General features: G+C 41.2%; 2 protein-coding genes across 2 annotated transcripts in view; both read left to right on the top strand.

Moving 5' to 3' along the window:
• The first annotated feature begins 26,914 nt into the window (after nt 1–26,914).
• On the top strand, nt 26,915–57,390 carry LOC137035016 (cytosolic phospholipase A2 gamma-like). The gene is made up of 17 exons (XM_067408261.1): nt 26,915–26,940; nt 27,128–27,239; nt 28,683–28,825; nt 28,923–29,124; nt 35,229–35,340; nt 35,415–35,555; nt 35,759–35,824; nt 36,693–36,857; nt 38,043–38,165; nt 44,684–44,761; nt 44,826–44,980; nt 47,413–47,578; nt 47,660–47,804; nt 50,549–50,748; nt 52,957–53,225; nt 54,180–54,193; nt 57,267–57,390. The coding sequence occupies exons 1-17, from the start codon at nt 26,915–26,917 to the stop codon at nt 57,388–57,390; spliced, it is 2,241 nt and encodes a 746-aa protein (XP_067264362.1).
• An 11,583-nt stretch (nt 57,391–68,973) lies between these two features.
• The window catches only part of LOC137035015 (cytosolic phospholipase A2 gamma-like), an 18,754-nt gene continuing 15,638 nt past the window's right edge, over nt 68,974–72,089 (top strand). Inside the window, exons 1-4 of the mRNA XM_067408260.1 lie at nt 68,974–68,999; nt 69,187–69,298; nt 70,313–70,455; nt 70,541–70,742. Of these exons, the coding sequence (XP_067264361.1) occupies nt 68,974–68,999; nt 69,187–69,298; nt 70,313–70,455; nt 70,541–70,742 (483 nt within the window). The remainder of the gene's footprint in view (nt 69,000–69,186; nt 69,299–70,312; nt 70,456–70,540; nt 70,743–72,089) is intronic.

Here is a 72,089-nt window from a genome sequence, read left to right as displayed (position 1 = left end):
TTCAGTCACAGATTGTTCTCGTAGAATGACTCGCAAGGCAGCCTTCTCGCTCCCATGTTCCGCCGAAGTGAGGGGCACTCAGTGGGTTATAGTGAAACGGGATTGACTGTTTAGCCAGCTGTGTCTGAAGTTCAGGAGCCATTTGACTAAAGGTGGTCCTTTTGCTCATGATCGCCTCCAGCGGAGTTTGTGCCATTGTCACATAATATCTCGAAAGGCTTCCCTCTACGGGCTATAAAACGTCGTAAAGAAAGGAGGAAGGCATCAGTGTCCAAGTGTTCGAGTAGATCAAGATGTAAACATCTGGTTGTTAAACACTTGTATAAAATCCCCCATCTCTTTTCATGGCGCCGGCCTATCTTTACATGAAAGGGCCCAAAGCAGTGTACGCCGGTTGAGTAGAATGGTGGTTTGAAGAGGCGTAACCTACAGAGTGGGAGGTCAGCCATCTGTGGATTCTGTGGCTTGGCACGCCAAAACTGGCAATCATGACAGGAATGTTGGTGTTTGCAGGCGGGTCTCAACGGTTCAGGCGACCTGGGCAGAGGCGGCCAGGCAGAGGGCTTGGGCGGTGGCCGCAGGACAGAAGGCTTGGACGGCAGCAGAAGGGCAGACAGACGGCGCCGGCCTCGGGAGCGGACTCACTGGCTGGAGCGGGCTCGGGAGCGGACTCACTGGCTGGAGCGGACTCACTGGCTGGAGCGGGCTCGGGAGCGGACTCACTGGCTGGAGCGGACTCACTGGCTGGAGCGGGCTCGGGAGCGGACTCACTGGCTGGAACGGACTCACTGGCTGGAGCGAGCTCGGGAGCGGACTCACTGGCTGGAGCGAACACCGAATGTTCCGGTAGGATTTTTGTCAAAGGTTTAACAGACGCAGGCGAATCGTTGTCAATAATAAAGTAGGATCGCGTGGGTGTTTGAATCGAGATTGAGATCTTTTTACGATAAATTGTGCAGCTCTAACATACACATACAAAGTAAATCAAAGGGGTTTCGGACAAGCCAGGTTGATGATGTATATCATACCTAGAAGCAGGGCACAAGCTGATGTAACTGAAGTAAGTTGATTCAAAACTTTAACTCCCTCAATGTCAGCAGATGGTTCATGAAGTTCTCCCCCTCCTTCCAAATAATGAACATTGCCATGGTGAGCTGCTCCTCAATCATCTGTCGGGTTATCCTAAAATAGTGAACATAAAAAAAAACAAAAAACAAATTTGGTCACCTTTTGCTAGCATAACTACAAAATACACAAATTTAGACTTATTTTTCTGAAAATAAACCAAAATAGAATATTCTTACGTTCAACTCAGAAAGTACTCCTTGATGAGGTCTTTAGGACTTTCTCTCAGGAAAAAGATAAGGGCCTTGAGGACACACTTCTCAGGTGAATGTTTTCAGTCTGTGATAAAGCAATTGTGATTATTTTTCTTATTTAAAAAAAGCACAATAATCTGTAATAGGGAATCAATTTTTTGCAGATATGCAATAGCAAAGGACAAGAAAATATAAAAATAATTTGTATTAATGACTGGCCAAATTTGCAATTAATATATTTATGGACAATACCAGCAACACTTGTGGCGCTGAGGGATCCCAAAAAATAAATAAATAAATAAAAGGAGCTAAAAAAAAATCCATTCTTTATTTTTCCAATGCGTTTCAGCACACAGGCCTTCGTCAGTGCTAAAATATTACAGATTTGCAATTAAGAAATGCATCTGAATCAGTCATTGGTTTCATTTAAAATTATGAATTTATAATACATAATTATAAGCCTGAAAATAAAACATGCATCAATTAATAAATTAGCTTTATACCCCAATATATTTAATCATTCTTGATTATAGGGATATTTCACCGAAAAATGAAAGCTAGCTGTTAATTTACTTACCATCAGACCATCCAAGTTGACTTTTTTTTATTTCTTCAGTAGAACAGTAAATATTTTTAGCTGGAACTGTGATCTTCTGTGATTAATGTAATGTCAATGGCTACTGTCACTGTGAGAATAAAAAAATAAATAAATACAAAATTAATACAAAACAACAAGAAAAAAAAAGTCACATGCATTTGAGATGGCATAAGAGGGAGTTGATGAATGTTTTGGAATGGATAATTCTTAGTCTAAAGTTTGTTAATGAGGATAACATTCAAGTCAATAGACAGCATTAGATGGATTTTGTTCAAACATGTCCAACATTGGTAATTAATATTATCTATTAACAATTATAGCTGTTTTTATAGAAATTACTTACCATGTAAAGTTATTGCAGTTTCCTTAGTCGTCAAACATTGAAAAGTTTTAGATCCTAAAAGGGGGAGGGGAATCAGTGTTTATAAATGAAAAAAACTTGTTTGCTGCATTAATTAGTTGTGTAAATATGCAACCATTTCATTCTACTAAAAAAACAGGATAAAAAAACACCTCGCGCTAGTCCAATGAAATAAGCCTTAACTATGTCTTTACTCACAGACTTTCTTCGTCATTTTGGTCGAACAAATAGATCAATAAATCAGAGCTAACGTGAAAAAGACAAATAAAAGAACTGACAAACATTAATTTTTATTGAGTTTTTAATTTAAAAACTCAATAATTGTAATGCGAGGATCCCCTCAGCCTCGACTCGAGTGTCTCTCCCGCTCCCCACGCACTTCCTGCCCGCAGCATTTCAAATAGTACACGCTACATACACGGTAGAGACGTTTCTTTTAAAAATAATTTAGAGACATACTTACATGGTCCAAACTGAATACATTTCTTTATAATAAAACAAGTAAATTCAACATCTTGTATAGAATAGAAAAGTTGAAATCGTAACTAACCGAATTTTTTAATTTGCGCGGCCTGCAGTAACGTTATACTGCAGGCCGCGCAAATTCAAAAATTCAGTTAGATACGATTTCGTTAGTATTCATGTTCACAAACAACGTTAATTAACTCATAAACAGCTAAAACACGTTCAACCTTTGCATTATCGAGTATATTAATTAAAACATTTCCAACCTACCTTAATTCATCCGAGTCCAGGGGAAATTAATGGCGGCCGAGCAGAAAACTCGAGAAAGGCTCGTGAGTCATGACGTCAGAAATAAAAACCGTCTGTCATGGGGTCCTTAAAGAGAAATTATCCTTTGGCTGAAAGTGAGGTATTTGATTAGTTGAGTGTACAATATTGAGAGTAATTCGCAGAAAGAAGAAGTAATTAGACTCAAAAAGTTATAGCAATCCAACTAACACCTATATTCACTTTTACAGAGGGCTTGAGGACAAAAAGGTTGAGAACCAGGTTATGTTTAGAAAATACACTGTAATTTAATGTTGTTTTTAATCCTTTCCCCACCTAAACTAAGATAATAGAGTTAGAGAACCTTTAAAGAACTATACAGAGGCTTAACGGGTTCTTTTTATGGCAGTGGTGCTATATAGCACCTTAACCACCCCAAAGAACCGCTGAAGAACCAATTTTTTTAGAGTGTAGTTAAATTCCATAACATGCCAATTACATGTGATACCAATTTCACGTGTTCACTTCGCACATACATAAGTTCTTACATAATTTTTTTTTCATTAATTCTTAGTTTTTGCCTTGATAATAGAAAATATGAGCTAGGCATCATGTATGACATTCAAAAATGAGATATGAGCTACAAAATGACCAGATCCTGCCATTAGCTATATAGAAGACATATCTTGTATGTATAGGGCTTATATGTGGATATGAAGAAGCAATACAGGAGACCTATATTTCCTGTATATGCACATATATGCACCTGAATTTTGCCTATATGTGGCATATATATGCATATATGCAGTATATATAGGGCATATATGCAGCATATATGCAGTATATATACGCATACTGTATATGCAGCATATATATTATCATATATGTGCATATATGCAGCATATATGTGCATATACACTGCATATGGTTTCATATATGCGCATATATCCACATATAGGTTCTTTCCATGTGGGTGGAGGAACTGTTGACAGTCTTTAGAGTTCTTTTTTTTTTTTTTTTTTTTTTTTTTTTTTTATTAACAGACAGACAGACAGATGTACAGACTCTAATAGTGCAGTGACCAACAATCTAGTAGTTCCATAATTCCAGAAGTGAACAAAAAAAAAAAAAAAAAAAAAGAAAAGAAAAAAGGTGTAAATGTATAAGTGTGACGTGTGTGTGTGTGTGTGTGTGTGTGTGTGTGTGTGTGTGTGTGTGTGTGTATGTGTGCCCATTTATTACCATTGTCATCACCATTAACAGCACTCACCCACCATCACCATTCTGGCATTAGTCAAATTTTTTTTTTTTTTTTTTTTTTTTTTTTGGTCCGATGTAATGATTACCATTGTCACACCACTCTCAATTAATCAATTAATTTCAGCTAGTGATATAATATAATATAATATAATATAGACCTCCCCCCTGCATCTTTTCGGTACCTATGTCATTTTTTTTTTTTTTTTTTTTTTTCTTTTATGTTATGTGTAGTGTCTAAGGTGCATTAAAAGAAGGGGGACATGGTGCGAGTGTGTCAACCTGGGACAGAGCTGCTGTCCTAGTGCACCACTTCTCGCCTGTCTCACCTGCCTGAGTGTTTGTGAGGTTTTTCAATGTATGTATATATATTTTCTCTTCTACGTTGTGGTGCATTAAAAACACGAGAAGATTAGGGGGGGATTGGAAATAATCCAATGTTTTAAATATAGTGGTGTTGACAATGAAAACCAGGTTAGTTATTCCATAATAGCAATAATAATAATAATAATAATAATAATAATAATAATAATAATAATGATGATGTTGTTGATGATGACAATGATGATGACAATGGCAATGATAAGAGTGATAAGAGCAACAATAAATACAACAATAATGACAATGATAACAACAAACAATAATAGCAATCATAACATTAACATTAATGAAAGTATGAAAATAATGACAATGATGACAACAGTAACAGCAATGCAGTAATATCTGTGGTTTGATTATAAGGTGGGAGGAGTTGAAGTTGAGGATAGAGAAGGGATTCAGAGTTGTAAGAGGTCAGAAAGTGTTGGATGACAAAGGTCGGTTTCAGATGAATGATTATAGGAGGGAGATGTATATTCAAATGTAATGAAGTCGGTAAGGAGATTTTTCCAGTGGTTAATGTGTATGTTGTTGCGAGTTTTCCAGTTCATGAGGATAGTTTTCTTGGCGATGGTTAGAGCTATTAGGAGAATTTTAAAGTTTATAGATTTATCAGTAATTATTGTGAGGTCCCCTAGCAAGCAGAGAGAGGGCGATAGTGGGATGTGGCAACCCACTAAAGTGGATAGTGACTGTGTTACCTCTTCCCAAAACTGTTTGATGGGAGTGCAGTGCCAGGTTGCATGGATGTATGTATCTGTGGATTTCTGACTGCAATGTGTGCAAATTTCTGATGTAAAACCCATTTTAGCTAATCTATTGCCCGTGTAATGTGTTCTGTGAAGTGTTTTGTATTGTATTAATTGAAGATTAGCATTTTTGGACATAAGATAGATGTTTTTGCAGATTTGGGTCCAGAAGTTGGCATCAGGAGCTATTGAGAGATCATTTTCCCATTTTATTGTTGGCAAGTATATGGTCTGAAGTTGATTTGAAATGATTTTGTATATTTTAGAGAGAAGTTTCTTTGGGGATGGAATGTTAACCAAGTCTGATATTGCGGGTGGAAGTTCTAAGTTTGTGGCTCTGATGTTTATTTTTGCCAGAACAGAAGATTTGATTTGTAGGTATTTTAAAAATTCATTGCTCCTGATGCCAAACTCCTGGGCCAACTGCGGAAATGTTGTTAATGTGTTGGATTTGAAAATATGTTTAATGTGAGTGATACCTTTTTCAGCCCATGTGCGGAAGTTCAGTATTTTTTTATTGCTTATGAAGTCAGGATTGTTCCACAGTGGGGTGAGGTTAGACGGAACTAGTATAGAATTTGTGATTTGGTGAAATTTCCACCAGGCTGTCAGAGTGGAATTTATTGTTACAGCATTAAAACATGTGTGTTGTTTGATTGATTTAGAAAGGAATGGTATGTCAGCTATATTTAATTCTTTGCATAGTGACTGTTCTATATCTAGCCATATAATATCGGATTGGGTGGGGTGGATCCATTTGTATATGTATTGCAGTTGGTTAGCCATTGAGTAGTAATGAAAGTTTGGTGCTTCTAGTCCTCCTTGAGCCTTATTTTTTTGTAGTGTAGCGAGTTTTATCCTTGGCGTTTTATTTTTCCAGTAGAAGTGAGTGATAATGGAGTCTAGTGATTTAAACCAGGTGAGTGTGGGGTGGGTTGGAATCATTGAGAATAGATAATTGATTTTTGGTAAAATTGTCATCTTTATTGCCGCTATCCTGCCAATTATGGAGATTGGAAGGTTGAGCCATCGAAGCAAGTCATCTTCTATTTTTTTTAGCAGTGGTGTGAAGTTGAGTGTTACCAACTCTGACAGTCTGGAGGAAATTTTGATGCCTAGGTAAGTGATGTGATCATGACATATAGGTATAGGTGATTGGTGGGGCGCCACATCCCATTTGGTTTTATGTAAAGGGAGGATGGATGATTTGTTCCAATTTATTGCATAATCTGAGATCTTTGAAAAGGACTGGATTGTTTTAATTATTTCTTGAGTGGATACTAACGGTTTTTGTATAAATAGTAGAATATCATCTGCATAAAGTGAGATTTTATGTGTTTGTTGTGGTGTTTCAATACCTTTGATCGATGGGTTTTGGCGGATAGCTGCTGCTAGGGGTTCAATAAAAATGGTGAATAGAGATGGAGAGAGTGGACATCCCTGCCTTGTCCCCCTGTGCAATGTGAAGCTTTGTGATGTTAGTCCATTGGTTGTGACTGTGGCAGATGGTGATGTGTATAAAATCTTGATCCAGTTAATAAATGACTCTCCAAAGCCAAATTTTTGTAGTGTGGTGAATAAAAATTTCCAGTTGACCCTGTCGAAAGCTTTTTCTGCATCTAATGTGGCAATGAGAGTATCTTTCTGTTGTACTGATGAGTAATGCATTAAATTGTATAATCTGCGAGTATTGTTGGATGCATGTCTACCTTTTATAAAGCCGGTCTGATCAGGATGGATGATATATGGGATAATTTTTTCAATTCTATGGGATAATGCTTTGCTGATGATTTTTATGTCGACATTTATAAGTGAAATAGGACGGTAGTTAGATGTGAGGGTGTGGTCTTTGTTGGGTTTAGGGATGAGTGATATAAGCGCTGTGTTCATGTGGGATGGGAATTTAGCATTTTGTTTTATTTCTGTTATTGTTCTACTGAATAGTGGGAATAAGGTTGACCAAAAATGTTTGTAGAACTCAGCAGGGAAGCCATCCGGTCCTGGTGCCTTATTATTTTGCATGTGTTTCAGCGCGGAGTGGAGTTCTTTTTCAGTGACTGGTAATTCGAGAGAGTTAATTTGTTCCGGGTTGAGTTTTGGTAGTAGGATGTTATCAAGGAATTGGTTTATGTCTTCTTGGTTTGGGTCCAGATCAGATGAGTATAATTTTTTGTAGTATTCTTCAAATATTTTATTTATCTCAATTGGTGAATTGGTTAGTTTCCCTGCTGAGTTTCTAATAGACGTTATAGCTGTTTTTTCTTTATTTCTTTTGATTTGACTGGCTAAATATTTTCCGGATTTATTGCTATGGTGAAAAGTCTCGTGACGAAGTCTGTGAATAAGAAATTGGTTTCTTTTATTTATTATTTCATTAAGCAAGCATTTATTTTTTCTTAATTCTTTATGGATGGTTTCTGATGGGTTATTTGCGTGTAAAATTTCCAATTCTTTTATTTTTTCTTCTAGTTGGACTTCTTTTTCTTTTTCCTTCTTTTTTTTATGAACTGAATATGATATAATTTTTCCCCGTAATACTACTTTCCATGTTTCCCAGAGCAGTGATGCTGGTGACTTTGGAGAGTCATTTATTTCAAGGAAGGATGTCCACTCTCTCTTGAAGTAGCTGTCAAATTCTGGATCCTTCAAGAGTGATGTATTAAAACGCCATCTACCGGGGTGCTTCTGTATGGCGGGTGTGTTCCATGTGAGAGTTACCGGAGAATGGTCACTAATATTGATGGGATGAATTTTGGTTTCTATGATATTTGGTATGACTGAATTACTGGTTAGAAAAAAATCAATACGTGAGTAGGTTTGGTGGACATTAGAATAAAACGTATACTCTCTGGCGAATGGGTGTTGTAGCCTCCAACCATCGCCAAGACCAAAATCACTCATGAACTGTTTTATTGTTTTGGAGGACTGCCAGAATTTGCCTGTATGTTTTGACCTGTCCAATGGTGGATTGATTACGGTGTTATAGTCTCCTCCTATAATTATTGGACTGCTAGCAAGGTTTGAAAGAGAGGAAAAGAAATTTGAAAAGAAGGAGGGGTCATCAGAGTTTGGTCCATAAACGTTGCCAATTGTTATTGGATTATTGTTGATTGAAATGTTAATAATGATAAAACGGCCTTCAGGATCTGAAATGGTTGTATGGTGGTTAAATTGTATTTTTTTGTTTATTAAGATGCATACACCTCTTTGTTTTGAATTATAGTATGAGGAAAAACAGTGGTTAAAATGTGTAGTTTTTAAGCTGTTTTGTGTAGATTGTGAGAAGTGCGTTTCCTGTATTAGACATATATCAGCTTGTGTATTTTTTAGGTAATTTAGGACTTTGTTTTTTTTTGTTTGTGAGCCAACTCCGCGAATGTTCCAAGTTAAGAATTTTAATTGCATGAACCTATAGTATGAACTTCATAATTATGCTGTGTGAGTATAAGTCTGTGTGTGTGTGTGTGTGTGTGTGTGTGTGTGTGTGTGTGTGTGTGTGTGTGTGTGTGTGTGTGTGTGTGTGTGTGTGCCAAATGAAAAAAACAAAAAAAAACAAAAACAAACAAACAAACAAAAACAAAAAAAAACAAAAAAACAGGACAAACATAGATTCCATTAACCAACAACAAAACATGTAAACAATGAGCAAAAAGGCTAATTTGGTGCATTTAGTGTACAATGTATGCGTGTGGTGCAAGTGGTTTAATGTTAAAAGTATAAATTGACAAGAGGAGTGGTAGTGGTAAAAAAAAAAAAAAAGAAGAGGGGGGGAAGGAAAGGGGGGATGATAGAGTTAGAGTGGGAGAGGGGCAGGGGGTCTATTGTCTATACATCACTTCACAGTTTCTGAAATTAATAAAGCCAGGGGGTAGTGTCTTTTTCTCTGAATAATTGTCCATCAATATATAGTTTGTCTACTGTAATTATTGCTTTTTTACCTTGATTGATCATTGATTTGCGGATGGGAAAGAGTAGCTTACGTCGGCGGATGATCTCTTGTGGAAATTGGTCATTGAGTCCGTAATGAGTCCCTTTTAGCTGCCGGCCTTGTCGCTGAACCAGTACTTTCTGTTTGAAATGTTCGAATTTGACGATGATGGGCCGGGGTCGGTTGAAGTTGAGGTGTTTCTGTCCTAAACGGTGTACGCGATGGAAGGTGATTTGTTCGACAGTCTCTGGTGTAAGTTTGAGCTGGTTAACCATGAAGTCCTTAACAGATTTTTCGGGGTCTTCGGTGGATGATTCGGGAATGCCAGAGATGATTAAATTGTCTCTCATACTGCGTGACTGTAGATCCAGGATGGTTTCTTGCATAGCTTTGTTTTCGGCGGTGACGGAGGTGAGTTGAGTGGCTACAGTTGAAAGTTTAGCGGTGAGTGTGTCCACGGAGCTTTTTAATGATTTGTTTTCTTCTGTGAGCGAATCGACTTGTTGTTGACTATATTCCAGGCTATGGCGAAGGTTTTGGAATTCTTTGTGGAGTACTTCGATGAGTGATAGTCTAGAATCCAAATTAGATAAGCGCTCGTTGATTGATAAAAGTACGTCGGAACAGCAGTTAGTTTTGATAGGAGTGGATATTGGTGAAGATGAAGAATCAGTTGATATGGGAGAGTCCGAAGTGCGCGGTTTTTTGGCTTTGCGTGATCGGCCCATTGTACATAGTCTATTGTAAAATTTGTCAATGTAATCCTCCAGGTGGTCCAGTTCTGAGTCGTAATCCAGGTTTTAATCGGGTGATGTCTTGGCGGGGGAAAAAGAGGAATTGAAGAGGTTGAAGAAAAAAAAAAAAAAAAAAAAAAAGTCTAGAAAAGTTTGTCTTTTCTTCTAGCAGCGGCGTGCTGCCATGTTGAATCGCGCACCCATCACACGCCCATCACCAAGTCACATGATCAGCCATCCCCCACCTTCTGATCCAAGTTCTTTAGAGTTCTTGCATGAACATATGGACATTTTATAAGAGATGTTCCAGAATGAGATTTAAAAAAAAAAAAATACATTTTTTTTTACAGTTCTGATCATTTTACAGTTAGTGCCTTTACTTTAAATACTTTTCTTGATAAAAGATATCTTGAGTAAGTTTCTTGATATCATTTGAGATTGAAGAAACTGTTTTAATAACATACAAGAAATGCATTCTCTTTTAGATCGATGAACACACACTCACAGAGAAGTGGAACCAGTACAGTAAAGACCCGTTTCCCATCTACACAGTGATCGACAAGCAAAGCAAACAGAAAAAGGAAGCAGGTGTGTGTGTTTGTGTGAAAGAAAGAGACAGTTAATGTGCTTGTGTCAGCTGTTGTATGGACGTGTTTCTGTCTGCAGACCCCTGGTTCGAGTTCACTCCATATGAAGCAGGTTATTCCGTCATTGGAGCAATTTTGGGAGTATCCAACTTTGGCAGTCAGTTTAAAAAAAGGCTCTATGATGAAGAAGGAGCCTGAAATTGACATGCTGTACCTGCAAGGTAACAAACTAATAGATCAATAGTTTTTGTGATGTATTGATATGGTGATCAGGTCTGTAGGAGTTGTCTGTAGGACTGAAATGTAAACAATAACATTAGGACCATTCTGAAAGCATATCATCCTCTTGTTAACCCATAAATGGTTTCAGCACGAATGCCATGAAAAATACATAACATCCAAAACGGGAAAGAGCTTTGTGATTAACTGTTCAAACAACTTTGACACAAAATCTGAGGTATATTTTTACAGACTGCCAAATGCTACAGAAAAAAAGAAGCAAATGGGTAATTCACAGAAACAGCTGGACTACAGGCAGAGAAACATGGATTTGCAGTTATCATTTTGTGTCAAAATGTTGTATTTTGCGATAAAATCATACCGTATACTACTAGATATTGCTCCAGAAATTCTCTGTCCTGTCTTGCCTGCACTCAAGAAATGGTGTGAAATGGAACGTAAAAACCGTTAATGTACAACAAATTAATTTACAGATCAGTATTATCCAATGACAAAAATATTTGATCATTTAAAATTTGATTAAATGTCACAAATGTTCTGATAAAAAGTCAAGCAGAATTATTAAATAAATGTGTTAAAAGTTTATAAATGCAAGCATATACGTATATACAGTGTATTATACAATATATTAAAAAAATATTAGGGTTTTGTTCCTTTTATTTTAAACTTCCTGTTTGTTGATATTGTGTTTTCTGCAGCTCTGTGTGGCAGCGCTTTAGCTGATGGAGAAGAGATTGTGAAATTCCTCTAGCAAAAGATAAAAGGTGCAGTTGCATTTGTTCTAAAGATTCAGTTCTGCCTAAAACTGTTAGTCAATTCATCAAAGGCACTGAATTTAAAGGATAAGTCCACTTTAAAATAAACTTTTCCTGATAATTTACTCACCCCCTATGTCATCCAAGATGTCCATGTCTTTCTTTCTTCAGTTGAAAAGAAATTAAAGTTTTTGATGAAAACATTCCAGGATTTTTCTCCATATAGTGGACTTTAATGGGCACCAAACAGTTGAAGGTCAAAATTAGTTTCACTGCAGCTTCAAATTGCTCTACATGATCCCAGACGAGGAGTAATCGTCTTATCTAGAGAAACCATCACTCTAAATTAAATTAAAATTTTATACATTTTAACCAGAAATGCTCATCTTGAACTAGCTCTCTTCTTCTTCTTCTTCTTCTTCTTCTTCTTCTTCTTCTTCTCTATTAGAATTCCAGCAGTGTAGACCCTGCTAAATGTATTACTGCCCTCCTCAGGTCAAAGTTTGATCTAAATTGTTATTTACTATTGAACTAGCATATTGCATATAAAAACCTGTGGAGGGCAGTATTACGCTTAACAGCATCTACACTGCTGGAATTCTAATAGAGAAGAAGAACAGAGCTAGTTCAAGATGAGCATTTCTGGTTAAAATGTATAAAATTTTAATTTTTTTTTTTAGAAAATGAGCGATGGTTTCTCTAGATAAGACCTTTATTCCTCGTCTGGGATCGTGTAGAACAATTTGAAGCTGCAGTGAAACTAAGTCCACTATATGGAGAAAAAACCCTGGAATGTTTTCATCAAAAACTTTAATTTCTTTTCGACTGAAGAAAGAAAGACATGGAAATCTTGGATGACATGGGGGTGAGTAAATTATCAAGAAAGGTTTATTTAAAAGTGGACTAATCCTTTAAAAGGGACACTATAGTACATGTCCCTACTAATATCCAGTCACTACTGAATTGTCTTTAGCAAATAATTTTGTACAAACAATTAAAATATATTAATTTGCAGCCACTGTTGTAGTAATTTTGGCCACATCTGAAATGGGTCTTACCTTTGACATTACATGAGAAGTTAAAGTAGGCCTATGTTAGAAAACTGCATGCTCTCTTTTACATGAATTGAGAACATGAGGTAAGTATAACTTAATGTCTTTAAACAACGTACGAAGCAAACTGTTCGCTGAAATATCCACAAAAGTAGGGATGGGGGGTGCAATTCATTGTCATATGAATTCTGTTTTTTTCTCTTCAGATTTCTTTCAAAGTTTGTTTACTCAAATAAAAAAAATGCTAAAGGAAACGGGGAAAGGTAATGCATTTCTTGTTGCTTTTATTTATTGATTACATGTAGTAAAATATTTGATAAAAAAAAAAAAATTGTGTTCATGTTTGTTCAATGTGTGTTTTCTTGAGAAGATCAAGACTCTCCACCTGCAGACAAGTTTTGCCAGGTGATCTCGGACCTTGTGGACATGAATCTCTATGTTTTGAATGGCAAAGATCCTTCTGCTCTTGATAAATCCATCAGAACAACACTGACTGGTAAACCTTTTATTATATTGTGCTTGAAATTATGTGTTTCTTGTGGTTTCATTTTTAAAAATCTATTTTTGAAGAGATACAAACAAACATTGAACATTTCCACTGTTATTGCCCAACAAATATATTTAATATTGATGCCAGTTACACTGTCAGATTTTCACAGTGCATGTTTTCTGGAGATTTTGTTTATTGAAATTGATTTAAGAAGAATACCTTTTATTTTTTGAAATATGAAATACTATTTCAATTCAAATTAGCCCTATTTCACATCATAACTCTGTTTAAAATGTATTAAATTTACTGTTTCAGCAAAATTGAAACATTGAAAAATATTACACAAAACAAACAATTCATGCAACAGCAGAAATGGCAAATGCAAAAATATCAAAACTGTGATTGATGTTAATAATAATAACTTGTTCCCTTTCGTGGGAACTATCGACGCTACGTCAGTGACGTGATGGGAATCCTCTGCATTTTTGTGTTCGTGAAGCACTATTGTATCCAACCAATGAGAGAACGTGACGTCAGAGGCGGGCGACGTCGCGGACCGGAACCTATAAAGCATGCCCAGAAACAAAGAACGCTAGCTTCTGTTGTCTTCAGTAAGCGCTATTTGTATCTTGTCTGTCTTATTTATTGTTGTCTGTCTACCATCTCGCCAGAAAGTGATCTCTTTGTCTGAGGACAAGAGCTTCTAACAAGTGAAACAAGACATACATATATATATATAAAATGACGGAGAAAAGCCAGCGTTTCACTAAGTGTGCACCTCCTTGCCCGCGATTCATCGTGGAGGGAGATACACACGAGATGTGTGTGAAATGCCTGGGAGTTGAGCACGCACAGGCAGCTCTTGAGGGGGCTGTCTGTGTGCACTGTGAGCGGCTCACTCTCAGGGCGCTGCACTCACGCCGCACTGTTCCCCGCGGGTCTGGTCCCGCTGCTGCTGAGGCACAGCGAAGGCTGCACTCGTGGGGTTCACAAACGGATCTAGCAGAGGGGGGAGAGACGGGCTCTGCCTTATCGCTTCCCTTACCTGCTGGATCTAGTGTCTCTCCTTTGGTGGTGGAAGCACGCGCTGCGGTTTCTTCCCCGCAAAGGGAGGCACCGGCACTGAATATATCTTCCTCCGAGGAGGTTGATGTTGAAGGTGTCGAGGGTGGTGATGAGGGACCGTCATCCTCATCTCCAGCCCATGAGGAGCTAATGGAGGTAGTGACCCGGGCAGTAGAAAAACTGAAAATAAGCTGGCCCGCGGAGGAGAGCGTTCCAAAAATAAAAAGCAAGTTAGATGAACGCTTCCTCCCAGCTAGGTCACTACCCCAGCGTCGGGGACTGCCGTTCTTTCCCGACCTCCACACCGAGGTGTCGAGGTCGTGGAATAGACCCGTGCAGTACCGTGTCTTCAGCCCACAAACGACAATTTACAGTAATATCACGGGGCTGAAGCAACACGGTTATGGGGCGATGCCTCGGGTTGAGGAGACGCTTGCGAGCTATCTCTCGCCCGAGTCTGCATCGTCCCTGAAATCCCCGACGTTGCCCACCAAACCACTAAAACAAACATCGAGTCTGGTGGGCAAGGCTTATTCGGTAGCGGGTCAGGCTGCGGCATGTCTGCACACAATGTCTATACTGCAGGCATACCAAGCTGATCTGCTGGGGGAGATTGAGGAGACTGGGGAAGCTACTTTTGAAACGATTCAAGAGTTGAGAAAAGCTGCAGATTTAGCTCTCCGTGCCACCAAGGAGACGGCCAAGTCAGTAGGCCGTTCTATGGCAGCCCTGGTGGCCACGGAGAGACATCTGTGGCTCAATCTCGCAGATATTAAGGATAAGGACAAACATATCCTTATGGATGCGCCGCTTTCCTCCGAGGGCCTGTTCGGTGACGCAGTTGCTACTGTCGTCGACAGGATCGAGGAGGCGGAAAAACAGGAAGCGGCGTTCCAAAGATTCCTTCCCCGGAAATCTCATCCCCCTGAGGCTGCTGGGCGGGAGCAGCCTCAGCCGATAGCCGGCTCCTCGGGATACAGGTCCCAGCAGAAAGCTAGTGTGGCCGCCCGTGCTCCCCCGCGGAAAGCTTGGGGACCGGTGCGCGCTGTACAGCAGAAGCCTTCTGGGGGTAGGGCGGATCTGAGGACCGTCATTATTTCCCGGAAGGCTTCCCAAAAGAAATCCTGACGGTCATGGGTCAGGGTTTCTGAGGGCAGTCCCCTCCGAATGGGTTCGACGATTAACATCTATCGTTCCCCATCGGTGCCCTCAGGGGGCTGTTCTGCCAACCCTGCCACCCAGTGTGCGACAGGGCGCAGCAGTCCCCGTCGATCCTTCGAGGAGGGTCGGCCAGCACATGATTCGCTTATCTGCCGGTGCGCCGTGCCAGATAAACGAGCCAAGTGCTCAAAAAACACCAGAGACCAGTCTCGAGAGGCTTGTTCCCTTAGTAGAATTTTTGGGGGAATAGAAACTTCTTCCGAATATTTCGAAATGGGCGCTGCTCATGGTAGAACAGGGTTACAGAATTCAGTTCGGTTCTCGTCCGCCCAGGTTCAGTGGAGTGATTCACACAGTGGTAGCTCCAGAGCAGTCTCTGGTAATGGAACAGGAGGTTACGACGCTTTTGCAAAAAGGGGCTATAGAACGGGTTCCCTCTCCCAGCAAAATGTCGGGCTTTTACAGCCGCTACTTCATTGTTCCAAAGAAGGATGGGGGGTTGCGTCCGATCATAGATCTTCGTATAATAAATCGATCTGTAAAGAAGTTGAAGTTCAAGATGCTTACACTCAAACAGATTTTTCCACAGATCAGATCCGAGGACTGGTTTGTGGCGATAGATCTAAAGGACGCATATTTTCACATTTCCATCCATCCTTCTCACAGGAAGTTCCTCAGGTTTGCTTTCGGGGGCGAAGCATACCAATACAAGGTTCTTCACTTCGGCCTATCACTATCACCCCGCACGTTCACGAAGTGCGTGGATGCAGCCTTGGCTCCGCTGAGACTCCAGGGCATCCGCGTGCTGAACTATATCGACGATTGGTTGATTTTAGCTCAAACAGAACGTCTGGCAGCTCAACATCGAGATGTTGTGTTGTCGCACATGAAGAAGCTTGGGCTGAGGCTCAACGCCAAGAAAAGTGTGCTGGTTCCGAGTCAGGTTGCCAACTATCTTGGGGTAATCTGGGATTCCATCACGATGCGGGCGCAATTGACTCCCGCTCGTGTGACTTCCATTCTCGGGGCCGTGAATGGGGTGAAGTTAGGCCGGTCACTCACTGTAAAACAGTTTCAGAGACTGTTGGGTCTGATGGCAGCTGCGTCCAACGTTGTTACTTTTGGCCTTCTGCACATGAGACCCTTACAGTGGTGGCTCAGGACCAAGGGGTTTTCTCCGAGGGGAAATCCTTTTCGCATGATCAAAGTCACGCGGCGGTGCCTTCGTGCTCTGGTCATGTGGAAAAAGCCTTGGTTCCTGTCCCAGGGACCCGTGTTGGGAACTTCATGTCGTCGCGTAATGCTTACGACAGATGCGTCCCTCACGGGCTGGGGAGCGATCATGAGTAGTCGCTCAGCTCAAGGTCACTGGGAGGTACACCAGCTCTCCTGGCACATAAATCGACTGGAGATGCTGGCAGTGTTTCAGGCTCTGAAGCACTTCCTCCCCGACCTGAGGGGCCACCATGTGTTGGTTCAGACAGACAACACTATGGTGGTCTCCTACATAAATCACCAAGGGGGACTGCGGTCTCGGCCACTATGCAAACTGGTCAGTCACATCCTCCTGTGGACCCAGGGGAAATTACTCTCGCTAAAGGCAGCGTATATTCCGGGGTATTTGAATATGGGGGCGGACGCTCTGTCGAGGCAGAGCGCGAGTCTGGGGGAATGGAAGCTTCACTCAGAGGTAGTGGAGCTCATATGGAAAACATTCGGTCGAGCGGAAGTCGATCTCTTTGCCACAGAGGAGTCAACTCAATGCCCTCTGTGGTACTCTCTGAGGCACCCAGCTCCTCTGGGGTTGGATGCCATGATACAGACGTGGCCGAGGCGACGTCTGTATGCTTTTCCCCCAGTCTCTCTGCTCCCGGGAGTTCTGGACAAAGTCCGTCAGGAAGGGGTAGACCTGATATTGGTGGAATATGGTTTGCGGACCTAGTATCACTTCTTCACGGCTCTCCTCTGGAGCTTCCAGTCAGACAGGATCTCCTGTCCCAAGCGGGCGGCATGATTTTACATCCCCGTCCAGAAATGTGGAAACTGTGGGCCTGGCCCCTGAGGGGGCAAGGCTCATAGAATCTGGTCTCCCAACCGAGGTTGTGGAGACCATCCTTCAGTCCAGAGCTCCATCTACAAGGAAGCTTTATATGTATAAGTGGAAGGTTTTCGCTACATGGTGTAGCCATCATAGGGTGGACCCGGTCCACTCATCTGTCAGCTATGTGCTTCAATTCCTCCAAGAAAAGCTTTCAGAAGGCTTAACTCACTCCACATTAAAAGTGTATGTGGCTGCTATTTCAGCCTATCATGTTCCTATGGGTGGTGTCTCGGTAGGTCGAGACCCCTTAGTTGTTCGCTTCCTTCGTGGCGCACTGAGGCTGAGGCCTTCAGTACGCCCAAAATCTCTGACCTGGGACTTAGTCATTGTGTTACAAGGGTTGGCTGAGGCGCCCTTTGAACCTTTGGAAGATGTGTCAGATAAAATGCTCACATTGAAGATTGTGTTTTTACTGGCCATCTCATCCTTGAAAAGGATAGGTGACCTTCAAGCTCTTTCGGTTTCACCATCATGTTTAGAGTTTGCACCAGGCATGATTAAGGCCTTTCTACATACAAGGCCTGGTTACATTCCTAAGGTCCCCACTAAGGTCCCAGGTCCTATCATTTTGGAGGCTTTTTATCCCCCTCCGTTTACTAATCCGGATCAGGAAAAACTTAATCTGCTGTGTCCTGTGAGGGCATTGGACGCTTATGCTCACAGAGCTGCCCTGTGGAGAAAATCAGACCAACTATTTGTATGTTATGGGTCCCCGAGTCGAGGGGGCCCAGCGTCTAAGCAGAGGATGAGTAAATGGGTGGTTGAGGCCATCTCATTGTCGTATAAAGCCCTGGGGCGTCCATTCCCCTTGGATGTTAGGGCACACTCAACTAGAGGTATGGCTGCTTCAAGAGCTCACATGTCAGGAGTTTCCTTGGCGGATATTTGTGGCGCTGCTGGATGGTCATCCCAGCACACCTTCATCAGATTTTATAATCTTAATGTGAGTAGTACTCCGGGTGCTTTGGTGTTACAAGATAGCAGCCAGGCACTCGGAGGCACGGCGTAGTGGGGACAGCGTTCCCATCACGTCACTGACGTAGCGTCGATAGTTCCCACGAAAGGGAACGTCTTGGGTTACGAGTGTAACCCTTGTTCCCTGAGTAAGGGAACGAGACGCTACGTCACTCTTTGTAAAGACAAATTTGTAAAGACATCAAGTTGAGGAAATTCATTGTGTAGACTCCAGAATCTCTTTCAGTAAGTTTATTGATGATAATTCAATTGCAAATAAGTGTGTTTTTATATGCTCACACACTATATTACATCAGTAAGCTCAGGGTGCTGCCAACAAACATGAGATGAACTATATGTTGTCAGATAAGAATTCAGTAATTTTCTCATATTTTTTTACAGATCTTGCTGGAGGTGAAGGTCAGCTGATTTATCCAGTGGGAGAACTGAATCTCACTGATAAAGAAGCTGCAAAACTGTATATGGAGCGTTACACCATGGATGTATCCAACAATTTGAGCATTTGGTTCAAATTCTGGCCATTCGGTAAGTTGAACTGATATATAACCTAGCCTACAATGTAGTTCGCTTTTCATTTTTAAGCCAGATTAATGCATAAAGCACTTTACACAACTGTAAGAACTGAAATGGAAAGGTTTAAATAAAGGGATCTGTGACAGCATATCACGTACCTTATATATTATATAAGGTAATATATAAGGTAGCAGATCCGTGCGGTCACTAAGGCTAAATGGCTCCAGGCAATGGCACCACAAAATCCATATTATATATTACCTTTGTTATACAATATTATTGAAATTAATGTTTGAAATGGTCTTATTAATTTCACAAGGGTCAAGAAATGTAATAATATCTGAACAGAAATTTCTGACACAAACTAAACAGACTTAAATAATATTGAGTACATTAGAAAATACAGGAATACATAGAGAATCAAGCACTTGAACCATCAATAAACATTATAAGTATTAATTGTAAATTATGGAAGCTGCTCTGGTGTAATAGGATACAAGTTAAACAAGAGGGCGCCAGAGCTCAATCTTCACTGCTTGGACACTATGGAAGTGAGAAACTGTAGAATGGTAGTATTTATTTATTTATTTATTTATTTTAATATATAAAATAAAATAAAAAATGTAAAAAAAAAAAAAAAAAAATTATATATATATATATATATATATATATATATATTATAAAATTAAAACTTTTAAAAAACAAATATTACATAAAATGGTCAAATGGAAAGGATAGGTCTAATTAAAGCAGAATATTAAAATGTAAATATATTTGTATTAAAATGTATGTTACCAATTAATATTTAGTGATTTTACTTTTCTGCCATGAATACTTATACTTATTTATTTATTGATCTAATGCCAATGAAATACAAACATGGCATTTATTATAGACCTTTCAGTTTACAATTCAGTTTAGTGACATGATAAACTTCCTCCTGTGACAGGAGAATTCACTGAACTGAACTAAATGTAGCTTGTTTCTGCATCAGAAACAGATAATATTATTCCGGACCTTAGCATGTTTCTGAGGTGGAAGAAGGCTGTTTGTGTAACATATGAAATATGATTTTCGAAAAACAAGTTGAGTCTAATATAACACCCAGGTCTTTAACTGTAGAGGATGACGCAGCCTCGTAATTACTGTAGTTACAAAATTCTAGCTTGTAAAATGTCCTGGTAGAGCTTGTAATTACAGCTTTAAGCTGAGAGTTTTCTAAAAGCTCCCAGATGTACCACGTGGCCGCTGTACCACCTGACAGCTGTAGATTCATAGGCATTGATAGTGGTGCCATGGAAAATGGCTGGCGCATCCGGCGCATGGTCTAAAAGGGTGTTTTTGGTGTAATTTACAATAAACCAATCAGAGTCTCGTCTCCTATTCCCTTTAAAAGCCAGGTGCGCTTGCATTTGCTATTTAAACGACTTGGGTGCTGGGCATGAAAATGATAACTGCGTCGGGCTGAAACTAGCAAAAACACTTGTGTTGAGCCTGGCGTCGCATTGTGCTTAATGTATGATAGGACCCAACATTTCTCAAGAGCAATTTTTGAAGGGGACACAAATAATACAGCCAAAATTATACTTGAGAAATATGAGGTTCATATTGTAGGTTCCCCACACAGTCATATTATAATTATTAATTTATCTTGCATCCTTGCATATTTTAGGTTTCATCTGTGACAGAGGACGTCTCTAACTTAGATATTCAACTGCAGCAAGTCCACTGATCTGCCACTGATGTGTTGAGTTCAGCCTCAGGACATTTTGCATCACAGTGTAAAATGTTTTAGTGAGTGAGAATGTGTTTTACTAATTGTGCTTGAATTTGTTTAAGGTTTTAAAAAGTACCCCATGCTGGATGTTCTGGACATCTTGTTCAGATACATGGCATCATGGATTCTTCCAAACATGAATTTTTCAAATGTGGGTATTTTCTAATCTCTTCGCACAAATGCTCGTCAAGTTCGCAGTCCATTGTTGTGTTCCTCTTTTTTCAAGCGTGTTGTTTTTAAACCAGTCTTTTCTTTGACAGCTGAACACTGTGCTCAATACTAAAGCCAGTGGGGCTGTCAGTAAGAACAGGTCCAGTCTAGTCACTCAGGTAGAGTTTGCACACACAAAAGGTATTGTGTGTATATGTGCATGTGTCTGTATGCGAGCGTGTGGTTTCTACAATAGAACAGAGAAATACAGAGTTTTAGTTTACAATGGTAAATCAGTTACAAGGCAACTCATTACTTCATACTCCATACTTACTCCTACAAATACTCCATTGAATTCACAGGTAATCAAGTAATATAAACAATACATGAGGAAAAATAACAAACCTGAAATAAACACATTTAGGCCAAACTTAAGTCAAACCAAATAATCTCTAAATATCAACAAAAGCACTTATATAGCCAACTACGCACACACAGGAAAAAGAAAGGAGGAAGAATTAGTCCTCTGCACCGTACAGCAACATGCAACAAAAGGGAAAGCTGTTGGCACAGGTGCAGCTAATAAAGCCTGAGGGAGTCCTAATTGGCTTGAGATTGGTTGGGTGGAGCTTGGGGCTAATAGGGAAATGAATGAGCTATAGAGGGGTGTGACACTTGTTCTGAGGCTACAGCTTCACGTAAGTCACGATTTCAAATCACGACTCACGACTTTGTAGTGTTCCAGGAAAGTCACGCCAAACTGCGTAAAAGTGTAAACAAACCAACATGGCGGACCGTACAGGGCTTATGCTCATTAATTATCGCCAAAGGTGCTTACTCCTTGCTTATTTGAGGGAAACAGAGGAGGAAAACGGCGCATAAGGCAAGAGAAGCTGTTATACCTTTTATTTTACCGTGCACTTGCATAAACACGGCATCCGTAGGGGCTGCCATTGTTGTTTAGCGGGCTATGTGACGTCAGAACTCATAACTGGGAGTACATCGATCTAGTACGAGTTCACGGGTGGGAAGTCACGGCTTTGACTGCTGTTCCAGTGCACTTTCATGGGTATAAGGTTGGAAAAACACAGGTTACTGGTTGCCTGGAACGCGGCATTAAACTCATGTCATTCCACACCCGTAAGACCTTCGTTCATCTTTGGAACACATGTCCGAGAAGTTTCTGACCTCCCTATAGACAGCAATATCATAACAAATTTCATGAAGCGACAAGAATACTTTTTGTGCGCCTAAACAAACAAAAAAAAATTTCTTCTCCTCCCTGTCAGTCTCCTATGCTGTTGAGATAGTAACAGTTGTGACGAGCACTCCCAGAGGAATCAGGCAACCAGTCAGCAGGCCGACGGTTCCCCCACCGCGAGATGAGCCCAATGCCAAGTGCAGATCCACCATCGCCTCCGCGAGCCTGGCTGGCAGGCTGCATCCTTCACCAGCGAGTACCGGCGGGAGCCCCCGAAGCAGAGGTGAAGGTGGATGGAAGACGGTTCCGGGCCCTGTTGGACTCAGGCAGTGCGGTCACCCTCATCCAGTCGCGGCTGTGCGCCCCTCGAAAAACTTACTACCACTTACCTGTGTGCACGGAGACACTTGCAAGTACCGGCCCGTGAGATGGTCATTTCGTCCCCCCAGGGCACCTGGCCGGTGGAGGTAGGCCTGGTGAAGGACCTGCCGGTGGCCGTACTACTTGGAATGGATTGGCCCGGCTTCGAGAAGCTGCTGTCCGCCTCTACTCAGCCTGCCAGCCCCAAGGGGAACCGTCGAAGACCGAGGCCGCCGACCGGCTCTGCTTGTCTCTGACAGTGGGAGAGAAGGTGAGGCCCCCTCCCAATCTACTAATCTGTTTTATGATGTGTACTTTAGGGACTCAAAACTTATTTGTTTTATTTTTAGCCTTTAATCTTTGCTTTTGTTATGTTTCTATTATTAGTTGTATTGTATTACTATTGTTTTTATTTATCTCACTCATGTACAGCACTTTGGTCAGTCCTGTGGCTGTTTTAAAGGTGCTTAAAAATAAATAAACTTAAACTCGTGTCGTTCCACACCCGTAAGACCTTCGTTCATCTTTGGAACACATGTCCGAGAAGTTTCTGACCTCCCTATAGACAGCAATATCATAACAAATTTCATGAAGCGACAAGAATACTTTTTGTGCGCCTAAAAAAAAAAAAAATTAATTTATTCAGTAATTTCTTCTCTTCCCTGTCAGTCTCCTATGCTGTTGAGATAGTAACAGTGCAGAGGCCGTTTCAATAAAGAGGTTCAACCAACTCTGCGTTGAAACTTGAACTCTAAGCTGAATTACTCTGAGATGGGAAACTCTGAGATTTCAGTTCAGAACAGCTGAATTGAGTTAGTTTAATCGACTCTGAGTAGGTTGACTCTGAGTTAAGTGCGTGCACCACGACTATGAAAAGCCATCATCAATGGATCTCCGATATTACGATTCACCATGGCAACAGCATGTGACAAAAGGACGTCTGGATACTTTTGAGTCAATGCAAGTTTAATTCTCATCACTGTTATAATATCAAAGGTGAAAACTGGTAGAATGGTAAGTTATTGAACTAATATTCATTTTCATGGTATCCCACATGCAAAAAAAGAAGAAAAAATAATGCAGGATGCAATAATAAGAGTGTAAATGATTGAATCATTATTAAACACTCGTTAGGCAATTTACTTCCACTTTTAGAACATTTTCTTAATTTTTATTGAAAATAAATGCCTTTCTGATGTGATATGAAAAGGGAGAATAGGGAGCTCAGCAGAAGGCAGATTCGACCAAGTCAATGCCATCAGATGTTAATTCTCCGCTTCTGACACATTACTGTCTACACCACTGCAGCCAAAGAATGTGGGTCAATTTTAACCTGGTCTGACATTGGGGGGCAGAGCTACTGTAAATTTGTACTTAGTAATAGACACTCTGAATAATCTTGATTTCCGTTTGCATTAAGATTATTTTTATTACCACACTGGCAGATATTGATAATGTTACTTAAGTAAAATGCACTTAATTTTGATCCCCCAGGAAACAAGACTAAATATCTTATATCATTTTCTTATATAGAAAATCCATTTATTTAATTGATTTAAGAATTTTTAGATATTTGTACTTGAAATAGGATAAAAAATACTCAGTAAGAAAAAGCAATTTTGCAGTGTGAAGGAATGAGTGAACTATTTAAACATCACTTGCACTTTAAAAAGAGGGAGGAGACCGAAATAAACTCTGGGTTTACCAAAGAAAACCTGCTCTCGACCAGGTTAGGTTCACAGAGTAAGTTACCATGGTAAGTGACTCTGAGTATAAGTTACCTCTCTTTCAGAAACAGGCTTGATTTAACCTGCTTTCTTGGGTTTGACATGCTCATTCTGAAACGGAAAACCCAGAGTTTCCCTCATTTCAGGGTTAACATACTCAGAGTTTTCACTTATCCTCTTTTCTGAAACGGGCCCTTCTTCCGGGTTCTATATCAGAACGCCGGCTCAGTATTGGCTGATGCTGTACATGTTCTTTTGGATATTGAGATTGATATTGCTATTAACCCATTTCAGTGCTGTTATTTGCTTGCTTTTTTTGCTTTTAAGTTAAGGCCATATATGCTTGAATGCCTGAATGATTATGAAATTAAGTAACTGCAATACTTCCTTTGTTTGTTATAAGATAAGATGACTAAGCAACAGTTGTGAAAGTTAGGTTTTTGAGTTTGATATTTGTAACCAACCACAAAGTTTAACAAGTAAAAGTAAAATAAGTAAAAAGTTGTAGAGTTTAACTTTATGAAAATGATTTATAGATTATTTTATATAAAAATATATATTTCACGAAACTCTAAAACTGCTAGAAAATCAAAGCCATAAAGTTGTGTTCCAAATTTGAGGTTGATATCTCAAAAAATGAGCTTTCAGTAAGATTTTGTTTGGACGCAGTTCCAAAATGTCCCCATTAGATGTCAACAAAGCTGGATTTGTAATTTGCAGTGCTTTTTTCAGTACTAAATTGCAGAGTTTTTTTCTCTCAAATATTACACACACATTTTTTTAATACACACATATAAATCACACTGTAACATCCATACCAACACACGCACCCAATTATAACTGCATAATTTATCCAGTTAACTATATAATATGCAGAAGCAGAAAAAGGAATAAACATAGTAATTGCTTTATAGGCCAAACCTGAGAAAATGTTCATAAATGTTCATATTATGCAAAGATTGCATAATATTTTAGTTAAATGGCCCTTGGATTACAAATTGCATGGATTTCAAAGGGGACATTTTTGTCCTTAAGGTCCTGAGTGTAACTATTTTGAATGAATGAATGAATGAATGAATTAAATGAATGAATGAATTAATTAATTAATGTAAAAGACAAAAATGTCCACAAGGACACAGAAGGGTTAAGCTAAAAACCCTTTGTGTAAATGGTAAAGGCCTATTAATTTTTCTCATCATGTCTAAAATATGGACAGTGAATACAGTGTTTGACTTCTATAAGACAACTTTTAATTAATCCATCAGTGCTAATGATCAGATTCTAAGGATATGTAACCTGTGAATTATATTTCTGATAATCCCAGACTGCTATTACAGTGATTTTACCGCTCACACGAGCAATGCAATTTTTAGTAGCTGTGTCCGTTATTTTTTTATTTTCCGCTTGAAGCTCCTGAAATGGAGTATGAAGATATTTACCAACAATCAGTGGAAATGAATCACACTGAAAGTGGTTTTGTGTTTAAAAGAGGACGTCTTTGACGGACGTTTCCTCCTAAAACCAGCCAGACCAGATCAAACTTGAACATCACATGCTTAAAATAATGTTCTAAAACAACATACAGCCAAAACAAATTTCTCATGTCAAAAACACTATGTACTGCTAAGACAATGGCAGCGAAGATGATATTTTTACATTATACTCTTAAAAATAAAGGTTCCAAAAGGTTTTTTTTTTTAACTGTTTTTAAAATAACTTTTTTTTTTTTCTGTGTAAAGAACTTTTTAAAAATCTAAAAGAACCTTTTGTAGAATGGAATTTGATCCTCCAAAATCACTGTCTTAATGCATTAAGCAGTATGTTATTTATAATGGTTTTATACATCTGCTTGCCTGTATATATGGATCATTATACTGACTTACTTCATTGAATTACTTTCTAAAATATCCCTAAATGATAATGTTAATGTGTGTTGAAGAAACAAACATGAATGAAACATCACACAACATTATTAATTTAATATGCAAGCATCCCTATCCCTAATAATGTGTCTGAAGTCTTTTCTCTGTAAAAAAAAAAAAAAAAAGCCTTATATGAACATATTCAATAAGATCAACCTGAGAAAAAAAAAAAAAAAGTGAGGTGAGGTGAGGTGAGGAGAGGAGAAGTTGCATGATTATTTACAAGGAAAATAAAAATTTTCCTGGTCCCTGTGAATGATTTATGATTCATAACCTCACCCTCATAATTATGTCTGGACTTGCAGTGTAGTTTCAGAGCCATATAAAGAGCATCTTCTGTCTTTATGTCAAGATAACAGGTGCTGTGGTGTTGCTGGTGAAGACTCAGGATTTACAGGAATAGTAAGTATATATTTTTAAGCTTAAAGTGATTTTCTATACATCAAAATCTGTGTAACATTCTTTAAATATACTATAAATGACTGTATGTTTGGAACAAATTTTAAGTCAGTTTAATTTAATTTAAAAGGACTTATACAGCATTAAAAAAAAAAAAAAAAAAAAAAAAGTGCTGCTAATTTGATCCTTACATTTTTTACATTTTATTTATCTGACTCTATTAGAATAAAAACTATAAGGATGTAAATTTGTAAATTTGCATGATGCCTGAAACATATATATATATATATATATATATATATATATATATATATATATATATATATATATATATATATATATATATATAAATCACAGAAACTGTGGACTCTATTGTTTTATAGATGAGTGCATCCAAACCCCAGGAAAGGTGTGTAATCCTGCTCTGATTCATTGAAGCATTAAAATAAGTTTTGTACTATTACTTACACAATTAAAGTCTAACTGAGATTAACTGTTCAAAATAAACTGCAGACTTAATTGCATTGAAATTCAGAATATTAAATATCTAAATATCAAATAAGTTAAATTCAGGACTGTTCTGTCTGTCACTGCAGTGGTGAGGTGCGAATCAAACCCTCTCTGAATAAGAATGAAGCAGAGTTTATAGCAGAAAGGAGAAAATCTGTTCTACAAAGCCTGAAGAAGCTTCAGATAGACTGCAGTCAGGTAAAGCATCTTATTTCATACTTCATATATCTGAGATGACCTGTGAATGGTGCTGTGGCCGATGAACATCACGTCACATTACTTTCTTAAACTATGCCATTCTTAGCAAGCAACCACTGACACACTTCTTAGTCAACAATGATGCATTAACATTAAAGGATTAGTTCACTTTCAAATGAAAATTACCCCAAGATTTACTCACCCTCAAGCCATCTTAGGTGTATATGACTTTCTTCTTTCTGATGAACACAATCAGAGTTATATTAATAAATATCCTGACGCATCAGAACAAGTATGAGCTGAAGAAAGTGTCTCCATCCACATCCATCCATCATAAACATGTAATCCACACGGCTCCAGGGGGTTAATAAAGACCTTCTTCGTAAGTTGAATACGGAAGGTGGTCTGGCAGAAGCTAGTTATTTTATTTCATAACTTATTACATATGGATTTATATTTTTTACATAAAAGCATCACTGGAGCCTTGTGGAGTACGCTTATGATGGATGGATGGATGTGGATGGAGACACTTTCTTCAGCTCATACTCATGAACCCTGTTCACTGCCATTATAAAGCTCTGAAGCATCAGGATATTTATTAATATAACTCTGATTGTGTTCATCAGAAAGAAGAAAGTCACGTACACCTAAGATGGCTTGAGGGTGAGTAAATCTTGGGGTAATTTTCATTTGAAAGTGAACTAATCCTTTAATAGCATTGATTACATGTTATCTTGGTTATGCAAACATTATTGAAATTTTACTTTTGAACAATCTCCGAAACATACTGAAATAAGTACTCCAGAGTACTCCAAAATCTCCAGAGTTAAATCAACTCTGCACAGAGTACATATTGTCCCTCTCTAAATAGTGTTCAAATAACACTGAAGCAGAGTTAAAGTTAATGAGATAATTAAGCAATTAATAAAGTGATGATTAGGCATTAGTGATGAACACCTGCTGTTAACAAGCAGAATCACTAAAGAAAAGAGAAACACAAGAACTGCAACTGACTTCAGTCACAGCCTTATTAATTGCTTAATTATCTCATTAACTTTAACTCTACTTCAGTGTTACTTTAACACTATTTAGAGAGGGACCATATGTACTCTGAGCAGAGTTGATTTAACTCTGGGGATTTTACTGTGTACTAACATTTAAAAATGTTAGTCGAACATCTAACTAAACATTTTAGAAAATAAATAATGCTCCATGAACGATGTACAAATAATCTTTTTAATGCGAACGTTTTGAGAACATAAAGACCAGACAACATCGAACGAACATTCTATTAACGTTATTGAGGAATGTTTGTTTATAACTTTCAGAGAACCTTGCCAGAATCTTTTCAGCTAAAGTTATGAGAATGTTCCCTGTTAGCTGGGCTCTTACTTTAAAAATAAGGTGGATAATATAATGCTTTGAGTGGTGTGTGTGTTTCAGAATGAGGTGCCAAACATTGCCTTACTGGGTTCTGGAGGAGGACAACGAGCCATGGTGGGATTGCTGGGATCCCTGGTTCAGCTCCAGAAAACAGGGCTTCTGGACTCCATCCTTTATCTGAGTGGAGTCTCTGGATCCACCTGGTACAAACCCTGAGACAGACAGATACACACACACACACACACACACACACACACGGGTTAAATGCCAAAATTGACAGCATATGTTGTTCCTCTGAAGGTGTATGGCCTCCTTATATCAGGAACCAGACTGGTCCACCAAACTAGAGACTGTGAAAGACAAGATCATCCAGAGACTCAGTGGTCCTGGAGTCAGCTGGAAAGAATCATTTGAGAAACTGAAGAAATATTACTCTAGGAAAGACTACTTCAGTCTGACTGACTTCTGGGCAGTGATGGTCATCACGTCATATGTGAAAGAGGTCTGTAAAGAGCCTATTCATGACCCGGGACAGATCTATAAAATTGTTTATAGGATGGCACGAGGACTATGAGGAGTGACACCAAAGCAAGCGATAATTCATATTTCTTTATGCCCTGACATAGACATTTGAGTCTATTAATATGCAAAACAGTTGCATTCCCTTAGAGGGACCAAAAAGTAATGACCTTACTTAAAAATAATAATAATAATAATAATAATAATAATAATAATAATAATAATAATAATAATAATAATAAAATAACAGACATTTTCTATTAAGCATATCAACTGATTTTAAATATCTCTGACTGAGCTTATAGGGATAGGTCTAGACTAGCTAGGCTACTACATAAAGAATATATAACACAAAATTAGGCTAATACACAGATAGGTGAGAAAATTAAAGTGATATTATGAATAATGAATCCGTTGAAATAAGACTTATGTGATTAATTAACAATATGTATAATATTGTAATAACTGGCAGTTATTTAGTACATCGTGGGGCTAAATGGAGCTATACTACTCTAGTATACTTGTATTATACTAACTAGTGCGAGCACTCGCGTCCCATACACCGCACGACTGTGAGTGTCTCTTTTCGCAGAATAAAACAGTAGGAGGCAGTACTGTCTTTTCTTTTCTTTTCTTTTCTTTTCTTTTATTCTGAACACAGAATAAGAATTACACAGGCAAGGCCAGATTGCCAAGTCCCTCCTGTACACATATCTCTCCATGACGGTGAGAGCCACACTTTTTAATACCAGGTGGTAATTGAACCAAACCCACCCAAACTAACTAGAACATAAACACACATCACTTTGCAAAATCAAAACACAACCATCTTGCTTAAATAATACATAAATCAACTCAAAACAAACAAATACCCATAATGCAACCAGCTTCTGGTGTTGAATGCTGGGTCACTACAGTATCCCCCCTCAAGAGGGTTAGTGTCCCCACAACCCTAACCCACAACAAAATCCAACAAATGTCCTGGCCGACGTCAAACACGCTTCGGCCTCCCTGGTGTTTTACCCTCAGCGCCAGGCTCAGCCCTGAGTCCGTCATTGTCCGTTTCGGCGCTGGGGGTGGATTCTGGGGAGCCTCCCTGGCTCCCACCATTCTCTTGCTCTGGGGCCAGCAGATGGTATGGTGCCAACCGATCCTTATGTAGCACCACCCGTCGACCCCGTCCAGGCATTCGGACCCGGAAGACCACCTCAGAAATTTTGTCCAGAATCTCTCCGGGTCCCTGCCAATGATGAGTCAGTTTGGGTGACAACCCCCGCTTCCTCTGGGGGCAGAACACCCACACTCTATCTCCTGGCCCAAGGGTAGGCCCGTGAGCCCGAGTGTCATATGCCCACTTCTGGCGGGCTCCAGCATCCACGAGAGCATCCCTGGCCAGTTGATGGACCGTGCTCAGGCGCTCCCTCAATCGCCTGTAGTACTCCAGTTCTAGCCCACCAGCAATCTCGGGCTCAGGGGGTGACCCGAACACCAAGTCCACTGGCGTGCGGAGCTCCCTACCAAACATCAGCGCCGCCGGTGTGCACTGGCTCGACTCTTGCACTGCTGTCCTATACGCCCACAGGACCAGGGGCAGATGCTGGTCCCAGTCTCTCTGGTGCTGACTGGTCAAGATGGCAAGTTGGGTGGCCAGGGTGCGGTTGAACCGCTCAACCAGTCCATCGCTTTGAGGGTGGAGGGGAGTGGTTCTTGTTTTCTTCACCCCCAATCGCTGGCACACCTCACTGAACAATCGGCTCTCAAAGTTCCGCCCCTGGTCACTATGAAGTTCGTCCGGCACTCCAAACCGGGCGAACATTTCATCCACTAGGCGCTGCGCCGACGTGGAAGCACTCTGATCTGGCACAGCATACGCCTCTGGCCACTTCGTAAAATAGTCCATTGCGACCAAGACAAAACGGTTGCCAGCCTCCGTGATGGGGAACGGACCCAAAATGTCCACCCCAATCCTCTCCATGGGCGCCCCGAGTAGGTACTGCTGCAACAGCGCATGAGAGCGTTGGCTGGGTCCCTTCTAGCGCTGTGCAAACATCGCAGCAAGGAACGTGTAGCTCTGCATCCTGCCGACATCCAGGCCAGTAGAACCGCTGACGCAGCCGCCGCACTGTCTTGGAGTTTCTGAAGTGGCCAGCTCCAGCTGCCCCATGAACCCAATCGAGGACTTCCGGCCGCAAAGCTTGGGGAACCAGGAGTTGCAGATGGTCGATTCCCCCGTCAGGGGCCTGCCACCGCCTGTAGATCACGCCATCGTGGAGCTCCAAGCTGCCCCACTGAGAATAAAGCGTCTTGATCTCGGGCCCCTGGGAAGACACGGCTGGCCAGTCCAGACGTGCTTGAGCCTCCAGCCAGCCCCTCACCTTTGCCAGCACTTGATCGTTCGCCTGCTGTTGCCTCAACTGCTCTGTGGTAAATGGCTCCCCATCTCCACTGCTGTCACCTGGCCTTACTGCCGCCGACGAGGGCCCCATACCTCTTTCTTCCTGACGACTGCAGTACCGGCATTCGTCAGCTAAGCATGGACATCTGGAGAGGGCATCAGCATTAGCATGCTGCTGACCCGGTCGGTGCTGAACCTCGAAGTCATACTCCTGGAGGATCTCCAGCCACCTTGCTACCTGACCCTCTGGCTGGCGGAAGTTCAGCATCCAGGTAAGGCTAGCGTGGTCGGTTCTCAGTGTGAATCTGGTGCCCAGGAGGTAGGGTCTGAAGTGACGGACCACCAGAACCACCGCTAGCAACTCCCGCCGAGTGACACAGTAGTTTCTTTCTGGGCGACTGAGGCTGCAGCTATAGTAGGCCACAACTCTCTCTCCATTCTCCCCCCTCTGGGAGAGTACAGCCCCAACCCCCACATTACTGGCATCAGTGTTCACAAGGAATGGTTGGTTGGGGTCAGGGTAGGCCAGGACAGGAGCATCGATGAGAGTGGCTTTTAGCTGCTGGAAGGCCACTGCACAGTCCTCAGACCAGTCAAACCGCCGGCCCTTGTTTGTCAACTGATGTAAGGGGCTGGCGATGGTTGCAAAGTCTCTGACAAATCTCCTGTAATAGGAGGCCAGGCCAAAGAAGCTCTGCAGCTCAGTGGTGTTGGTTGGTGCGGGCCAGTCCCTCACCGCGGCCACCTTTGTTGGGTCGGTAGCCACCCCGCTCTCGCTAACCACGTGCCCCAGGAACTGTGTCTGGCGGGTGAGCAGGTTACACTTAGCTGGGTTCAACCGCAACCCGGCGCTACGGATGGTTGTCAGAACCTCTCGTAAGTGATGAACAGCCTGGTCAAAGTCTCTGGCATGGACCAACAGATCGTCCAAATAAAGCACACAGCTGGTGCGGGGAATGTCTTTAAGGACCCTCTCCATCAACCTCTCAAAGGTGGCCGGGGCATTACACAGTCCAAAGGGCATCACTTTAAACTGCCACAGTCCTTGAACTATGGTAAACGCAGTTTTAGGCTGGGCCTCTGTCGCTAACTCTACCTGCCAATACCCGCTGCGCAAGTCCAAAGAGCTGAACCAACAGGATCCAGCTACATAATCCAATGCATCGTCAATGCGTGGCAGCGGGTATGAGTCCTTGCGGGGGACCGCATTTAGTCGGCGAAAGTCCACACAAGGGCGCCACCCCCCCGTTTTCTTTCGCACCATGACCATGGGTGCGGCCCAGGGACTGTCTGAGGGCTCAATGACGCCATTAGCTGCCATGTCTCAGATCATTTCTTCGGCAGCCTGACGCTTGGCGAAAGGCAATCTATGGGGCGCAAGCGAATGGGGGCAGCAGTGCCAGTGTCAATGTGATGCCAGGTAGGGCTCCAGGGGCGTCAACCCGTTGTATCGTGGCAGCTTAGTGGGCGATCGTGTGATGGAGCCCAGCCGGCCATGGATTTGGAGTGTTGGTGTGACGGCCGGTGGTTCTTTCTGCCCATGCCTAGGAGAGCGGTACACTGCCCGGGGAACACTGGCGCCATCAGGCCGTAGCGGAGCCCTGCTCCTCCGCGTCGTCGCGTTTGTCAGACGTTCTAGCATGATGCTGTTCTCTTGAATGGCACGCTCTAACTCGCCTATACTTTGCTCCATACTGGCGTATTCTAAACGGCCACAATATCCCACTTCTGACACCACTATAATAACTGGCAGTTATTTAGTACAGCGTGGGGCTAAACGGAGCTATACTACTCTAGTATACTTGTATTATACTAACTAGTGCGAGCACTCACGTCCCATACACCGCACGACTGTGAGTGTCTCTTTTCACAGAATAAAACAGTAGGAGGCAGTACTGTCTTTTCTTTTCTTTTATTCTGAACACAGAATAAGAATTACACAGGCAAGGCCAGATTGCCAAGTCCCTCCTGTACACATATCTCTCCATGACGGTGAGAGCCACACTTTTTAATACCAGGTGGTAATTGAACCAAACCCACCCAACTAACTAGAACATAAACACACATCACTTTGCAAAATCAAAACCCAACCATCTTGCTTAAATAATACATAATCAACTCAAAACAAACAAATACCCATAATACAACCAGCTTCTGGTGTTGAATGATGGGTCAATACAATATTAAGTAAATCAAGTCAAATTTGCACTTTTCACAATACACATATCGTTTTAAACAAAGACTAACTAATAACACAAGACGCGTCACTCGTATTGTTTTGAATGGGAGAAAGTGCAACGTGCAATATGGCTGAATAAGTCCCGCCTTCTAAATAAGAGCCAATCGCCGACTGGTAAATTCATTGCGTCACTGCAGCGGCCGTTAGAAGCTCCGGTTTCTATAGAAACAGTCAGACGCGCACCTCAGAAATGAGGCACACAAGAGATTTAGGACTGTGTATGCGTGTTAGCTTGATCCAGCCTGAAAAATACCTTTTTTGTCATGACTCGAGTGTTTAAAAACAAAATTTATGAGACAGTTGTTGTCAGATTTCATTGGTGATTTCAAATACGAAATTTAATCGTAAGCTTGGCAAACAGCTTTGGAGAATTTGATGTTTCCCCATTCAAAGAGATAGAAGCTGCATGGTTGCCCAGGATGCCCGAGAGGCATTTCAAAGATGGCCACCGTAGAAATGACTCGTCTTAAAGAGACTTTGGTTTTAAAGCAGCACATCCTGTCGTTATCACCGGAAGTAAGATCAAGTTTTTGTTTAAAAAACAATTTTGAATAGATTCTTACCTAACGCCATGATCGAAATCTTCTTGACAAGAAAATGCTTACGGTATTCTACAAAGGTCAAAATAGATGTGGAGAAACTCTGTGGAAAATAAAAGTTTAATCACAGATATCTTATCGATTTCCCCACCGAATTTGTTGAAAAAACAGTATGCACCCCATAGTTCTTCAGGGGTTGTGTGAAGAAAAAAAAATGAAATAAATATTTCTCAAACCTACTCAGGGAAAAGTAGTATTTTTTACCCAGAACAAGTTATTGATAACTTGCAGTTTACACAAAAAAGCCGTCCAATGAATCGGGCTACACAGATTGCACTGTGTTTTGACTCGCTAAAAAGAACCGGTTCATAAGAGTCATTTGTTCATGATTTGGTCTGTGTTTTTGACTCACTACAAAGAACAAAAAAACAAAACAAAAAAAAGAACAGTTTCAAATAAGTCATTTGTTCATGAATCAGAATAGGCAGGTTGCGATGTGTGTTTTTGACTCACTGAAAAGAACCGGTTCATAAGAGTCATTTGTTCATGAATCAGGCTTATATCGACTATATCTGAAAATACAGACAGTGTAAAGCATATTCACTCGTTTGAACCAAAATCATAGAGATAAAACTGACATGAAAAGTAAAATCTCCAAAATGACTTTTATACTTCAGCAGTCATATTTCTTTATCTCAAGCATGAATGAAATGATGAAATTTATTAATTTTCTCGGTAAAATTCTCTTTATAAAGTCTCTCACTTCAAAAATGTAAAGATACTTGAGGCTTTGAGTCAAGAGAACTGTCGTTGCACAAGTTTTAAATTGAACTTGTTGGTGATTGAAGAAATTGAATGTATTTGTCTCCGGCCTCTACAGTAACATGAAGCTGTGAATACTGTGTTCTCTATAGATCGATGAACACACACTCACAGAGCAGTGGAGCCAGCACAGTACAGATGGTAAAGTCCCGTTTCCCATCTACACCGTGATCGACAAGACGTGCAAACACAACAATATCGGAGGTCTGTGTTTGTCTGAAAGAGAGAGAGATAATGTGTTTGTTTCAGCTGTTATATAGACGTGTTTCTGTCTGCAGACCCCTGGTTCGAGATCACTCCTCATGAAGCAGGTTATTCTCTCACTGGAGCGTTTGTGGATGCCTCCAACTTTGGCAGCAAGTTTCACAAAGGCTCCAAGAAAAATCAGCAGGATGAATTTGACATGCTGTACCTGCAAGGTAACAAACTCTGTTAAAGGGGAGTTTAATATTTGTAATATCAGCTTATATTGTACATTGTACACTTACTGTATGTCATTGACCTAAATCTCAGGTCTGTATTATTAGCTTATGGCATAAAAATATGTACTATTTATGTTATGTGTTAGGGTGTCCACTGTTTTACTGTAAACTTCATGTTGATATTCTCTGTTTTTCTGCAGCTCTATGCGGAAGCGCTTTAGCTGATGAAGTGGAGATTAAGGAACAGCTCTGGCAAAAGATAAAAGGTTCTGACCTTAATTTGACTTAAATTTAACAGTTATTTCATTACCATCCATTTGATTTTATTTGTTTGTTTTGTTTTTCAGATTTATTTCAACCAAAGGAAACAATATTTCAGGAATCGAGGAAGGGTAAAGCATTTCTTAGGCTTTATTTATAAATTTCATTTAACTATTAACAGCCCTGATTTGATGTTTTTGAAAGAAGTCTCTTCTGCTCATGAGGCTTCATTTATTTGATCAAAATACAGTAAAAAACGTAATATTTAAAATATTTTTACAATTTAAAATAACAATTTTCTTTGTGAATATTAAGTAAAATGTAATTTATTCCTGTGATCAAAGATAAATTTTCAGCATCGTTACTCCAGTCTTCAGTGTCACATGATCCTTCAGAAATCATTCTATGATGATTTGCTGCTCAAGAAGCAATTATGATTATTATAAATGCTGAAAACAGTTTATTTTATATATATTTTAATGGAAATCATGATACTTTTTTCTGGATTTTTTGATGAATAGGCATTTATTTGAAATGGAAATCTTTATAAATGTTTATACTGTCACATTTGTTGAATAAAAGTATCCATTTTTATCTTACCCCAAACTTTTGAATAGTAGTGCATTACAGTTTTCACAAAAAAATATGATAATAATAATAATAAGAAGAAGAAGAAGAAGAAGAAGAAGAAGAAATGTTTCTTAAGAAATAAATCATCATATTAGAATGATTTCTGAAGGATCATGTGACACTGAAGACTGAGTAATGATGCTGAAAATTGAAATTTTATAGAACAGCATGAGAGGACACTGGAAGCATTGGAGAGCAGAGCAGGGATGGAAATTGCAGCGGGATTCGAACTCAGGAGGGGAGAAGCGCTACTGCGCATATCAGAGCACAGACAAGAAGATCCAACCGCTCCAGCTTCAGATGAGGAGTGTTACCAGATGCTCATGAACCTCGTGGACATGAATCTCTCTGCTTTGACTGAGGAAGATCCTTCTGCTTTTGATGAATCCATCAGGACATCACTGAACGGTAACAAGCCACTGATTAGTCTGTATGTCCATTACAGCCTTGTGTTCACGTCTTAATTACAGTTTTAGGACCCATTTGCACCAAGGATGATAACTATAATGATAAAGTTATTGTTCTAAAATCACTATGAAAGAATAGCAGAGTCCACACCACAACTGTAACGGTGCAGAGAAACAATATCATTGGAATCACTTTCAGAACGATTTTTTCCAGCAATAGAAACATTGACAGCCAATCAGAATCCATCCTGCGTAAAGAGCTTGAGCATTTAAAGTGACAGATGACAAAACTGCAGCTTGCGCTTAAAGGGTTAGTTCACCTGAAAATATAAATATTAATATAAGGATTAATATTTTGTAAATAAAGTGCTACATTTTGTTTTTTGCACAAACAAAGCACTCACGTCACTTCATAAAATTGAGGTTGGACTCCTTTAAAGGGATAGTTCAGTCAGAAATGACAATTCTGTCATAATTTACTCATCCTCAATTAGTTTCTTTTGTTTTGTTCATAAAAAATTATATTTGAAAGATTGTGTGTAACTAAACAGTTGATGGACATTGACTTCCATAGTAGAAAAAAATACTATGGAAGTGAATGGGGCCCATCAACAGTTTGGTTACAGACATTCTTCAAAATATCATCTTTTGTGTTCAGCAGAATAATGAAATTCATACAGGTTTAGAACAAGAATTTTCATTTTTGGGTGAACTAGCCCTTTAATATACAGAATGATATTGTGCGTTGGTCTGGACGATGTGAACCCTAAAATAGTTGTCGCCCTTGGTGTGAACAGGCCTTTAGATTTGAGAAGGAAACTTTTTTAAAAAATAAATATATATATATATATATATATATATATATATATATATATATATATATATATATATATATATATATATATATATATATATATATATTAAATACTATACTATATAAAATACAAAAGGCCATATTTCATATCATATCTGCATTTAAAATGTGTAATTTGTAAGTGTCGCTTTGGATAAAAGCATCTGTTAATGACTAAATGTTTTTTTTTGTTTTGTTTTTTTTTTTATTTTAGCTTTTTGGCAAAATTTCAAAACAATTATGAAAATTAAACCATGAAATTAACAAACAAAAAAAGATACACATACTAGAATAAGAAGAACTCACTAATGTACATGTCCCGTCTTTTTACAGACCTCTCTGGAGGCCAAAGTTGTCTGGAAGGACTGAGAATTGCTGAAGCACATGAACTGGATTTGAAGAGTTACACCATGGATGTTTGCAACCGTTTGAGAGGTCGGATTGGTTGGCCATTTGGTAGGTTGAAATGTTTCTAATATCCATCCATCCATTCTCCACACCACTTTTCTAGAGTTGTGGGGATGCTGATTTACACCTTAGTTTACCTTAGTGTTACCAAAATGTCCATCTATTATTTTACCAAACTAATCAATGTAATGTGATGCATATTTGTCAGTCACACATAAATAAAACAGGTCAGAACCTGTTTCAACCTGGTTATTGAGAATTAAAAAAAAACACTTTAGCACTATTATAGAAAACTGATTCATTCATGTACGACTGACAAATTTGCATAACATTATTTGTTTGTTAGTTTGTGTTAAACTGTGTAATTCAAATGGATGGAAATTTTATATGCAATTTTTGATTTTATAGCAAGATTGATACATAAACCACTGTACATTTAATATTTTAGATATTTAAGATTCAAGATTCAGATATTTTTATCCTCTAGTTCTTTTGAAAACCAGTTAGTTCTATTAAAAAACAAAATACTTGTCTGATCCTGTAATGAAACATGTAGTCAGGAAGTCTATACAGCAAACATTGTTCTCTATAAGAACTCAAAATCAAAACTACACTGTCAAAATGAACAAAATGTAAATAATGAGGGAATATATTACAAATCCAACTGTCAAACCGTGTTTTTGCCTTGCCCCAAATCACTGTCGTAGACCTATAATAATCAGCCTATTTGACAGCTGTTGGGATGGATTTTGCGTGAAACTGCTTACTTCTGTGTTTATGTCTATCTATAGATAAATGAAAGAAGTTCAGGCTACTATATGCAGTGGAAGGTGTCGTAATAGCTTGAATCCACGACAAATGAACATTGAAACTAAATAAGTTTACAAGCAAAAAGCGAAAGTGACAGAACTCGTAATAAAACATGAATCAACATAATTAGAGTAGCAGTACATTTGCTAAGTTCAGAAAACAATCTTTATGCTGGTAACAATCTCTAAACCAGTTTTGAGTATTTGCCTATAAATATCTTTACTTACTGTATGCTATGTTCCAGACAGATCATATTTTGGATTTTTCCCAACTCCTTCTAGGAAATAACGCCAGTCAAAGTCAGATATTTTGCGTGAACTCGGGGTACATCGATCAACCCGACCTCACTGAGATTTTGAGTCAATTCCAAGATGTCGGCGTGTCCTCCAATAAATTTGAACTTAAAAACTTTAACACTAGACATTAAGTTCATGTAATGTTACCTTCTTTTTTGCTTTTCGACAGCTGTTTTCAAAGTGATTTTATTATTTTTGTTTTTACAGACCTCTCTGAAGGCAAAAGTCATGTGGAAAGACTGACAATATGAAGAAAAAACTGAATATGAAGAGTTATAGTTCCCTTTCAGTCGGTCACGTTCAACGTACGTCAGTAGTGACCGACGAATTGGGATATCGCTAGAGAGCCCCTATCAGCTTCGAGAAAACTAAAACAAGCCAATGAACATTGGCGTGCGATATTTGCATAACGCACCCCTCCCCATCCGGGGCATATAAAAGGGGGAGGAGATGCAATCGCACTCTGTCTTTCGCTTCGGAGCCAAGCTTTGGTGTCCTACAGCTAAGAAGATCTTTAAAACAAGAAGAAACAGCGTTCTTACCGTGTTTGGCGCAACGACACTGCAGCGAGTCCACGAGCTTCCGGGTCCGGGCGGCAACATCGGCTGTGAAACAGCGTTCCGCTGTAATTCCAATTGTTTGGTCTGCGATTTGGCCGGGTCCCGTGTGTGTGTGTTTACCACACTTCGTGACACTCCCTGTGTGTCTCATTCACAAAAGAGCTGTGAGTTTCCCCCTCTATTAGACTTTACAGACGAACCCTGCATCTGGGGAGATGGCATTTCGTCTGTGCGCTACTGGGTGTGGTCGTTCCCTGGTCCCTGCTGATGGGCACAATCGCTGTATCACGTGCTTGGGCGTTCAGCACGCTGAGGCCGCGTTTGTAGATGGTTCATGTTCTCATTGTGGGAACATGACTATCGCGGTGCTGAGGTCGAGACTCTCGTTCCTTGGTTCTCAGGGAGCGGGGGTCCCCTCCCCTATGCCCCGTGCGGCCGTTTTCTCTGGCTCCGGTCGGGGTGACGGTTCGTAGGCAGGGTGACTTGAGGGTCACGGTTAGGGCTTCCCCGCCGAGTGTTGCTCCGCGGGCCCCTGCCGCCTCTGCAGCACTGCAGCCAGTGGTGTTACCGCCGTGTCACGCCGGGCCCTCTTCGGAGCGTCCGGTATTGTCCTTCGGTGCACCTGCGGAGGACCAGATGTCGATCACGGTATCGGAAGGCGAGCATGAGTCCTCGGGAGAGGATGACTCGGCTGAGCCCCCGTCTCACGGGGTGGCGGCTGTGGCCGAGTCGGATCCTGAGTTGATGGCTGTGCTTTCCCGGGCTGCCGAGAGCGTCGGGCTCGTGTGGAACCCTCCACCCTGTCCCGGCCCCTCTCGGCTTGACGATTGGTACCTCGGGGCGGGTCGCGCTGGTCCTCAGCGTCCCGCCCCGATGCCTTTCTTCCCGGAGGTGCACGACGAGGTGACCAGGTCTTGGCGGACGCCATATAGTGTTCGTTCGAGGCCAGGCCCCTCGTCCGCCTTCACCACCCTGGATGGCGGAGAGGCTAAAGGCTATACGGGAATCCCTCCAGTCGAACGGTCTGTAGCGATGCAGTTGTGCCCTACGGCCGCCGGCTGGCGTGGTGACCCGCGCCTTCCGTCCCGAGCCTGTAAGTTTTCTTCCTCTCTGACGGAGAAGGCTTATAGAGCTTGTGGGCAGGCCGCCTCCGCCCTGCATGCCATGGCCCTTTTGCAAGTGTATCAGGCAAAAGCGTTATCGGAAATGCCACAGGGTGGTCTTGACCAGCATCTGTTGGGGGAGTTGCGACCTGCCACCGATCTCGCCCTACGGGCGACTAAAGTGACAGCACGCTCCGTTGGTCAAGCGATGGCTACTATGGTAGTCCAGCAGCGCCATCTATGGCTAAACCTGGCTGACATGAGGGAGACCGATAAATATCGGTTCCTGGACTCCCCCGTGTCCCAGGCTGGCCTATTCGGCGACGCAGTAGAGAGCTTCGCCCAACAGTTCTCTGCTGCCCAGAAGCAGGCTGAGGCCATTAAACATGTCTTGCCCCGCCGGCCCGCTGCTGCCTCCACCCCGCCGGCGGCGCAACCTCAGCCTGCTCGTCGCCGAGGGCGCCCGGCCGCGTCGTCCTCCGCTCCCGCTAAGTTGGCCAAGCAGCAGCCTCCACCAGCCAAACAGCAGGGAGCCGGCGCCGGCCGGGGCGCCCAGCCCGCTCAAGCCAAGCCAGGTGGTAAGAGGTCGAGGAAGTCGCGATCCTGAAGCGGGCGACCTGGAGGAGGAAGTAGCAGCTCTTCAGGGGGGGATTCCATCTGCCCCTCCACTCCCGGGGGAGGGCCGGGAGAAACTTGTTGTATGTGTTCCGCCGCTGGCTCTCCGGAGTCCAGCGGTACCCACCTTTTCACAGAAAGAGCTGTTTCCCTTTCATCCTCCAGGTCACAAGAGGGCGCGGTTGTCTGGACCCGGGGCTCTGCCTTGGTGTCCGCAGCCCCCTCTCATTTCGCCAGTAGGGGGCGCCCCGATGGTGCAGGCCGTACCACGTGTACCGTCTCCCATCGTTGCTGTCACCCCACAGAATCTGACTCCACTTCGGGCCGCTGTGCTGTCCGAGTCGAGTCCCAGTATTCTGCCTCGCTGCCCCACTCCCGGTGCGCCTGTGGTGCCCTTGGTCCCGCTTGTTCGGCGTCTGGAAGCCTGGTTAACGCTTCCCAGCCCGTCCCGCTGGCTCATCCGCACTATCAGGCTCGGCTATGCGATTCAGTTCGCCCGGCGTCCCCCGGTGTTCAGAGGTGTCCACTACACTCAGGTGTCACTGGACAGTGCTCCTGTTCTTCGGGCGGAGATTGCTGTCCTCCTGGCGAAGGATGCAATCGAGCCGGTCCCTCCAGCCGATATGAAGTCAGGGTTTTACAGTCCCTACTTCATTGTACCGAAGAAAGGAGGTGGGTTACGGCCAATCTTGGATCTGCGAGTCCTGAATCGGTCCCTTCACAGGCTGCCATTCAAGATGTTGACGCAGAAACGCATTTTTCAATGCATCCGTCCCCAAGATTGGTTCGCAGCTATAGACCTGAAGGACGCGTACTTTCATGTCTCGATTCTGCCTCGTCACAGACCCTTCCTACGGTTTGCGTTCGAGGGTCGGGCATATCAGTACAAAGTCCTGCCCTTCGGGCTGGCCCTGTCTCCCCGCGTCTTTACGAAGGTTGCGGAGGCGGCCATTGTTCCTCTCAAGGAACAAGGCGTTCGTATTCTCAACTATCTCGACGACTGGCTTATTCTAGCCAGTTCGCGGGAGCAGTTGTGCGAATACAGGGATCTGGTGTTGGCACACCTCAGCCGGTTGGGTCTTCGGGTCAACTGGGACAAGAGCAAACTCTCCCCCGGGCAGAGGATCTCTTATCTCGGTATGGAACTGGACTCGGTCGCCCTGACTGCGCAACTCACAGAGGAGCGCGTCCAGTCGGTGTTGAACTGCCTGAGTACGCTCAAGTGCAGGACAGCGGCCCCACTGAAAATGTTTCAGAGGCTCCTGGGGCATATGGCATCCGCAGCCGCGGTCACGCCGCTCGGATTGCTTCATATGAGGCCGCTCCAACACTGGTTCCACGGCCGGGTCCCGAGATGGGCGTGGCAACGCGGCACGTTCCGTGTTCCTGTGACACCGAGCTGTCGCCGTGCCCTCACTCGATGGTCAGACCCCTCGTTCCTGCAGGCAGGAGTTCCCCTCGAACAGGTGTCCAGGCACGCTGTGGTTCACACAGATGCCTCGACCTTAGGGTGGGGCGCCACGTACAACGGGCATGCAGCCTCAGGTCTTTGGACGGGGCCTTCGGAGGAGGCAGACCCAGCCCTTGCTTTGCTCTGTCCAGTCCGCGCTCTGCGCGTTTACGTGGATAGAACTCGAAGCTTTAGGACCTCAGATCAGCTCTTTGTCTGTTATGGAGGCCAGCAGAAAGGGAAGGCTGTCTCCAAGCAGAGGATGGCCCACTGGATTGTGGATGCCATCGCCCTGGCTTATGATTCCCAGGGCGTGCCTTGCCCGTTCGGGTTGAGAGCCCACTCCACCAGAGGAGTGGCCTCTTCCTGGGCGTTGGCTCAGGGAGCCTCGCTGACAGATATCTGTAGAGCTGCGGGCTGGGCGACACCAAACACGTTTGCTAGGTTTTATAGCTTACGTGTGGAACCGGTTTCTTCCCGTGTACTCGTTTCCACTAGCCGGTAGACGCGTTGAACCTGTTCTCTGTGTCGGCTTGCAATGCCATTCCCGCTCTCTGGGCTGGATACGTGCATTTTTGACTCCAGTCGTGTTCCCCGATCGGTGAACCCTGTTGAGTTCCTCCGCCTTCCCTTCGGCTCGGACATTGCGGAGTGTCTGATGCCAGACCAACATCCACCTTCGGTGTTGTCTGTTGGTTGGGTTCCATATGTTGTAATCCCTCTAAGCGAGTGATTCCATATGTGCATGGTCCACGGTTACTCCCTACGGTGAGTCCGTGTCTTCCCTTAGCAGAGTTCTGCTGTCACCTGTCAGATGAGTCTCCCCCTACTTAGGTGGGGCCATCCCAGGGACATGTATGCGTTCTGCCCTTCGGGCCAGGCCATATGTTCCACGTAAATTCCTTCCCCTCTGGGTGGGTAGTGGCTCCGCAGCGTCCCCTTTGGGTTCGCTTTCCCAGTGTAGTCTAGTTTACTTAGTGGGTATTTCGGAACAGCAGTAGACTTCCCGGCGTAAGCTCGCCCCCTTCTCCGTCCCCCTGGTGCGACGGGTGGCTAGAGCTTGCGCTGGGCACTGGAAGGGGTTCGTAACTGTGGCGTTTTATTTGGGATCCCAATTCGTCGGTCACTACTGACGTACGTCCCGTCGCCACAGTTTCTGTACTCTCGCTGCAGTGCGGACACCAGTTGTCTCCTCAGCGAAAAACAGAGTGCGATTGCATCTCCTCCCCCTTTTATATGCCCCGGATGGGGAGGGGTGCGTTATGGAAATATCGCACGCCAATGTTCATTGGCTTGTTTTAGTTTTCTCGAAGCTGATAGGGGCTCTCTAGCGATATCCCAATTCGTCGGTCACTACTGACGTACGTCTCCGTTCCCTCCTTCAGGGAACGAGGGTTACATACGTAACCGAGACGTTTCCAGGGTTATCTGATATGAACAGCAATCATTGCCAAAATCTTGTAACATTGTTTTAAAACAATCGATTTCAACAGGTCAAAACGACATCTATAGGCTAGAAGTTGCTTACAAGACATGTTTTCCATCTTTCTTGCATTATTGGGTGTTTTGATGTCATTAGTGACATTCGCACTGATCAGATTCATCAACATCCACTCGCGTCACATAACGATCAAAACGATATTCCGCCGTAAGTAGCTCAACCGCTAGAGGGCCAAAAGAACTATTTACTCAACCTGAAAACTGAAATAATAAGAGTGTATTTGTTTTACAGATGCTTGGAGGAGAATTATTAAATGCATTTATAAGTGGACCTGGGGCAGGAATTATAACTTCCTCCATGACATGACAGGTGAGAACAGACCTGCTGACTGGAAATTCTGTGTGAATAATATAATAATGCTGTGATCCCTCAGGTGAAGCAGTGCCCTCCACTCTTCAGGAAACTGAGACGAGAGACTATGAAGATGCCGGACTGTTGCTGAACTCACCCTACTTCTCAGTGCTGAGAAAAGAGAGAGACATCAACCTCATCATTTCACTGGATTTCAGTGAGGGTGATCCTTTCATGGTATTATACACATTTTTCATTCTCTACAGCAGGGGTGGGGAACCTTTTTCATATCAAGGGCCATTTACATTTTGTAACATCCTTTAAGGGCCATACAAAATTATTGAACATATATCACTAACTAACCTCTCTAATGTGATGGTTGGAACTGCTTCTCTTTGGCGAGGCGTCTGATGTCAGATGGCATTGATGATGATGCTACTCGCAGCTGGTTTTCCAAGTTTGGGTCAGTCAGTCTTGAGCGGAATCGATTCTTTGCTAGAGTCAGTTTTGAAAAGAACTGCTCACAGCAGTAGGTTGTCCCAAATAGAGATGCAAACTTCAGTGCATGTCTCCTCAGAAAGGGAAAATCCTCAGAACGTATGTACAGTTTATAGAACTCGAGCAGAGGGAGGTTATTGTACTTAGCTTTGAGCTCCTCACTTCTTTGCAGCTCAATTATTTCGTGTTGTAGGTTATCAGGTATATCAGATGGTTCCACGTTAAACGGCGTAGCAAATATCTGCAGTTCCTTGGGTTTACTTTTCACGTCCTGAAACCTCTCGCTAAATGCCTGAAGCAGTTTTGCACACTCACCAGCATATTCAGCTGTCATTGCAGGCTTTTGCTCTTGCAGAGTAGGAAAATGCACAGTGTTACCCTTTTCCAGTTGCAGTTGCCACAGCTTAAATTTCACTTCGAATGATTTCACATTTGAAAGCAGGGAGCTGAGAAGCTGGTTCAGACCTTGGAGCTTGACGTTCATACTTGGTTATGTCCACCATAAAGGCCAAATCACACAGCCACTTGCCATCACTGAGTTCTACAACAGGTTTTCCCTTAATCTCCATGAATTGTTTTACTTCTTCCCTCAGTCTGTAAAACCGTGCGAGCATATCTGCGCGACTCAGCCATCGCACCTCACAATGGTAAACAAGATCTCCGTATTCGGTCTCGAGATCGCTCAATAACTCTTTGAACTGGCAGCTGTTTAGCCCTCTGCTTTTGATTAAATTTATGGTGGAAACGACAGTTGTCATTACACTTTGGAGCTTCAGGGAATGTGCGCACAGACTCTCTTGATGTATGATACAGTGGCATACAACTAAATCACTTGGATCCAGACGGAGACGACTCATTTCTTTTTTGACCAATGCAGTTAATCCCTTTTGCGCGCCAAGCATGGCTGGAGCCCCTTCGGTGGCAAGACCACTTAACTTTTCAAATGGTAGCTCAAATTTGTTAATTGCCAAAACAACTTGCTCAAACAAATCCTCACCTTTCGTAGTGCCATGCATGGCTTGCATAGACAGCAATTCCTCACTCGTATCAAACTCAGCAGTAATCCCATGCACAAAAATGGCTAGTTGTGCGGTATTCGTTATGTCTGTTGTTTCATCACAGGCCAGAGAGAAAAAATTGAATTTTTTTGCGGTGTCCTTCAGTGTCGTTTCAATGTCTTGTGCGATATCAGTAATTCGTTCTGCGACGGTTCTCCGAGATAAACTGACACTTTGAAACAGTTTTACTTTGTCTGGTGCTAGCAGCTCCGCAGCAGCAACAAGGCACTCTTTCACGAACTCTCCTTCTGAATGAGGTTTCAGCTTCTTAGCAATTAGCTCACTCACCACAAAACTTGCATGAGTAACATTGTCTCTGTCAGAATGCGGTCTTGTGAAAACTGCTTGTTGAGCATCCAAACTCCGCCGAAGAGCGTTAACTTTATCCACGCGCATTTGTCCTCGCAACTCATTCAGTTTAGCATGTTTCGAGCTGTAATGACGCTCGAGATTGGCCTTTTTCATCACTGCAAGTGCATCCCCACAAACTAGGCAGACTGGCTTGCCTTTCACTTCAACAAAAAAATAATCATTTGTCCATTTTTCTTGGAAAGCGCGACATTCTGCATCTACTTTTCTTTTCTTGACAGCCGCCATGATGCATATCATCAACGATGACAACCGCTAAGTGCCTGTTGCGTTCACTGTGACTGTGACCCGGAGAGGCATACAGACCAACCAGAACGAGTCTATTATTTTATTTTATAATATTTTTATATATTATAATATATAGCAATATAAAATAACATAATTATATTGTAACTAACATAATATAATAACATAATAATTATATCCGTTTTCTCACAGAGGGTTTCTGGAAACCTGTGCAGCAGTCTCGTGTCTCTCTCATCTGCTCATGCTTAGAGCGGCAGCTGCGCCGGTGCAGCCTGGGTTACATGATTACAATTATTACTATTATTATTATTTTTTATTATTATTAATTTATTAATTAATTTTTTATTTATTTTTTATTAACTCGTGGGCCGGATCAAACTGTCTCGCGGGCCGTATAAGGCCCGGAGGCCGGACGTTCCCCACCCCTGCTGTACAGTTTCACTCATAAGAAAATGTTAGTGATAAAAAAAGAGCAATTGTGATGCTTTTCCACTGCAGACGGTGAAGGAAGCTTCCAAGACGTGCAAGGAACTAAACATCCCTTTCCCTGAGGTCAACATTCCCAGTGAGGACTTACAGAAACCGAAGGACTTCTATGTGTTCAAAGGCCAAAACACTCCAACCGTGATCCACATCCCTCTCTTTAATGTGGTCAACTGTGGAGGCAAGTTAAAGTCTTACAATGTCCTGAATGAAACTGAAATATCAACTGTGTTCTGATTTAAGTGTGTTCATGTTTCTTCAGATAAAATTGAGACCTGGAGGAAAAGTTATAAGACCTTTCAAGGTCCTTACAGCGCTAAGGAGATCACTGATCTCATGGAGGTCGCTGGAAAAAACATCACAAACAACAAAGACAGTCTGCTGGAGCAGATCCGTGCGGCCGTTGGGCAAAAAGGATCCATACGTTAACATTTAAATTCTGAATATAGACTAAACTGATTTGCATATCAGCAGTGTTGGGGGTAACGCATTATAAGAAACTTGAGTTACGTAATCAGATTACTTTTTTCAAGTAACTAGTAAAGTAATGCATTACTTTTACATTTACAATTTAATCTCTGAGTTGCTTTTTCAAATCAGTAACGCGAGTTACTGTTTTCACATTTATTGACTGATGCTTCTCCTGTCGCCATATGTTGAGAGGAATCGTAAGTGTTTGTAACGTAACATTACTTTCTTTACATTACATTATGGGGGTAATGGGGGTAACGCAATACTTTCTGAAGTAACTTTCTAAAACACTGCATATCAGTCATTTTAGTTTAATTTCTTTTCCAGTCAGCTTTTTTTTTCTACAAATTGACATTAGATTATCATAGGTTTCCATTTTATTTCTGTTTAATATGTTTCTGCATGTTTTAATGTTTCTTCATGCATGCTGATTATAATAAAATAGAGTTATGGTCCTGAATGCTGACTGGTCAATTCAGAGTTTCATCATTTTTTCCCCCTAGTATTTTGGACATACAGTATTTAAAATGGGTTCTTATTAATTCCACAAGGGTTAGGATTTGTTTTCCTTAAGCAGTGTAAAAATTTAATTACCCAGAAATTTCTTCCATGCTCTTAACAGAGTTAAATACACACACACACAAAAAATGAATGAATGAATTTGTTCAGCCCCCCAAAACGCCGTTGTTGTGTAAATGAACGCATAAAAGTTTCCATTTCAGTTGAAAATGGTGTCATGTAAACGAGAACTCTGCACTTAACTCACAAGGCAGAAGTAGATTCTAAGTTCTTCATAGTAATGTGTAGTTGTTCATCTTTATTGTCAGCTGGCCAATAGCAGCCTTTAAATTTGCAGGCAGAAGTTGTTATAATACCATTTCAGTTTGTCCTGATAAAATTTAATTATTGTAGCCTCGTAACATAAGGGTTAAAAATACAGATCCACTAAACTATATAATCATGAAATAACGTAATACATATTTTATATGTAAATAGCATTTAGAAACTGTACTTGAAATAAATAGCAATAAAGTTGTAAATATGAGTGGGAAGCTCTGGATTTTCTCTAACCGCAGAGTTTATGATTTGGGGAACCATGTTGCAGTTGTTTTGAAGTATTTTTATGTTTTTAAACTTGTATGTTAGTTAAGGGCAATTACATCATATTCACTATGGTTTCACAGGGACAGGAAACCTGCAGGTGACAGGTGATTGCCTTAAAAAAAAAAACATTGCAAACACTTCTTATGCACCCCATTCACTTTTTACTAAAATCATACACAAAATATTCAATTCTAAAACAAAACATGATTATACACACACATTGACTTTTGCACTGATTTAGTACAATGGATTTATACATTTCTAATAAACTGCATGTCAAGCATTTTGCTTGTCCTTTCCTACATGCTCTTGTAGTCTCCGCTATGGTTTGCAGTGCTGCATGAGGATGATCCAGTTGTTCAGAGAAAGAAAGCAGAATGAATGCATGTTTTACTGACACGGAAAGGAGAAAATATGTCATCAGGAATAAGTCAGCAGGAGCAATCTAAATAGAACTAAAGATTGTGTGCTAAATTGTGTGTTAATAATATACAGGTGTATTTGCCCTTTTTCACAAAAACCAACACTGGGAACTTTTATGTTTATTAAAGTTTTATTAAAAATAAGGTGCAAGGAAAAGCTTACAAAATCCAAGTAGCGGAGACTGGCGGTGAGGGTGCTTCTTCAGGATCTGAATCCCCTTTGTGCTTGTATTGAAAGCAAGATAAAAGGAGACAAAATGGGAGAAATTAAATACAGTAATACTTTATAATATACAGTTTTGGTATTTAGTATGATTTCCCATTTAGCCTAGTATGATTTGTTTTTTAAAAACTGCTTGCTGCTTTTAATCATTGTTTTTTTAATCTCACTTAGAAGCTTCCCTCTCCCTTTACCATCAATACAAAAATCAGCTGAGCTGACACATAATAGACAGTCAACAGAATCACAGTGCCCCCCAAAAATTCACCCATACGGGTTTGCTTACTCAAATATACATTCCAAAATAAGGGCTTTTTTCTTTATAGTAAATTTAATAAGGAATAGGCTAAGGATATTCTCATTTTACCACTTCCACCCACCACTACAAGCCCCAAAGTTATATTTAACCTCATTACAAGCCTTTTTCTCTAATTACACAACGATGGATAAAACTGCATTAATAGTTTTTGCAATTAATAAGCTGTTTTAATCTTATTATCTAATCTACTATCTGAAACTATTTATTTAGTGAGCAATATCAGCTAGCATGCTTTAATACACAAGTTAATTTGATTCAGATGTACTGATAACATAAAATCTTATAATTTAAACAGCTTACCTTTTTCAAGTACATCACAAACGGTCTGTTCTGCTGTAACTCTATGGCGCAGCTGCTACTTCCGGGAACTATTGAGAGACTCCACAAGCCGCCATTGCTGTAAAAATTCTTGATTGGTTGCTTAAACATGTCAGTAGGATGGTCTCTTGAGTGGTCCTTATTAGCCAAACAGGCTCGGGTAACCCCACTGCTTAAGAAACCCACATTAAACACGTCTCTTGTAGACAGCTACAGACCTGTTTCTCTCCTACCATTCATAGCAAAAACACTTGAACGAGTTGTTTTCAACCAGGTGTCATCTTTCCTCTCACACAGCAACCAATTGGATGTCAATCAATCTGGTTTCAAGAGTGGCCACTCGACTGAGACTGCACTGCTGTCGGTCACTGAATCCCTGCGGATTGCAAAGGCTGATTCCAAATCATCAGTCCTCATTCTGCTCGATCTATCAGCTGCCTTTGACACAGTGAATCATCAGATCCTCCTGTCCACCCTCTCATCACTGGGCATCACAGGTACTCCACTTCTCTGGTTTGAATCCTATCTCACAGGAAGGTCTTTCAGGGTTGCCTGGAGAGGGGAGGTATCCAAAGCTCATCAGCTGACCACGGGTGTTCCTCAGGGTTCAGTTCTTGGACCCCTCCTCTTCTCCATTTACACTACATCACTTGGTCCCATCATTCAGGCACATGGTTTCTCCTACCATTGCTATGCTGATGACACACAACTCTTCCTTTCATTCCATCCAGACGATCCCACAGTAGCTGCTCGAATCTCAAGCTGTCTGGCGGACATCTCAGCATGGATGAAAGAACATCATCTACAGCTCAACCTGGCTAAGACTGAGCTTCTCGTCTTCCCTGCCAATCCGACTCTAAATCACGATTTCAGCATCCAGCTAGGCACATCCTCAATTACCCCATCAAATTCGGCCAGAAATCTTGGAGTAATCCTTGATGATCAACTGACCTTCAAAGACCACATTGCAATGACAGCTCGGTCATGCAGATTTGCACTATACAACATCAGGAAAATCAGGCCCTTTCTAACAGAACATGCAACACAACTTCTGATCCAGGCTCTGGTCATTTCTAGGCTTGATTACTGCAATGCACTTCTGGCTGGACTGCCATCATGCACAATCAAGCCTCTACAAATGATTCAGAACGCAGCAGCACGTCTCGTCTTCAACGAGCCCAAAAGAGCCCACGTCACGCCTCTCTTCATCTCTCTTCACTGGCTACCACTTGCTTCTCGCATCAAATTCAAGGCGTTGACGCTTGCTTACAGATCTACCACAGGCTCAGCACCCTCCTACTTCCACTCACTCTTATGAGTCTACACTCCTACCAGAAACCTGCGCTCATTAAAGGAGCGAAGGCTTGTGGTACCATCACAGAGAGGCACAAAATCACTTTCCAGAACATTCTCATTCACTGTCCCTTGCTGGTGGAATGATCTTCCTGCCTTCATCCGGAATGCGGAATCCCTGGCAATATTCAAAAGACAGCTGAAAACCCATCTCTTTCGTGAGCACTTAACCTCATCTTAAAAAAAAAAAAAAAAAAAAAAAAAACTTCTTATTCCTATCCTTTCACTTCCTCTAATCCCTCTCTATTGTAGCTTAGGATAATCTGAGCACTGCCCATAACTTGTATTATGAGCACTTCTTGTCTATTTGCCTCGTCATAACGACTCGCTTGTTGTATTCCTCACTTGTAAGTCGCTTTGGATAAAAGCGTCTGCCAAATGAATAAATGTAAATGTAAATGTAAATAAAAGCTGCAATACGGTCTGCCGTGAGTCTGAACAAAGAATATGGTCTGAATGCTACATGAGACTGCTATACAGGCATTTAGCAGTGACATTAATCTAGCATTATTGTTTCCTTCCCTTTAGGTCGAGCCAGACAGTATGTTTACCATCATCACTGCACATTATAGATGTCTCCTTAATCAAATGCACCTTATTCAGCTCATTAGTGAAACTCCAAGACCTCAGATTGCACTGCTTTGATCTCACTGATCAACAGTTACCACATTTCATTCTGAAACTTAAGCAACCTAAGCAAACCTAAGCAAAGAATAGTTAAATGTTTAGAATTCAAACACCAACATGGTGTTGTGCCAATAGAATCATGTATTTATGATATTATTATTATTATTATTAATCTAGTATTATCAAATTGGCCTGCTATAGTTTTACTCAAGCATCACAGCATATAGCCAGCACAACATGTGCATTAAATCTCGCATTAAAAAACAGACTACAAAACTATAGCCCACATCAAACTGCAAGGTGTTAAAGTTATATTCACAAATTTGGTCGAGTGTGTCGTCTGTCGCTCTCTATCATGTCCTGTATGTGGTTATTATTATGTTCTCTCTTGCCTTCTAACTACGTTGAATCTCTCGTCTATGATCGTCAGACCCTTCTTGGCATTTGCAATAGCTACATGGATGTATTTTAAACGAAAATAGAAACTTTCGCCGACTACACACAAGGGAGTATCTTACGCGATATTCCAGATTTTCTTCGTCGCCAGCCGTTGGATATTATCCCGAGAAAACGCCGGAGACGACGTGGGAAACGCGGCGGAGTGGTCGTCAGATTAAAGATCCACCTGCGCGCTGGCCTTCCACTCAGCTTCACTCAGGATATGAGCCGCTTTGCGGCCTGGTATTCGCCGATCCTGTCATCTCGATGTCTTACATCTATTCCAGCTGACTATCCTGCTCCTCCCGATTCTCCAGTTCGACTTCTACAGGACTCTGTTTCTCGGATTGTCATTCGACCTCGTCCGGAGGGAGTAAACACCGCCAATCTTCGCTTTCTGAGCAAAGCCACGGTCTCGCGCAGCACTCTAACGTTACATTCTCCAAAAATGGCGCTGATAAACGCTCACTCCCTGGTTAACAAGACTTTTATTCTCAACGATTTTATCTCCTCTCACTGCCTGGACTTCCTGTTTATCACCGAAACCTGGGTGAAGGTAGGAGATTTAAGCCCTTTCTCAGAACTTGTTCCTACTGACTACTGTTTCTATAACTCTCCCCGTCCTGTTGGAAGAGGTGGAGGATTAGCTATAATCACAAAGAAAAACTTTAGTTCCCGATGTCGGACGTTACCGTCCGCAAATTTCACGAGCTTTGAAGTCCAGCTATTACTACTTGACTGGTATGACCCCATTGTTTTAGCTCTGATATATCGGCCACCGCATTTAACTAAAGGCTTTATAGCTGAATTCACAGAGCTTATAGGGGATCTCATCACTAATTATGATCGGATTATTTTACTAGGTGATTTTAATGTCCATGTGTGTTGTCCATCGAAACAACTAACATCAGAGTTCTTGAACATCATTGACTCTTTCAATCTAAGACAATGGGTCACACTTTGGACTTAATTTTGTCTCTTGGCCTGTTGATAACTGACAATGAAGTGATTGAATCTCTCAAATCGGATCACTTTCCTATCATATTTAAAATGTCTCTTCCTGCCATCTCCAATAAAGCAGCATCTGACACAAGACAGACCCGTGTTTACTCACCACCGTTCTGCAAGGATTTTACCAAGCTTTATAATGAAGCCAGCATTTCTATGTCACTTGAATCCTCATTAGCTGAACTAGATGCTGAACAACATTATCAAGTTTTAAACACTTTATGGCTGGATGTCTTGAATGTGGTTGCTCCTTTTAAGTCTTTTAAGCCAAAACCTAAATCCGAGCCATGGGTTGATCAAAATATTCGCTCTCTAAGACAATCATGTAGGAAAGCTGAAAGAAAATGGAAAAAGGACAAACTGCAAATTTCGTTCGATATTCTTAAAAACTGTTTGACTTTGTATCAGTGTGCTGTTAAGCAAGCCAAGTCTCTCTACTTCTCAAACTTGATTGACAAACACCACCACACTCCTAAAATTCTTTTCTCTGTTATAAATTCAGTGTTATATCCCCCTGTAAGCACTTTTCTAAATCCTACCTCTACACTCTGTGAAGGTTTCTTGAGACATTTCAGTGACAAAGCGATGAGTCTGAGGGCCCAGATACAAGCAACTGATCATGAAATCTTGACGCTTGGAAACCCACCTGCCTTTTGGACTACTTTTAACGCTGTCTCTCTACAATCAGTTAATGAAGTAATTGTAAAACTTAAACCTTCCCTATGTCCCTTTGATACAATACACCCTCGTTATTTGAAGCAAATGATTGACATTATTGGACTGGGACTGGTGTCCCTGTTAAACAAATGTCTGCTTTCAGGGTCTGTCCCGGACAGCTTAAAAATGGCCATGGTCACTCCAGTTTTAAAGAAACCTTCACTGGATGCATCTGTCTTAGCCAATTTCCGGCCTATATCTGTTTTACCTTTAATTTCTAAGGTGATGGAAAAAATTGTGTTTTTACAGCTCCATTCCTTTTTAGCTAATAATCACATTTATGAGACATTTCAGTCTGGGTTCAAAACAATGCACAGTACCGAAACTGCCCTTGTTAGAGTCCTCAATGACATCCTAATGGCTACTGATTCAGGCGATTCTGTTATTTTAGTTATGCTTGACCTGTCCTCAGCCTTCGATACTGTTGATCACAAGATTCTTGTCTCTCGCCTGGAATCCTGCGTCAGGCTACAGGGGGAGATCTTAAGTTGGTTTAAATCTTTTTTAACTAATCGAAGCTTCTCAGTTAAAGTCGGTAATTTCACCTCCTCCTTAGGCAATCTAAGCTGCGGTGTTCCTCAGGGTTCTATTCTAGCTCCCACCCTTTTCTCTCTTTATTTACTTCCTTTGGGCTCTATCTTTAGGAAACACAGCGTTTCTTTCCATTGTTACGCAGATGACATGCAAATCTATCTGCCTGTAACAAGAAAAGAAAAATATGCTCTCCGTACTCTATTAGCGTGTCTGGACGATGTTAAATCATAGCTCTCCAATAACTTTCTTTTCCTGAACTCAGATAAAACGGAAGTCATTGTCTTCAGCCTCTCTGACTCCAGAACACAAAATCAAATTGATCTTGAGTCATTAAGTTCATTTATCTCTCCCCAAGTGAGGAATCTGGGAGTGGTTATTGACAACTGTTTGAAATTTGACAAACAAATAAGTACCGTTGTTGGTTCAAGTTTTTTCTAACTTCGCTCTCTCTCTAAAATCAAATCCTTCCTTTCAGAGCGCTCTTTAGAGACTGCAATCCATGCCTTCATTACATCACGACTGGACTACAGCAATTCCCTGTATTACGGGATCTCAAAGACCCAAATTACTAGATTACAAGTAGATCAAAATGCTGCAGCTAGATTTCTGAAGAGGCGTAATAAATTCGATCACATTACGCCCCTCCTGAGATCTCTACACTGGTTGCCTACCCAGTTTAGAACTGAGTATAAAATCTTACTACTTGTTTATAAATCTTTAAACAATTTAGCTCCCTCCTATTTGACCGGTCTTCTTCACCCTTACACTCCTGTGAGAGGACTGAGATCGGAGGGAAAACTACTCTTAAAGATCCCCAGAACCCGCCTAAAGACAAGGGGAAATCGAGCTTTTGAAGTGGCTGGCCCCACGCTCTGGAACAATCTTCCTAACTCTGTCTGTAACGAAGCGGGAGTCATGGTAAGATCTAAATGCAAGCTTTATTAAGAATGTCGTACAGGCAGGGTCAATCAGGAGCAGACGAGAACAGCAAGGGACAGGCAGAATCGTAATCAGGGTGCAGGCAATGGTCAGGACAGGCAGATATCATTCACAGAACAGTATACCAGGCAAGGGTCAGGACAGGCAGCAACGGGTCAAAAACAGGAACAGGCAAGATCAATCACAGGCAGACAGAAAACAAGGAAACGCTCAGAATTGTCACAAGGAATCAAGACTTCGCAAACTGGTGGTGTGAGTGTGAGTCCTTTATAGTCCTGTTAATGTACTGCAGCTGGGTGTGGTGATTAGTGAGGAGTGTGTGCATGGCTGTATGTGGCGACAGGTGATTGGTGTGGAGTGAACATGTGACTGGCAGGGAGGATTGTGGGTAATGTAGTCCAGGAACTGACAGAAACAGACGGTGATCGTGACACTGTCAGAATGGCTTCCAGTTTATCTGAGTTTAAATCATGCCTTAAAACTCATCTTTTCTCTCTTGCATTTGGTATATAATATGTAGGTATTTGAGGGTATTTATGTATGTGTATATATTTATACATGTATGTGTATGTATGTGTATGTCCATATATGTGTATATGATGTGTATTTGTGCATGTGTATGTATGCGTATGTATTCATCATGTATGTCATGCGTATGTACATGTGTGTGTACGTGCACATATCTATATATATGTAGGAGTGTATGTATGTGTATACATATGGATGTGTATATATATGTGTATGTAGATATGTGTGTGTGTATATAGTGTCTATATTTCTCTGCCTTCTGCTTCTTTGTCTTTTAACTGTTTCTTTCATACTTTATGTACACTCCTCCTCTAACTGTTGTACAGCACTTTGGTCGGCCTTTGGCTGTTTTTAAATGTGCTTTAAACCGTTTTTAAACTTGAACTTGAACTTGAGATTAAGAGAATTTACCAGTTTCTTGAACAGTTGTGAAAACAGCATCGTCATTGGTCAATATTTTGTTTCCTTTGCATAGCACATTAACATCAAATGTTTATGACAGGCCTAATAATATAATACAAATGACAACACTAACAAATTATTATTTTATTATATAATAAAAAATGTATAGCTTGTAACAGTCTATAATAGGTCCACACAATCAGTCAACAATGGAAATTTAAAAGCAACTTGTTTAACACCAAAAAACAACGTAAAGTAAACCTGAAGAATAGTGAAATAGCTTGCAGTGGCCACATAAGAATCTATGGTGGTATAATTTTAAAGTAACATTTAAATTTTTTAATAAAATGAATAATGACGTCTTATTACACAAACTCTTGATGTTGCTGATGTTACAGATATACTGCAGTGAATTGAAATGCTGGTATTGTCTGTGAAGTAATGGACATGTCTTTTTCACTTTTTTCAGGGTGGAGTCTGAAGAAAATGAAGTTCTAGATGGTCTGCTCGACATTGAGCTTGAGATAAAACAAAACTCTGCATCAAGGCTAGCTGAAAACATGGATGAAAAACGTCTTGGGTTACGAGTGTAACCCTTGTTCCCTGAGTAAGGGAACGAGACGCTACATCAGTGACGTGATGGGAATCCTCTGCATTTTTGTGTTCGTGAAGCACTATTGTATCTAACCAATGAGAGAACGCGACGTCAGAGGCGGGTGACGTCACGAACCGGAACCTATAAAGCATGCCCGGAAACAAAGAACGCTAGCTTCTGTGACATGTCTGAAGTAAGCGCTCCAGGCATGCTGGAGGTACGGCAACGTGACGTAGCGTCTCGTTCCCTTACTCAGGGAACAAGGGTTACACTCGTAACCCAAGACGTTCCCTTTCGTGGGAACTATCGACGCTACGTCAGTGACGTGATGGGAACGCTGTCCCAACTACGCCATGCCTCCGAGTGCCTGGCTACTATCTTGTAAAACCAAAGCACCCGGAGTTCTACTCACATTAAGATTATAAAATCTGATGAAGGTGTGCTGGGATGACCATCCAGCAGAACCACATATGTCATTAATGGATACTCCTGACATTAAGGCCTTTGAGGCCGCCATACCCCTAGTCGAGTGAACACGGACAGCTAATGGAGATGGCTGTCCGGCCCCCTCATAAGCAAGTGAGATAGCCTCGACCACCCACTTGCTCATTCTCTGCTTAGATGCTGGACCTCCTTTCTAATGGCAGCTCTGTGGACATATGCATCTAAAGCCCTCACTGGACAGAGCAGATTGAGTTTCTCCTGATCCGAAGTTGTAAATGGAGGAAGATGGAAGGCCTAAAGTACGATGGAACCTGGGACTTTGGTGGGGACCTTAGGCATATAGCCTGGTCTAGTGTGCAGGAACGCTTTGACCATTCCAGGTGCAAATTCCAAACACAAAGAAGCAGCTGAAAGTGCTTGAAGATCTCCTATTCTTTTAAGAGATGAAATAGCCAGTAGAAATATGGTCTTTAAGGGTGAGGAATTTCTCTGAAACTTCCTCTAGTGGTTCGAAGGCCTCGGCTAACCCTTCTAATACCACGGCCGAGTCCCAGGCCAGCCCCAACCTCAGAGTACCACGGAGGAAGCGTATAAAAAGGGGGTCTCGACCTACCGAGGAATCCCCCAAAGGACTATGGCCAAAAATGGCCGCATACACTTCCTCGTGGAGGGAGCTCTGGAGTGGAGTATGGTCTCCACAACCTCAGTTGGGAGAGCAGCATGTATGAGCCTGGCCCCCTCAGAGGCCAGGCCCACAGTCTCCATAGTTCTGGGCATGGATGAATTATCATGCTGCCCGCTTGAGACAGGGGATCCTGCCTGAGAGGAAGCTCCATCAGGGAGCCATCTAGAAGTGGCACTAGGTCTGAGAACCATATTTTGGTTGGCCAGTACAGGGCTATCAATATTAGACTGACCCCTTCCTGGCGTATTTTCTCCAGAACTCCCGGGAGCAGAGCGAACGGGGAAATGCATACAGACGCAGCCTCGGCCACGTCTGTACCATGGCATCCAGACCCAGTGGTGCTGAATGAGATAGGGAGAACCACAGTGGACACCGGATTGATTCCCCTGAAGCAAATAGGTCGATTTCAGCTCGACCAAAGTTTTCCAAAGTGAGCTCCACACCTCAGTATGGAGACTCCATTCCCCGGGCCTCGGCCCCTGCCTCGACAGGGCGTCTGCTCCCACATTTTAATGCCCTCAGGTCTGGGAAGACGTATTTTACTGCAAGAAATACAGCCATCATTTCCAGCCGATTTAAGTGCCAGGAACTGATGGTCCTCCCAGAGACCCTGAGCTGAGCGACCACTCATGATCGCCCCCCAGCCCATGAGAGAAGCATCCGTCGTAAGCATTACGCGACGACGAGAAGTCCCAAACATGGGTTCTGGGACAGGAACCAAGGCTTTTTCCACATGACCAGATCACGAAGGCATCGCCGCGTGACTTTTGATCTTGCGAAAAGGATTTCCCCTCGGAGAAAACCCCTTGGTCCTGAGCCACCACTGTAAGAGTCTCATGTGCAGAAGGCCAAAAGTTATCACGTTGGACGCAGCTGCCATAAGACCCAACAGTCTCTGAAACTTTTACAGTGAATGACTGGTCAAGAGAGACCACCATCGTGTTGTCCATACGGACCAACACGTGGTGGCCCCTCAGGTCTGGGAGGAAGTGTTTCAATTCTAGAGACACCGCCATCATCACCAGCCGATTTATGTGCCAGGAGAGCTGATGGTCCTCCCTTAGACCCTGAGCCGAGCGACCACTCATGATCGCCCCCCCAGACCGTGAGGGAAGCATCTGTCGTAAGCATCACGCAACGACGAGGAGTTCCCAGCACGGGTCCCTGGGACAGGAACCAAGGCTTTTTGCACATGACCAGAGCACAAAGGAATCGCCACGTGACTTTGATCATGTGAAAAGGATCTCCCCTCAGGGAAAACCCCTTGGTCCTGAGCCACCACTGTAAGGGTCTCATGTGCAGAAGGCCAATAGTAATAACGTTGGACGCAGCTGCCATCAGACCCAACAGTCTCTGAAACTATTTACAGTGAGTGACTGGCCTAACTTCACCCCATTCACGGCTCCGAGAATGGAATTCACACGAGCAGGAGACAGCTGCGCCTGCATCGTGGTAGAATCCCAGATTACTCCTAGATAGTTTGCAATCTGACTCGGAACCAGCACACTCTTTTTGGCATTGAGCCTCAGCCCAAGCTTTTTCATGTGCGACAGAACAACATCTCGATGTTGAACTGCCAACTGTTCTGTTTGAGCTAATATCAACCAATCGTCGATATAGTTCAGCACGCAGATGCCCTGGAGTCTCAATGGAGCCAGCGCTGCATCCACGCACTTCATGAACGTGCGGGGTGATAATGATAGGCTGAAAGGAAGAACCCTGTATTGGTAAGCTTTGTCCCCGAAAGCAAACCTGAGGAACTTCCTATGAGAAGGATGGATGGATACATGAAAGTTAGCATCTTTCAGGTCTATCACAACAAACCAGCTCCTCGGACCTGATCTGTCCCTTCTTTGGAACAATGAAGTATAGGTTGTAAAACCCTGACAGCTTGCTGGGAGGAGAACCCCTTCTATAGCTCCTTTTTGCAAGAGCGTCATAACCTCCTGTTCCATTACCAGAGACTGCTCGGAGCCACCACTGTGTGAAGGACCCCACTGTATTCTGTAACCCTGTTCTACCATGAGCAGCACCCATTTCGAAATATTCGGAAGAAGTTTCCATTCCCCCAAAAATTCTACTAAGGGAACCAGCCTCTCGAGACTGGTCTCTGGTGTTTTTTGAGCACTTGGCTCGTTTATCTGGCACGGCGCACCGGCAGATAAGCGAATCATGTGCTGGCCGACCCTCCTCGAAGGATCGACGGGGACTGCTGCGCCCTGTCGCACACTGGGTGGCAGGGTTGGCAGAACAGCCCCCTGAGGGCACCGATGGGGAACGATAGATGTTAATCGTCGAACTCCTTCGGAAGGGACTGCCCTCAGAAACCCTGACCCATGACCGTCAGGATTTCTTTTGGGAAGCCTTCCGGGAAATAATGACGGTCCTCAGATCCGCCCTACCCCCAGAAGGCTTCTGCTGTACAGCGCGCACCGGTCCCCAAGCTTTCCGCGGGGGAGCACGGGCGGCCACACTAGCTTTCTGCTGGGACCTGTATCCCGAGGAGCCGGCTATCGGCTGAGGCTGCTCCCGCCCAGCAGCCTCAGGGCGCTGCCGAATAAGCCTTGCCCACCAGACTCGATGTTTGTTTTAGTGGTTTGGTGGGCAACGTCGGGGATTTCAGGGACGATGCAGACTCGGGCGAGAGATAGCTCGCAAGCGTCTCCTCAACCCGAGGCATCGCCCCATAACCGTGTTGCTTCAGCCCCGTGATATTACTGTACATTGTCTTTTGTGGGCTGAAGACATGGAACTGCACGGGTCTATTCCACGACCTCAACACCTCGGTGTGGAGGTCGGGAAAGAACGGCAGTCCCCGACGCTGGGGTAGTGACCTAGCTGGGAGGAAGCGTTCATCTAACTTGCTTTTTATTTTTGGAACGCTCTCCTCCGCGGGCCAGCTTATTTTCAGCTTTTCTACTGCCCGGGTCACTACCTCCATAAGCTCCTCATGGGCTGGAGATGAGGATGACGGTCCCTCATCACCACCCTCGACACCTTCAACATCAACCTCCTCGGAGGAAGATATATTCAGTGCCGGTGCCTCCCTTTGCGGGGAAGAAACCGCAGCGCGTGCTTCCACCACCAAAGGAGAGACACTAGATCTAGCAGGTAAGGGAAGCGATAAGGCAGACCCCGTCTCTCCCCCCTCTGCTAGATCCATTTGTGAACCCCACGAGTGCAGCCTTCGCTGTGCCTCAGCAGCAGCGGGACCAGACCCGCGGGGAACAGTGCGGCGTGAGTGCAGCGCCCTGAGAGTGAGCCGCTCACAGTGCACACAGACAGCCCCCTCAAGAGCTGCCTGTGCGTGCTCAACTCCCAGGCATTTCACACACATCTCGTGTGTATCTCCCTCCACAATGAATCGCGGGCAAGGAGGTGCACACTTAGTGAAACGCTGGCTTTTCTCCGTCATTTTATATATATATATATATATGTATGTCTTTTATGTGTCTTGTTAGAAACTCTTGTCCTCAGACAAAGAGATCACTTTCTGGCGAGATGATAGACAGACAACAATAAATAAGACAGACAAGATACAAATAGCGCTTACTGAAGACAACAGAAGCTAGCGTTCTTTGTTTCCGGGCATGCTTTATAGGTTCCGGTTCGTGACGTCACCCGCCTCTGACGTCGCGTTCTCTCATTGGTTAGATACAATAGTGCTTCACGAACACAAAAATGCAGAGGATTCCCATCACGTCACTGACGTAGCGTCGATAGTTCCCACGAAAGGGAACTGACCATTTCAGTCAACCACATTAAGGCTAATGTCCTACAGGTAGTGCAACAGACTGAAGTGTTAGCAGAGATGAAGGAGAACGTTTCTGAAGTGTCAGAGTCACTATCCATTGCTTCCTCTCTGCGAGATGCGTTATCATGCAAGATGTGCACAAACATGCCCAATTCTGTGCTTGATATAACTGCATGTTGTGTGCAGGTGGCAGGGTGTGGCCCTGCATCCAGACGTATCTAAACGATAACGACAGCTGCCTTTTGTGTAAAGCAAATATGTTTGCAGGCAAACTGGTGTTTTTAAGAGACTTGAGTGAGGTGTTAGCAAAACTGATGAATGCAGCAACTTAAATGGGTCTGGATGACAGTGTGTGGCTCAAACGTTCGGAAATAATGTTGTTTTACATATTTTTATATGTATTTGTTGTATATCCTGCTTTGTTGTATTTTGTTAGGAATCTTGGGCATGGGTTCAGGGGTCAGTATGACATCTGTCAGAGTAATTTTTGTTTTTCTGTATCACATTTTTTGTATGTGTAGGGGTGTAAATTCATAAGCCAGCTGAGTTTATTTTAGTAGTCCAGTGGCATATACAGTATCTTAATGGGCATTACTGTACTTACTTACAGCAGTTTCTGTTCCTGAATAGGTAATTTGAACAGAGACACCCTCCATTTTCTTCTATGTACACTGTTATATGAAGCACAGCACATTTTGGCTCTCCTAGCAGAACATGCTTGCCTACGGTCATTTCTCTGTTCAACAGCTAAAAAAATGCACTGATAGTGATAAAAGGTTTGTTGTATATCTTGTAGGGTATTCTAAGAATCTAAATTTTGAATTTAACAAAAGGTATAAATGTTTTTTATCATGGTTATTAGCAAATGTTAAAATAAACCAGTTAAGCTTGCAAATGGACTTATGTCATTAATACCAGTTACGTGTGACGCTGACCCCACACCAAGTTCACGATAGTCATAGCTGATAAATACAGTGATATGTTATGAGTTACTGTACCAAACATAAATCATGTTAATTACTGCAAATAATGTGGTATGTCCTTCTACTGCAGCATTAAACCAGTCCATGCTGCAGTTCAGGAGTCAGAAAAGACAGACAATAAATAATACACAAAACCCAAAGATTTTGATAATGACAAAGGTGAGTTCAGTGAAATAGTGCTGGTCCCAATTTGGGAGGTCACTTAAATGATCAACATTAAAACTATTCATTCTGAAAAAACTGTTGTCAGCATTTAACTTTTGTTTTTAGGTGAATAATTATTCTATATTAATGTATATGCTGTATTTTATTACTTTACCGTTTTTATTTAAATACTGTTACCTTTAAACACAGATATACAGCAATGCATCTTATAATCTCATTTTTGTAGCATTGCTGTCCTGAAACTACTTATCTTAACCACTTATTTAAAAAATGACAACTTTTTAAATGAGACTTTAATAAGAAAATGTAATTTGAAAAGTAACCAGTAAAGATGTCAGACAAATAGATTGGAGTTAAAATTATGTTTGCCTCTTATATTGTGCAGTAGAAATCTAAATGCTCTCAACAAGTTATTTGAAGGCTGCTATTTAATCTGAACAACAAAAACAACACCATCACACTAGCTATTGCTCTATGTGTAATGTTCACATATGTCTCCAAACCCTCCCAGAATAGGCCACTGTGACCTAAAAGACAATCGTAAAACACTTCATCATAACTACAGGTTGACAGCAGCAATGTTTCTCTCTGCACCTGAAGGTCGGGGTGGCTATTAAGGGGGTCAGAGTTCCTCCGTTCCTAATGTAGTCAGATGCAAGTTCCTCAGCGGGTGGAAAGAACTGAGGTGGGATCTGAGCGGATCTGAGATGGGCTGTAAAAAGAGCATTGGGTATGCCCTCGGATGGGATTGTATGTGCATTCCAGGCAGGGATGAAATTCTGCAGCCCAACCATGCAGCATTTTGAAGCAATGGCCAAGACACAATGCTTCCCAAAGGGGTCATCAATGTCCAGAAAACCATTGTTGACCAAGGCACACAGTGTGTACTTAACTGGGTAGTTTATTCGTGAGTTGACTTCTACCCACTTTCTTTCAGCAGCGTGGTTCTGTCTTGACTGACTTTGAATGAAAGGGTGCCTTTTGACATTAGTGCGAAAGGCACTAAGATTATCTTGTTGATACAGACATAAATAAAATTCAAGTCCGTGATCAACTCTTAGCTGATCAAAAAGGCCATGGCTCAAGCAGATTTCTCTGTACACTTCGTCATAAATGATAAGATTATTCTTGATCGGCATTACAGAAAATCCTAAAATTTTCCCACTGAAACCATCAGAAGCAACAACTTCAGTAACCCCAGAATCCACAAGCTTTTCATTTTGGTCCATATGTAGTTTGTGACAAGCATACTCAGCGTAATAGACATGGGGATTCGTTTGGCGAGGAGTTACCTCTCTGAGTGTACTGCGGGGTAATTTGTGCCAGTGCGCGCCTTACCGCTCTTTCACCCAACCTGTATCCTGAAGCTCTCAACATCCCAGTCATCATCTTTCTACCGTACGCAGGGCCACAAACAGTAACTGCTGGTGGAACGACTGCACCCACACCATTTCTCCCTAGCCGTGCGTAATCAAAACGATGAATGTTCCTCGATGCACAAAATTTAGAAATTGAGGAAATACTGGAGCCTCTCCCGAGTCCATATTGCTGCTGTAGGACCTCTTGAACTTGTTTGCATGTGTATCCCAGCTCCTCTACTAACCTGCGGATGACACTTTCGTAATCATCAAGCACACTTCACTCACACATCGTCCAGACAGTCTTTGTTAACGCGCAGTCACACAGTTAATGGATGCCTGATGATAAATTATTGCATGGTCAGACGTGTCAATGCATAGGCATATACATACAGTGCTCTGGGTACATATAGTCACATCCCAAAAAATAGAAACTTGGGACCAAAATAATTTGGTATAATTACAATTGAAAAATAAGTGTACAATTGTTTCTGTTTCTTCTTCACAAAAACTGCATAGTGGCGAAAACCCTTCTTTAAATTTACTAATAAAATTGTTACATGGATAATATCTATTTATTATTTTAAAGTGAGTTTCTTTGACTTTGTTAGGAATTACAAATTTATTTATATCTGACCACAAATTCTGAAAAACAAGGGAGTGATAATCCTGTTTCCACCTCACTATTGCCTTAGGTGAAACACTTTTTTCTTTGATTAATATTTTTCTGATATACATATTATTAATTTTTTTTATCCCTAATGGAAAGGCCCTCAACAGTCAGAGCAGGAAGAGAACCAATTACAGGATTATACATCTTATACACGTTTTTTATAAGTAGTTTTGGTGAAATACAATGAATGAGTTTTAAATATTCTTTAAAAGATATATTTATCCCAAGATAATTAACCAAGTCATAATTATATAAGTCACCTGACTGATTTATTAAATCTGTAACAAAAATTAAGCCTTTGTTAAACCAATCATTCCAAAAAATTGTTTTGTTTTTGAATAATATATATTGGTTGTTCCAAATTACACATGAATGGGGAGAGAAATTATGTTTGTAGACTAATTTCCAGGCATTCAAAACTTGTTTGTGAAAATTGGATAACTTAATTGTGAGCTTAGTGCATTTAAAATCACAGGTAAGTAGAAAATTAAGACCACCACATTCTTTGAAAATTAAACTGGAAATAAAGAATCATGGAAAGTTGTTATCACAAAGACAGTGCTTGATCCAGTTAATTTTAAATATATTATTGATAGTGTCAAAATCTAAAACATTTAGTCCTCCTTCTGATAAACTTCTGATTATAGTTTTCCTTTTAATATACTCCATCTTGCCTCTCCAGATAAACCGAAATAAAATTGTATCAACTGCGGCACACATTTTGGAGTCTACATAAAGAGACAATGCAGGAGACACAAGTCTGGAGATCCCTTCAGCCTTGGAAATCAATACACGACCTTGAATAGATAAATTTCTTTGGAGCCAACAGTTAAAAATATTTCTTGTTTTTTGTAATCTCTGCAAAAAATTCTCTGTGATTCTCTCTGAGGCTGATTTACTAATTACAATACCCAAGTATCTAACTACCTGTTTAACCTGTATTCCAGATATACACGAGTCTTCTAGTTGGTGTACAGCCATAATCTCACTCTTAGATTGATTCACAGAGAGACCTGAGGCATCAGAGAATAATTTGAATGCCTCCAGAATCACAGGGACCTGATATTTGTTTTTCAAAAATAAACATCAGCAAGTTGACTTATAGTTAAAGTGAAATCTCCTATCTCAATACCTCTAACTTGGGAGCAATGCAGAGTGTAAAGATTTAATGTTTCAGCTACTAATAAATAAAAAAAACGGGGAAATAGGGCATCCCATCCCTGTCTAATGCCTCCTCTTTGGGTAACAAAACGAGAAGACGTACCACCAGATAAAGAAACACTACTTGAAATATTATTACAGAATGTGTGCATCATATTCTTAAAGGTTGGGCCAAAACCAAAATGATTAATGGCCTGATACATGAAATTGTGATCAACGGTATCGAAAGCCTTACAAAAACCTAAAAACAAAATAAGAGCTTCCTCGTTTACTAAATCTGAGTAATCTAAAATGTCTAACACCAATCTAATGTTATTTGAAATACTTCTTCCCATCATAAATCCAGACTGTGTGACAGATATGATTTCCTCCAAACAAGGTTTTAATTTATTGGCAAATAGAGATGCTAGTAATTTGTAATCCTGGCGCCAGTTGTCTAAGTGCAAAATGTCTTTATTAGGTTTTGGAATTAGTGTTTGGAATTACTCCCTGTTTCATAGATTCTGTAAGTTCCCCATTTACTGCACACTCATTGAACACATTCAAAATAAACTCTCTAATATCTTCCCAAAAAATTCTGTAAAACTCAAAAGGTAAACCATCGGGTCCTGGGCTTTTGTTAAAATGTGTTCGTTAAGACATAACACATAAGACACTCTTTTTCGCCACCTGCTGGCGTATTTATATAATATGAAGAACGAACAAATCAGTGAACGAATCATTTTGGTGAACGAACTGAAAATGAACGAATCTCTTGGAAGAATCTAGGTGCGAGTCTGTTGATTTCATCCACCGTAACTCCAAGTTTGCATCCCAAAATTAACCGGGCAGAGGTTGAAATTCAGCTGTACGTGTGCACGCAATTTCTTTCAAGAAAAAAATAGACAAAGTTCCCACCTCAATAATAAAGCTGCGAGTGCATACAGGGACGTTTGCTTCATAATACAACATAAAAGCAACCTTTCAGTGAGCAAACGTGTCGCCCTCGACTTGTGCTGTTTGGAAGTCCAAGGGAAATCGGATATGTGTGTTTAGACATAGGTCTATGGCAAGCCGTTTTGACTTTAATTCATTCTCAGGACATGAATTCTTTATATCAACAATTCAGTTCTTGATATCAGGAATTAAATTTCCACTATAAAAACTGTTAAACTATAAATCTGTAGACTTGTTTTTTCACTAGTGAAATGTGACCATAGGCTGCATTCAAAATTCAATATCCAGAATTGATTTCTTACTAGTTGAAGTTCCAGTTTCACATATTAGAAATACAATTAGAAAAAAAAAAAAAAAAAAAAATCATATTTTTTATATCAATAACTACATTGTTATTAGTAAAAAAAATTCATTTTTGATATCTGAAAATGTATTATTATATCAATATAATTTCAGATATCTAAAATGGCTTTCTTACTAACAATCGCATTCATGATATCAGAAACTTGTAGCAGTTCAATAGTTGATATCAAGATTTGCACTATAGTAACAAGTAATTATTGATAATAAAAATTATGCTTTTTTATTAGTAAGAACTGTTTTTTCTGATATGTGAAATTAGAATTTCTACTAATAAGAAATCAATTCTTGATATCAACAATTAAATTTGAATGGCAGCCTATGGTGACATTTCACTAGTGAAAAAACAAGTACAGATATTAAGAAATATAGTTTTTATAGTGTAAATGTAATTCATGATATCAAGAATTGAATTTTTAATATCAAGAAGTCATATCCTGAAAATGAATAACAGTCAAAATGGCTTGCCATATAGGTCTCATGCCAGATATGAGATATGCATCTGATTTAAAACCACATTTGGAAGTGGCTCAGATCAATGTGAAAAAATCAGATCTCAAGCATTTTTTTGTGTTTACACATGTGCAACAAATTCCGATCTGTGTCAGATGTGAGCAAAAAATCAAGATTTTTTTGTGTCAGTGTAAACGCAGCCCTTGTGAATGATTGTATAATTTAATTCATGACCTCACCATCATGATTATTTATGGACTTGCAGTGTAGTTTCAGAGCCATATAAAGAGCATCTTCTGTCTTTATGTCAAGATAACAGCTGCTGTGGTGTTGCTGGTGAAGAGTGAAGACTCAGGATTTACAGGAATAGTAAGTATATACTATTATGCTGTTGTTTTTATGTTGTTTTAACAATAGCAAGGCAGTTAAAAGGTTTAATTTAATTAAAATTACATTTGACAATCATAGTATGAACAAATATGTATGTATATATATATATATATATATATATATATATATATATATATATATATATATATATATATATATATATATATATAATCTCAAATAACAGAAACTGACTTGCATGTGGACTCTATTGTTTTATAGATGAGTGCATCCAAACCCCAGGAAAGGTGTGTAATCCTGCTCAGATTCATGGAAGCATTAAAATAATTTTTGTACTGTTACTTATACAATTAAATTCTAACTGAGAATAACTGTTCAAAATAAACAGCAGACTTAATTGCATTGAAACCTACAATATTAAATATCTAAATATCAAATAAGTTAAATTCAGGACTGTTCTGTCTGTCACTGCAGTGGTGAGGTGCGAATTGAACCCTCTCTGAATAAGAATGAAGCAGAGTTTATAGACGGAAGGAGAAAATCTGTTCTACAAAACCTGAAGAAGCTTCAGATAGACTGCAGTCAGGTAAAGCTTCTTTTATATATATATATATATATATATTTTTTTTTTTTTTTTTTTTTTGAGATGACCTGTGAATGGTGCTGTGGCCGATGAACATCAGATGTTACATTAATTTCACTCTCTTAACCTTCTGGTCCTCTTCGTTTAAGGGTCACACTTAACTTTTTCACAGTCAAAAATGACCAAAGCCTTAAAATTAAAAACAAATTAAATATATTTGTTCAATAGTATTTTCTGATTATTATTAAAATTTTTGAGGGAATTTTATGATACTATATGCAATATTTATACAATTTTCCCCACTGAGAAAATAATACACAATTTGTTCTTATTTTTCTATTAAAGCAGTATTCCAGTAGCAGTAGTTCAGTGCCATCTGGTGGGAGTAAAAAAAGAAAAACTTTTGTAACGCCATGCTGTAACCATTAGATTCCTATATAGTTCTATATTAAGTGGCTTATAAATTATCTAGTGTTTTTAGACAAATACTTATTTTTATTGAGATTTGTATTTATACTTAGACTCTCTCAATGACTACTTTTTGTCAAGGTTTAGGTTTGTTTGTTTTAATGTTAATTTGAAGTGTCGGTTTTTGCATTAACTTTATACAGTCAAACCTGAACACAGAGGTCTGAACAAAAATAAACAGGTATGTTTTATCACAGCTTAATACATTTGGCTCTGATCTGATTTCAACCTCTTATTTGAGTGTTTTGGCTCAATTTTACCATTTTGTTACAGTGTGAAAAACCTTCCTGGCTTTTCTGTTTTTTTTTTTTTTTTTTTTTTTTTTTTTACTGCTTCGTGGCTGAATTATTGTTTTTATTTCACACATTTGCAAAAACTTGTTCTGTGTTACTCATAGTTCATATATATGTGTGTGTGTGTGTGTGTGTGTGTGTGTGTGTGTGTGTGTGGGAGGGTGTTGGAGGGTTGGATATGTCTATTTTGCACTGTCAACATTTTAGAGCGTCCCCCTTCATTGCTGTGCAATGCTTTGAATGGTGTGTGTTTCAGGATGAGGTGCCAAACATTGCCTTACTGGGTTCTGGAGGAGGAGAAAGAGCCATGGTGGCTTTGCTGGGATCCCTGGTTCAGCTCCAGAAAACAGGTCTTCTGGACTCCATCCTTTATCTGAGCGGAGTCTCTGGATCCACCTGGTATGAACACTGAGACAGACACACACACACACACACACACACGGGTTGAATGCCAAAATTGACAGCATATGTTGTTCCTCTGAAGGTGTATGGCCTCCGTATATCAGGAACCAAACTGGTCCACCAAACTAGAGACTGTGAAAGACAAGATCATCAAAAGACTCAGCGGTCCTAAAGTCAGCTGGAAAGAATCATTCGCCAAACTGAAGAAATATTACTATGAGAAAGACCACTTTAGTCTGACTGATATCTGGGCAGTGATGGTCATAACGTCATTTGTGAAAGAGGTCTTTAAATAGCCTATTCATGGGTGGCACAAAGACTATGTGGAGTGACACCAAAGCAAGCAATAATTCATATTTCTTGTGGATTTATGGCCAGACATAGACATTTGAGTCCATTAATATGCAAAACAGTTTGATTTCCTTACAGGGACCACAAAGCAATTATCATACTTAAAAAAAATTAAAAACAAATAACTTATATTAAGCACATCAAAATATCTATTTCTAAAATGTCTCATTCTAAAATATCACTACTACACAGAGAAGCCTATGACTATGAGAGTTGTTGCCTATGTTGATATATAGTAAAACACAAAATGAATACACAGATATGTGAAAATATTAACGTGATATTATGAATAATGAATCCATTGAAGTAAGACTTAGCCTATGTGATGAACTAACAATTTGTATTGTATATTTCTCAAACATACTTAAGTAAATAGCTTTTTAACCGAGAAAAAGTTATTGATATCTTGCAGTTCACTCAGTGATTCAAAAGCGGTCCACTGAATGAAACTCCCACTTATGTGATATAAAGTCACAATTCTGAGATATAAACTCCCACTTGCGTGATATAAGGTCAGAATTGTGAGATATGGTATAAAGTCAGAATTGCGAGATATAAACTCGGACTTACGTGATATAAAGTCAGAATTGTGAGATATAAACTCGGACTTGCATAATATAAAGTCAGAATAGCGAGATATAAACTTGCACTTGCATGATATAAACTTGGACTTGCGTGATATAATGGCAGAATTGCGAGATATAAACTCAGACTTGCGTGATATAAAGTCAGAATTGTGAGATATAAAGTCAGAATCGTGAGATATAAACGTGGACTTGCGTGATATAAAGTCAGAATTGCAAGATATAAAGTCAGAATTGCGAGATATAAACTTGCACTTGCATGATATAAAGTCAGAATTGCGAGATATAAAGTCAGAATTGCGAGATATAAAATCAGAATTGTGAGATATAAACTCGGACTTGCGTGATATAAAGTCAGAATTGCGAGATATAAACTTGCACTTGCATGATATAAAGTCAGAATTGTGAGATGTAAAGTCAGAATTGCGAGATATAAACTTGGACTCGCATAATATAAAGTCAGAATTGTAAGATATAAAGTCAGAATTGTGAGATATAAACTCGGACTTGCATGATATAAAGCCAGAATTGCGAGAATATAAAGCCAGAATTGTGAGATATAAACTCAGACTTGCATGACATAAACTCAGACTTTCGTGATATAAACTCAGACTTACGTGATATAAAGTCAGAATTGCGACATATAAAGTCAGAATTGTGAGATATAAACTCGGACTTGCATGATATAAAGCCAGA

The sequence above is a fragment of the Chanodichthys erythropterus genome, chromosome 13 (genome assembly GCF_024489055.1).
Source record: "Chanodichthys erythropterus isolate Z2021 chromosome 13, ASM2448905v1, whole genome shotgun sequence".
In the NCBI taxonomy this organism is placed as follows: Eukaryota; Metazoa; Chordata; class Actinopteri; order Cypriniformes; family Xenocyprididae; genus Chanodichthys; species Chanodichthys erythropterus.
Note: the sequence above shows the minus strand (reverse complement) of the source record. Positions and strands in the feature narration are given on the sequence as shown.

What these genes read in the sequence shown, in the direction of transcription:
- LOC137035016 (XM_067408261.1), top strand. Translation starts at nt 26,915, where the DNA reads ATGAGTGCATCCAAACCCCAGGAAAG. An exon ending in GGAGTCTCTGGATCCACCTG is followed by an intron (nt 28,826 to 28,922) that starts GTACAAACCCTG and finishes GTTCCTCTGAAG; the next exon opens with GTGTATGGCCTCCTTATATC. An exon ending in GCTCTGGCAAAAGATAAAAG is followed by an intron (nt 35,825 to 36,692) that starts GTTCTGACCTTA and finishes TCAGGAGGGGAG; the next exon opens with AAGCGCTACTGCGCATATCA.